General features: G+C 39.3%; 1 protein-coding gene across 5 annotated transcripts; it reads right to left on the reverse strand.

Moving 5' to 3' along the window:
- Positions 1 to 12,473: 12,473 nt before the first annotated feature.
- On the reverse strand, positions 12,474 to 36,300 carry AGTR1 (angiotensin II receptor type 1). 5 transcript variants are annotated; one of them, XM_032193328.1, is made up of 3 exons: positions 36,234 to 36,300; positions 31,262 to 31,334; positions 12,474 to 13,894 (listed from the first exon to the last, which is right to left on the reverse strand). In XM_032193328.1, exon 3 carries the CDS (start codon positions 13,844 to 13,846, stop codon positions 12,767 to 12,769), a length of 1,080 nt encoding a protein of 359 aa, XP_032049219.1. In that variant the 5' UTR covers positions 13,847 to 13,894; positions 31,262 to 31,334; positions 36,234 to 36,300; the 3' UTR covers positions 12,474 to 12,766. The 5 variants fall into 5 exon arrangements, with proteins under 5 accessions (XP_032049219.1, XP_032049217.1, XP_032049218.1 ...); XM_032193326.1 differs by having other exon boundaries at positions 31,262 to 31,337; XM_032193327.1 differs by having other exon boundaries at positions 31,262 to 31,375.
- Between the last annotated feature and the right edge of the window lie 35,789 nt (positions 36,301 to 72,089).

Consider the following 72,089-nt stretch of genomic DNA (forward strand, 5'->3'; position numbering starts at 1 on the left):
AGGCAGCAGGGCTTCATCCTTGCTCAGCACATGGCCTAATGAGGTCTTGCATGATTCAAATAACATGGATGGCACACTAGAGGGCCAGAAAACAACTGTTCTCTGTTTTGTTTTGCTCTCTGCACTGCAGCATCTGTTTTGCTTCATCATTTTTTAAAAGAAAACCACAAATATTTTGCACAAGGGAGCTGACAAATATGTTTTTTAAAAAGTTTTTTTTTTTTTTTTTTTTTTTTTTTTTTTTTTTTTGAGCGTGGGGAATAGTCATTCTTCTGGTGTCTAAAGTCCTTGTGTTTGGAGTCGAGCATTAATTTACAGATTGTCTCTCATTGTTTTGGTCTCAGCTCAGGAAATCCTGTGGGGTATTGTCCCTCAGGAAATAACATGGAATGTTGTCTTAGCATGATTTATTTTTATTTGTGAATCTAACTTTGCATAGTATCCTCTTTCACAGCAGTTTTTGTATTTCTTGGAAAAATTGGCAAACGGGAGTATTTAACAACTTGTCAATGAAAATTTAAATGGTTTAGACTTTGTGGATGCACTTGATACTGACGTGAGGGGTGTGATGTAATAAACAATCTTAAAGGGCTGTGGTCAAAAGATTATGTCATGTTGCTTCCATCTTAAAACAGTTGCCTGAGAGAAAATGTTTTCTAGCAAATAGAATACTGCATGCATAAACAAGGCAGAGTTAGCCTGAGTCTAGTCTTACTATTTCTTAAGTACTTTGTGTAGCTGTAGTATTTTCCTTGCATTCATTCCTTGCTTCTTGCATGTTTCATTTGATAGATGATGGTGCTTGCAAAGAAATTTAGTTATCCCTTCTGTCTCTCATATTCCTGAGGTTACAAGTAAAGGTTTAAAAATTATCTATCAAAAAACGTATTTAAACTGGTGATGTTATGTAAAAAGAAATCTTCAAAGTACATGTTTATGACCTCCAAGTTATGGCTGGGTAGATTCTCAGGTAAGTTCAGATACTTTTGTAATAAGAAATTCTTTTTTATATGTGGTTTTCTAACAGCTCAGTGGTTTTAATATATATGAAGCACGATATGGTTAAGATGTGATGTCTTGTTTCTGGGTTTCTCAATACAGTAAGCTGGCATTTATTTATTGTTTATCCAGCATCACAAATGTAAAAATGAACTCACTGAGTAAGTTCATGGACTCTTTCTGCACAACACTGCATTTTAAAATCGGGCATAACAAGAAGTTCAACAACAAAGCAAAGGAAGTGGGTGAAAATGTGATTTGGAGGAGTACTGGGAATTTGTAGATTAGATAAAAACGATTGCTTGAGTTTCTTAGAGGAAAAAAAAAAAAAAGATTGTTTGCCTGGGATGCAAACTTGACTAAATGTCCAAGTTCTGAACTGAACAAATCCTGGCAGTCAAGTTGAGAAGCTCATGAGATTAGCCTCATGTTAGTATGTTAGTGGAAGATCAGCGTACCACCAGCAATAGACCTAGACAATAGTATTGAGAGCAGGGCATTCATGAGAGCAGGAGCTGTGTTGTATGGAGGACAGCTGGCTCTGTAATGACCATGAGTGGCACCACGCGTGCCCTAACACAGGGTCTCTCTGCTTTGGTGCATCTCCCTTACAACTCCATGCTCTCACTTGGAAGACCAGAACAGGAAAATCCTGCTGCTTTGTACATATCAGTGGCAGAAGCACAGGCTGAAGAAGGTTGCCTCTTCTGGCCAGAGAAAGCAGCCTGCAATGCTTAACAGTATGACAGATGGCTCTGCTTGGGTGGCATGGGAACTGTTGCATTTCTGCCTGGCTTTACAGTTACGTGTTAATGGTGGGCTTGGAAGTGGTGTTTGGAGTAAGCTGTTGTCTGTCTAAAGCTTTGAGCCACTTTCAGATGGATTAAGGTTATGACTGAAGCCTTCAAAATTTAGTGAACTCGTGATGAAATCAAAGCCAAGATTGTAATGGCATTAGAGAATACCAAGACACAGGGCCTTCTTTGGGAAGCAGTAGTAGCAACAACAAAATGGTTGTTCCTGGGTCAAGAGAAGAATAGATTATTTGGAAAGGCATGTGAAGAGGAGAACAAAGAGACCATGGATATGTTTTCTCTAAATGAGAAAACAATTGTAATAAATGCAAACCTAAACAAAAATACAGTCTATTTCTCAATATTGCTTTTCTACAATAAGCAGTTGAACAAAGCAGGGTGTTGCAATCTAGCAGTCAAGTTGCTGTAGGGATACAATTATATATATTTTTAAGTAGTTTGACTGGAAAAAGACATGGTCTATGTGGTGATATCTGAAACATGGTCACTGCTATGAGGAATTGTAAATACTCTGTTCTATGTAAATCTTGTTGTATGCTCTTAATCTAATAATCATAGAACACAAAATCTTGAATAGAAGTCATTTTTAGCTACTATGGGAAAGCTTTTGTTTATTTGTTTACCTAATGGTATTACAGTTTTTGCTGAAATGTCTGAAAGACTTGATGTAGGCTTTATAACAATAAATTATTCTTATAACATTTATCTTTTTTGGTATTTCTGACTGAATTTATTAAAATAGTGTTGCAACTCCTATTATTTTCCCTGATAATTCCTTGAATGATATATCTTCCACTTTTGTACAGCATTATGTAAGTAGTGGGTACAGAAGTGCATCTTATTACTTTAAAAACTCTGGGTGACAAGAATTAATTACAATTCTAAATTATTCCATAAATCTATTCTACAGTGGGAGCTTTAGTGAAATGCTGGCACTGGGTAATTAGCTGGTGTTAATCTCTGTCTCTGGTTTTGGGTAGTCCAAAGAAGATTTGATATTTCCTTTCCTGCAATAAACAAAAACAGTTTCCAAACTGTCAGAAAATAACAGTAGTTCTTAAGGGCTAATCATTACCATCCTTTGTCATGGGGTTGTAATTGTTTCATGAATTCTGCTACAATCAGGGAAAAGTATGCTTAAGTGCCAATAAAAGTTTTCATGCTGCTTTGATTTCCTCCTGCCTCATCTTCCTCCTCCCAATTTATGGCTTTATTCTGCTGTCTCTGTTACTAAGCAACACTGTACATGGTGTTCATGCAAATTACTGCAAATTTTCTGATAGTGAGGCAGAAAAACACCAGGTTAATTTCCTGATTAATATATGCTACGAAGACGCCCACTATAGCAGATTCATAGCATAAGGATTTTTTTTGTTACCTTTTAAGTTGTCTTGTCTGTATCTATTACAACACTTCCAAGTATCTACTTGGACCAAATTCTTGCTTCCATCATTTTGACTCTGTTTTGTGTGGAGCAACCCAGCTGATTGCACAGTGTATATGCTGTGATGATGCAAGTAGCTTTCTTGTGGCTGCATGCTATATTTTGATCCATATGCAGGAGGAGATGAAGTGATTGTTCAGGTGCTGTTTTTGCTCTGCTTTTGAAATTAAAGGTGCATATGAGATTCTTAAAACCGAGAGTTGTCTTTTCATTCAAGCCAGTGGTAAAAATCCAGCTGACATAATGTGAATGGGCCTCAACCAGTGTTCATGCTTGTGTGATCAATTTATTTTGCACACCATGGTACCACTCCCCACAGCAAAGCTCTTGAGCATCACAGGTGACTGCGTATTTTTCTCTTTTTCAATAATCTTAAAAATGCAAAATCTCGTTTAACAGACTAGCAGTTATAATCATGCCCAATAACTATTACAGCAATACAGTTTTAGATGGAAATAAAGCAAGCAGATTGTAGTACTGCACTATAGAAATCTTCAGAGCAGTTTTTAGACTGCCATGTTTGCTTGCTAGAAGAACTGTGACAGGATTATGGCTCATGTTTCCAGAACTGCTTTCACTTCCCTTCTCTAAATCAAAGGCCAGGCTTGCTATTAGAAGTTGGAATTTGAAAATTTAAGTGTAGAATATTAGAGGGTTTAAAGCGCACTTAAAAGCATGTTTGCAAACTTTGATTACTGTAAAGCCTGAAGATTTATACTCTTCAAATTGCCTGAGGTAATATCAAGCCTCCAGACAACTTCTGCATAGATAGGTTCCTGATTTGAAATGTGCCCATTTTTAGTGCAGTGAAAGTAATAGTGTGTAATGCAGCTCTAGGAACTACATCTGCATTGACCCGTCTTCAAATGTTTCTAGTTCTGTTTTACTTCTTCCCCTCAGCTTAAAATACATCTACTGTTACTTCTCCTTCAGAGGCATTCTGAAGGAGAATGAAACGTTGTAATGCCTGTCAGCAAGATGCCCTCAAATGCATGTACAATAATACAATGGACCAGAAAAATAGTTTATTTTTTAAAGTAATCATATTAAAAGTTTAGTCATAAATTGCAATTCAAAATTTGTGCATAACAATGTTTGAATTTTTTAACTTGTGTCGTCCCCCCTCCCCCCTGTTTTGTTAGAAAGCTTCTGAGAGAATTGCACTGTGCTTTTGGAAAATCAAGTATTTCCCGAATTTAAAGCATATAGAGAAAGTCTTAGATTCCCCTCTTTTCTCTGAAAACATGCATTTGAAAACAGCATAGGATCAATACAGATATGTAGCACATTCTTTGTACTGTCATGTGTATTCTTCTTCATTGCTGTGGTGAATGTAACAGCTACACATGAATTTTCTCTGTATTAGGAGACCAGACTGTAGAGAAAGCAACAGTTAAGTGTAGATACGGTTAATTAACAGGGCTTGGCTAAAACCTTAAAACCTTAAACAAGCGCATATTTGCAGCCTGATGGAGCACACGTGGTGTGTGCTGGATGGCAGTCAGTGTTATAATGCACTACAGCAAACACTGCAGGTATGTCACTGTAAGTGAAATTTAGGGATGACCCTATCTACAGCAGTTTTTTCAGGATGCCATTGCCTCTACGGATTTATTGATGAGTGAACTCATCATGATGAGTTGTGGTGGGTGAAACTAGACTTAACATGTGCTGAGCATGCTGTTACTCGGTACAAGTGCAAGTGTTGTTGTTGCTTGTAGCTGGAAGTTGTGGAGCTCTGCAGTGTTGATCAGCTTCTCCTTTGACATAGGTGGATCATCAATCAAAAGATGTGACAGGAGAGATAAAGGCATATTTCGTCATGGAATAGCCTTGTCAAAATATTTGAATTAGCTTGGTAGAAAACAGCCTTTAGACAGCTCCAAGATAAGCAGTGAAGTGTAAAGAAAAAATTTTATCTTGCATGTTAAGTTTGCAATCTTCCTTTGGGCTGGAGGTAAGAGGTTAAAATTGGAATATGCTTTTTAAATGTACTGCGTACTTTTCTGGAGTCTTGACAGTATCATGGTTGAGTGCCCCGTTTATATCCAGCACCTATTTGTGGGTCACAACAAGGAATATTGATGTTGTTTTGGAGCCAGTCTACTCAGCTGCTGAAGCATATGGGATATCCACATTAGCAGTTAAGCCCCACAGGAAAACTGAAGTTAGATGCTGTAAGAGAGCACAGGTAAAAGAATTGTAGGAGCATAACCCTTGACAGAATATTATCTAGATTCAAACAATAAGTACAATGTAATTTTCCAGTAAGTGTTTTAAAGTTTTCTTTAATTAATGGGAATTGATTCACAAGCCTTGATCAAAACAAAATCACATTACAACTTCAGAATTTTTAGGTGGTGAGCTGTAGGACAATGTTCGTTTTCACTAGGAATCCAGTGATCTTGTCAGACCCTGCACTTTGTTCTGCTACTGATGTTGGGAAGTAAAGCTAAAAACACATTTACTTTTTGGTCTGATGAAAAACAAAACTTGGAAGAAACAATCTAACCATATCTGTGAAGATTAATTTGAACCAATGCTGTTAAATGTATTTTAGATTATTTTTTCCAATTTTTCAAAATATCATCATTCTGATGTAGGTGTTTGTGGCAAATGATTTACTTTGTTTTGCAAAATTCAGTGAGAGAAAAACCTGTCTAAAGTTTGCAAATCTTTTTAAAACAGAGCATTGCAAAATCTGCTGTTCACTCTCATATAAAATGTACAGGTGATGTTATAGAAAGCTATCATAAATAAACAGAGAAATTCAAGAATAACAAAAATACTATTTGGCTGTATTTATCAGGCACATGCTGCAGTGTATAACAGTCTAGTATATAGAGAATGCCTTTGTGTGTGCTGCTTTACACTTCCATTTAGAGTAATCATATCACAAAAAACAGGCTTAACATTAACAGTTCTCTAGTAGGTTAAATTACATCTCATGTACCTTATTTTTATCCTTGCTTTGAAAGGTGTCCTGCAAATTATAGACATTCTCTAATTTTATAGTGCTTTTTATACAAGAAGGGGCTTTGAGTCTTCAAATTTTTACTGTGCTTGGAGGTTTTTTTATAGTGCCAAACTGAATTCTTACAAAAGCTTCAAAAAAGTGCTACTTGAATAAAAACTTGTGAAAACAATGTTATTGTAGATCATATAGTATTTAACTCTTCAGCAAAATTAAATATATATATAGTACTACTATAATATATGTAATATTGTTGTGAAATTATTTTAAATTTTTTTGGTTTCTGTTCTTTTGTGTTTGTATGTTCTGCTGAGCCTGAGGAGGAGTTCAAGCTAGGTAGGCTAAGCTGATGTAAATTTATATGTGGTACATTGTCTGCCTTTCCCGGTACAGTTATTTGATGAGCATCCAGTGTATAATTTGTATAATTTAACTTTTTTTTTTTTTTTTTAATGAGAGAGAAATCAATAGTAGTAAATCAGCTAATATCTTAAATGATACCTATACATTCATTGACTCGAAACATTTCTGGTTGTTCATTCAATTTCATAAAAATAACCAAGTTTACATTTGCTTGATAGTATCAGTGGGAAGTTGTTGAACACACATAGGGTGGTGTGTTTTTTCAGCCGTTTTGTATAAGCTCCCAACATTAAAGCCTTTCAGTATTTTCCTTTCTGCTGTTTTTATTTTCTTATTTTTAATGATATAATTTTTTTGTTGTTGTTGTTTATTTCATGGCATTTTTTAGTTTTTATTTTTAATTTAACTGCAAGATGAAAATATCCTTGCAGTCTTTTTGTTTGTTTCAGTAACAGGCTTTGCCTTTCCACTCTGTTCTAAAAAACTTTTGCTCTCTGATTCTAAAGCTCCAAGGGACCTCTATGTCTCTGTGTATGAATATCTTGTCTTGCACTAGGGTCTGTGCTTTATTGCAACCTCACAACACTGCCAATATATAAAGCTAAGTAATAATTAAAATACATAGAAAATCAGTTTTTCAGTAAGTAAGTTATAAGAAATTTATAGGTCTGGCCCATAACTCTACTTTTTTTTTTTTTTTTTTTTTTTTTTTTTTTTTTTTTTTTTTCCTTCTGGTGTGTGACAGTATAAAACTTAATCTGAGGTGGCATTTACTAGGGATATGCAAAATAATTAAATTCAATTTATTTTTCATACAAATTCAAAGTGGAAATGTGATCCATTCTGCTGTTCTTTTAACAAAACAACAACAAAACCCACACCAAAACAAGAGTCCCCCTCTTATGCTCAAACCTGATCCTGTTTCTGCTGAAGCCACTGGGCTTCACAGAACACAATGTGGCACTGCTTGGAAACACCAAAGCTTGTTCTAAAGACCAAATATTCGTAATTTAATATGACTTTATATTGACTCAGTATTCTAAAATCTGTCCCTATAGTTTAATTTATCTTCTAAAATGTGAAGCCTAGATTCTGCTTTAAGCTCTAAGTTGTATATAGCAAAATGAGCAATTTGCTGAATATTCAGTTCAAGGAAACTTAATTAATTAAGCCGGTCCTTGGAAACACAAGCCAATTGCTGATCCCCTATTGTGTGTGTGTGATTTCTGGAGTTAGCTGGTGCTATGTGGGTATCCTATCCAGAATGAATTATGGACACAACATGTTCAGTCTGGAGTTTAGGGGGAGCTGGCTTAGATTTTAGATTACAAGGAATGAGGAACAGTGGTATAAAGTATTACAGCATTCAACAGAAATACTTTGGTAAGAATGACATTGCCTAAGATATAGCCATAGATACACTGATATACTGGAGAACTTACAATAATACAGAAACATCTCTCTTTTCTTTGGGTGGACTAATACAGCAGCGGAGGTGGATTTCACAAACACATAATCTATTGATGATATATGTTTTTGGTAATGCTTCAGACAACAAAAGTTCTTATAACAGTAGTAGCCTTTTTACAATATAAAGATTGTTCTATTGAAGTAGAAAACGTTGACATCTGCCACTTCACAGATTCTGACTGCACAAAAATATTTAAATGAAAATAATATCTAGTTCCTGCTACTTTATTTATCAGGTGTTTTTAAAGCCGAAGGCCATAGCACTAGCCCACTAAAAAGACTTGCACAATCATGTTCTCAAACATTATCTGTACCTCTTTCTTCAGTGTCTAGCCATATCTGCAGAACTTGTTAGTGACAATGGGCTTGACAGCCCTGTGGTTAGCACTGAGGATTTGTTAATTCAGCCTTGGTAGCGAGGTCACTGATGAAATGGACTTGATGATTGATAGAACAACCTCACTGCTTCTTGCTAGCTGGTGGGATGATGTGCTGGCCAAGCCTGTAATGGAGGAGAGCAGAGCTGTCTTACCCTGCTCGCAAGGTCAGGGTTTTGTGGTTCGGTATGTTCTGAACTGAGCAGGAGGTACTAAAGAAACTTAAGAGCCTCTCAAAACTTTCTGGAAGTTTTTAATACTTAACTGAAAGATCTATTTACATGCAACACTAAGTATTTCCAAAATGGGCAAGTTCCTTTCTAAGCCATTCCCATGCCATTCCCCCTTAATATGTGTTTGTTCTTTCCATGGCAAGCTACTCTGTGGGAACACTTGTACTTCAGTGTACTGAAAAAAAGAGGCCAGTAAGATAAATCATTGCTGAAGCTATGCAAGCAAGCCCAAACCTGGGAATCCTCCTATATTCTCTGCTTCTGTCACAGGTCCAAGTTGATTATCATCTAAACAGCAGTTCTGGTAAAGGAAAGGACTCTTGGCCTAGTATGTACTCTGAAACATCTTGATTAACTGTATAAACATAAAATAATTATTGAGCTGAGGAGCCAAATGAATTCCCACTGTGTCTGTAATGGTTTTGTTTGAATTCAGGTTAACCAGTGCAGATTATATTGTGTGATTTCAGATAGGCATGTAACGTGGAAGTGAGTAGAGCGTGAAACATGAGTCATATAAAGCACAATTGCACAATAAATAGAAATAAATATTCTGCATGTATGTGTTAAACATAATGCAATCTAACTATTATTCTGCCAGCAGGAAGTATACATTCAGACAAGTCAGCAGCCTGTAACAGTGATAGCTCAGGAGGAGTGATTCCTGGATTTAGGGCTATAGGCTGTCCCCATTAATACTGGCTTGAGTTCCTCAAACCAGGAAAGTACAGGGGCAGACTAAGTTTGTCAAGCATTTTACTTAGGTTACCCTGAGAAGGAAAAGTGCTTAGGATACTTGTTTAAACTAACATCCTGTTGCATCTTATTTAACTTTGTGTTCTTTAAGATAGTGGGTGTTTGTTCTAAAGTACATATAACTAGTTCTTATTTTGGTATGGAATTAAAAAGGATCAGTCTAAAGTTCCCCCAAAATGGTAGTCGTACAGGGCTAGATCTCACTTCTTCCTGCTCTCTTGGCAAGGGGTAGGTTCTTTGGCCTTCTCCTTCCTCCCTGTTGGTGGCCAGAGGCACAACAGACTTTTATTTAGTCTATGCCTCTTGCATGCTGGAGGTCAGAATAATTCAAAGTAGTTCAATGGGAGGCTGTGACTAGAAGGGCTTGATAACACTGACACTGCTGTGTGCCCCATATACAGGTTTCCAGCAAAATATTTTAAGCAAGCAGGTGGGCAGGGGGAGTGTGGGGCTCAGCAACTAGGTGTTTGTTAGCACTTGTGTTGACGGCAGCTGGATGGGTGAAGAAAATGGTGTGGCTGAGCTGCGGAGTAAGGCTAGCATCAACTAGCTCTTAGTCTGGGGCTCTGTGGGGTTGGCTGAATTGGCAGGATCTGGCTGTACACAGTAACCGTGCTGTGATCCAGAGGAGTTTGTTCTGCTGCTGCCCAGTTAGAGTTGCTAGAAGATTTTATCTCTGGTTTTATGTGGTTTTTAATACCTATCACTTTGTGGGGGTTTTTGTTTGTTTGTTTTAGGAAATGCTAAACTAGGATCCACTATCCTTGGCAGCTGATGATCATTCTCCTACCCTTTAGAACATTTTTTTTCCCCCCAATCTTATTTGTTGCCTATCAATCCAAGGTTGGTCTTCTATTCAAAGCACACCAGCTGCAATCCTTTCCTGCCTTTCCTGGAGTAGCTCAGCCAGATGTGCATGCTCCTGCTTTTTCCCATGACACAGGTAGGCACAGGTGGCACCAACAGCTAGGATACAGAGTCTCTGAAACATGCAGGATTTGGCCTGAAGTGGTCAAAATCACCAACCAATCTTTTTTGCTCTATATTTCAATGCAATACAGTCATTTTTATCATTTGTGGTCACTACTGATTCTGCTGCTTTTTCTTCCTGGTGGTAAGTGAATCCTTTCAGTTAAATACTTAGTTATCACTTATACAAATGTGCTTTGTTTTTTCTACTGAACTATCTATTGTAGTATGGGATACTGGTGACCAAAGGGATCAGCAGGTGGTGAGGAAATGCCAGCTTAGCCCCTTCCCAAATACAAGATCATCTGTCCAGGAGGCAGTTACTTCTACAGTAGTCTTGCCATGGGTAAGGATCTGCAGATCTTTCAAGCAGCAGGAAAATACTGCTGTTTTTCCTATAGCAACTTTTAAGACGAACAACAATTTTGTGGCTGCATCCAGCAGGTGGCAAGCACAGCACACTGAATTATGCCTGAGAAAGAGTTACTTCTGGAACTGGAGGCTCCTGACTCAGTTTGACATACGTATATGTGTATATGAACAAAATGTTATACAGATGATGGCAAGCTCTGTTGGTCCCACATCAGCTTACTGAGTGCTAGGGCAGTGTTGCTGCTCTGGATGATATTTATAATGCATGTGACTTATATTCTTTTTGAATGGCTGCCTCACATGCATGTGTAAGGATATAAGCTAAATAGAGAGTATTGTATGTGAGAACAATTTACCTGTCTCATTAAATGTCACATTCAGGTTTCAATTTTTTTTTTTTCTTTTTTAAATACTAGCTTTCAATTAAATAAACCTCCAAAGAAAGAGCATTTTCTAAATATAAAGCTTTAGAAGTTTTACTGAACTCGCAATATCTTGTGACATTTAAGTAGAAAATGGAAAATCCAGCCACTTGCTAGCTAAGCCACATTAAATATAAATATTGCAAATTCTTGAGGGTCATATATTTGCTTACATGACATGTAAAATTCTGGATTTTTTCTTTAGCTTTGTTATGTTGAAAAGCATTTATGAGTTCACGTATCTCTGAAGAAAATAAATGGGAGTGAATCAAGAGCAAATATGAAAAGGTTATATAAGGATATCATTAGCTGGAACTTCTTACAATGCTTAACGCCTTTTCCCCTTCATTTGTATGGAGAGTTTGAGCCAGACTTTTGTTCTGATTTATGTAGTATGCTCCTCATTCCAAGATCTGTTTTATATAAATGGAGAGTAATTAAGTAAAAGTCAATAATGAAGTTTGGTCTCCATTGTTTAGTGATATGATTAAAAGCATTATTTGTTAAACTATAATATAATAATTGTCACACTTCTGCTTGTCAGTCTGAGTTTAAAAGTCCAGGAATTTGAAAAACAGAGTGGATTTCATTAGCTGGTACTTTTCTCTTAGAGTACTCTGGATATTTTACAAAAATAGTTTGAAAGTTTCTGATCTCCTTTGTCTCAGAACTCACGTTTCAAATAGTTTTTGACTTAATGACTAAAATTATGCAGTCAACCCACTCCATAAATAATTTTCTTCAGAGTCAGCATGGCATATTATTGAGAAAGGTGAGTAAACCCCATTCATGTGTCTGTGTGTGTATATATGTTACTACTATAAAAATACATACTGGGATAAAAACGCTTATGAAACAACGTTTGAAATCTATAAGTAGGAGTATAAATCTAAAAATATATTTCTTCTATACTTAGTAAATAAACCTGCTTTTTATTGCATATATTATGAACTTTTGTTATTTTAAAATGAGAAATAGTAGCACAAATTAGAATGAGACCAGTTTCAAGGTCCTGAAATTTCCATTTGTGTTTAAAGTTGGGGCTGTAGATACAGCATATATTTGAAAAACAAGTTATAATATAACTCTGATATATAACTCGTGTTTAAAAAAAAAAAAAAAAAAGAAAAAGAAAAGAAAGAAAGCCAAGCCATTTAGCTCTCAGCTCCTGGAACAAAACTTGGAATAGCTCATTTGTAAAACATGTCCTTCATAATTCATGTAACTTACAAAAGCTTTTCCTTTAAGTTCAGAGATCTTTTTAGGAGTAAAAGAAAAAAAACAACTACCTTTGTTTTGTAGTTCTGCGCAAATGGCAGGATGCTGACAAACTCTGGTGTGCCTGTCTGTCATATACATTGCTTTCAACAAAGATAAACAAAATGAAAATCAGGTAGTCCTCCACATACTCTAAAATAGAAGGCCACTGCTAAATCTTTTCAGTGTGATTTCTCTGAGGTGATTTAATGTTTCAGTAATGAGTAGTAAGCTGTGATTGTGACTGCAGATGAATTTTGTCATTCTTGCTGCTTCGTTCACAAGGTTGTTCAAAAAGGTATATTATAAACCGCATCACTTGGTTTCGAGAGACCCAGCAGTCTTTTTAGTGGGCAAGTGGATATTTTCTGGTGGTCTGTAGGAAAGGGAGCTCATCTTCGTTGTTAGACTGGGATGTGTGCTGACATTTGGTGGAATGTATTTTATTAGCTGAAGAAAGTATTTTTTAAAATTTTTTCCAAAGAAAACATAAAAAAAAGGATTCAAACAGTTGTTAAAGTAAGCAATGCAAATAGTGAAGGGCATAGCTGTATCCACAATATCAGTGATTTTGCAGTCTGTTATTACATGTAATTGAATTAATACATCAAGAAAAGTGAATACTTGATGAGGAATCCAGGAAAAGAAAAAGAAAAATACTATTGCCACAATCATCTTAAAGATATCATCATTTCTGGTCTTATTTCTTTGAATCTGATATGCCTTCTTTAGGGTCTTCCAAATTAAGGTGTAACTTGTTAATATGATTAGAAAAGGAATTAAAAATCCCAGCAAATTTTTGGATAAGCCTAGCCCAACCCGAAGTGTTGTATTATTGTTGTCATACCGAAAACCACAGACTGTCATGTTCAAGTTCTCAGCAAAGAATATATTACGGTGAATGATGACGGGCAAACTGGCCACACCAGCAAGAAGCCAGATGGCGATGCAAGTTATTCTGGCAACAAACATGGTACGCCGGATTCGTGACTTCACTGGATGTACTATGGCCAGGTAGCGGTCAATACTAAGGCATGTGAGTAGGAACACACTGGCGTACAAGTTGAAACTTATTCCTGCAGATGCTAGCTTGCATAAACAATTGCCAAATGGCCACTGGTACTCCATGGCCGTGTAGGCTGCCCAGAGTGGCAGAGTTATTAAAAAACACAAGTCAGCAAGTGCCAAGTTTAGCAGAAAGATGCTGGCCACTGTTTTCAGTTTCATGTAGCAGTAAATGACAATAACAACTAGGCTGTTCCCAAATATGCCTATGATGAAGATGATACTGTAAACAGTTGGAACCATAATGTAGATGTAACTGTGCCTTCCTGAAACGGGACAGTCGACGTAGATTCTTTTAAGGGTTTCTTCGGTAGGATAGTTTGGGACCATCTTGATCTCTTGTACACTTGTTTCAGGGAAACAATGTGAAGTTCACACCTACAGGGCAAAGGTAAAGAGGGAGGAAAAAGTAATTCATAAGGTATTTAGTTATTTTTTAAAATTTCAATTAAATATCAAGATTTTCTGTTTAACTAGAGATATAATTCAGTGTAATAAATTCAATTTCTGATTAATAAGTCATGGAAGAGTAAGAAATCAACTTTTCGTTAACAGACTGCTACCTATGGCTTTCAGTTGAAAACTGGATTATAGGCCCAATTGCTAATCAGTACACCTCCTGAAACACTTTTAATGGAAAGCAATGAAAATGTTTTTTTTTGCCCTCTTTATTTTTGTTCACAAATATACACAGTATGATCTACTTATGTTTTTTCTTTTTTTTTTTCCATGGATGCATCTTATGGCTAATGCTACCAGTATTTCATACTTTTTCTTGATTTTTATAATTCCTGGGCCATATCCTGCTCCCATTTTCTGTGCAATCACAATTCCTTTCTAAAAACATGAGGATATGTTTCTCTTTCTAGATCTGAATAGAACAGAATAGAAAGTTCTAAATCTGAAAGTTGTGAACTTGCAGTTCATTCCCTGTGGGGTTCTACCCTAATACCACAGATATCAGCTGGCTTAATTACGAAGCATGTGTTTGTCTGGAACTTGCGTTGTCTGGATTCAGAAATTCATGCCACACAATTCTGTTGGATCATTTTTCTTTGGAATGCAGGCAGATGGAACCAGTAGACCCAAAATTAACCAAGTTTCCTTCACTTTGCTTTTCTTCTGATACGGCATGAAAGACCAGATTATTCATGACGGTCTTGATACAATGCCTATAGCAGGAGCTTTATCAGTGACTCTGTAGGGAGTTGGAAGTGAGCCATTGTTCACAAGTGCAGTATGTAACAGTTCAGTAGTTAAATAAATAAATCCCAAACCAGTCCAAGGCAAACAGCATACTGATTCTCAGATCACAAAAAACAAGGGGAAATTTTTTTTTTTGTATATCAGGTGTCATATGGGGGGCCAAGTTTAAATGTTTTCAAAACTGATTTCTATTTTAATGTAGACTTTGTGGAATAAAACAGAGGTAACAATGTTAGGAGTTCGGTGTACATTGTTAGATTATTTTTTAATGTAAATGAAAGCCAACAAACTTCTTTCAATTACTTAATAAATTTACAGTTCAAAATACAACTAGTTAATGAACATATGTTGTAACAGAGACTCAAAGTACCAAACGAATGTACAGTTATCTAGGTTATTTTTTTCCATAGATAGGTCCTATATCTCATGAGCAAAGTTATTCGGATATCTCAGAAACTACACTTAAGCATTAACATGTTGCATTAACAAAATAAATGAATACAGATTAGTTTTTTTTTGAATACAAAAAATTAGTTTTTTTTTCAACCAACCAACCTCCCCCAAAAAACTTTTTAAAGTTTTAATAGGAAAGTGAAGCATAGATTCACCTCAGCAAAGTCCACATAGGAAGCCTGTAGAAAAGTCAGGGACCAAACTCAAAACAGGGGTTGCAGTCTGTACCTTTTGAGCAAAGTATCCCTGTGGCTCTCACTTTATTATCTTTTAAGATTTTATATTATTGTTTATTATCATAACCATTATATTCATTATATTTCTATAATTTATAATTGTATATACAACTCACATATTATATATCAATATATTTAATATTAATATAAAATTAATATTATATGATGTTATATAATATATAAATATATATACTCAATATTATTTAGAAATACATTTTTATATTTTTTATATTATTATATTATTATTGTTTCTGTCTTATTTTATGTTCTATTATTAGGTCTGCATTAGTTAGCTGATTCATTTCAATTAAGCTAACAGTGCAATTTCAAGATGTAGGTTCTTGCTAATTCTATCAGAATTGGAATATCTAGTTAACTGCAAGCAGTGACAAACCTTTTGTCAAGATACGCAGTGCAACACCTCCCAACATCTCCAATTCATTATGTGAATTTGTCTTGTTTCCTTGGTTGGTGAAGATGGCTCAATATGACATCAGCGATTTTAACCATGTTTAAGACATTAAAAAGTCAAGCAAATGCATCTCACGAAAACAAATGTGTGCCATTCTGATCATGTGTGGCAGTGTAATGCGTCCTGAGCTCAACTTCCTGCTTTCAAACTGCGCCAAATCTAGAGTAGTTGGTGTTTGCCTCTGTGGAATGTCATGCTGCCTGCAGGACAGGGAGAGACAACATAAAAAGTTTGCAAGATCAAGAAATACTCATATCTCAACCCTTGGTTGTGGAAGTGCCCAGGAAGGTTTGACAATAACTGGTAGATTCCACAATGCAATATTTGCCTTGCTGCAAAGGTGCTGTGTGGTTTATTCACTATAGAAGCCTTTGCTCACTTATATTCCCATTGAGATAATGGCCAAAGTAAGCAGTAAGAAACCAAAGCGAAGTCTCTACCAAGAACATGAGCATTGCAAGCCAGACATGCGGTAAAGTAGACCAGGGCGCAGTTAAGGCTGAGCAAGAAATTTCTCCATGACTAGATTAGTGGTTATACACATTTTATACAAAGCAGGTATTTCTGTATGAGAAGTACTGATGTGTTTGAAAATGTTGCAACTGAAATTGTGCACATTGGTAATACCATTTAAAGCATCTGAAATGACCTGAGTTAATATAATGATAATTGGATCATTTGAAGGCTGATACACAAGGAGATTTTTCCAAGAGGTTTGAATTGATGTGATTGTGAATTGTATGTCAACATCCATCTCAAACCATATTATCTGGTGAGCAGCAAATCCCTGTTGTATGCTACTGTCCTGTGACCTTTTATTTACTTTTAATTACAATGATTATAAGAAGTCACTGATCGTGAACTGATTCAGACTGCTCTACCAACTATTATTTATCTTTCTGTTCATTGCTGCTTTTGGGTGAGCATGCATCTTAATGAAACTGTCTACTGAAACAAGGAATGCTGGGTCTGTGCAAGTTAAAAAGCACTCTGCCTGGTGAAAGATAAGATCACACTGACCATGGCTTTCTGTGAGAACTTGATCAGATATAAATAGGTACGCAGATGTCCCAAGTCAATTTTTAAACAAAAATTTGTTTTTCATACTTGCTTTGACAGACTAAGTAAACTCTGATTGACCAACCCTGCCACAGTTTAGCCACCCTGACATTAGGTAATGTGGTTTTTTCCTTCTGATGGTAGGTGGATTATTTGCTTTTCTTACAAATGAGAAGATACTTCTGTTTGAGGATGATGCATTCTAATTTTATATAAGATTATTACACAGGTAGAAGAGAGGCTGTGAAATGTTTGGAATCATACATTCAATATATTAACTATGTTCACTTCCTTCTTGTGCCATAAGCTTTTTTCCTTTATCTTGGGAGTTTAGCTCCCCTCCCCTTCCTAATTTCTTGCATTTTATTTTTCTAATTGTTGAGAAACTAATGATACCTCCCAAATGTCTCATCTCACTACATTTTTTATACCCAACAGAACAACCCCCTTTATCACCACTGCCTTAATACCAGTCCTATACCTACTTCAGACTCTCCCCTGCTTTCCTGGGGTTCTTGAGCAGTACTACTCACCTGGCAGTAAGATTATATTCCACAAATGCCCTGCATCAAATGGAGAAGGAGTCTGTTCAGAGACAGAATTACTGTTTAACAAATATGGATTTAGAAGATAAATGAATATAAACGTACTGACTGCAGTTCCTGTCTGAGCAAATATTCTGGTAGAAAACCTGTGCTCATGCAATTATAAAACCATGCTCCAGAACTGAAGGAAGAAATACTCTTTGGGAGCCCCATGGCTGTTGTCACTCATATGCAGATTCCCAGTGGAATGGCAAAGCTGAGCTTGCTGCACTCCCTAGTCTAGTGGCTCCAAACCAGTCTCATAAGTGAAATCTGTTCACTGCAGCATATGCCTGTTGCCAGTCTGTTCCCAAGGTGACATGTAGCAGCTCAAGACAGAAATGTTTTTAATTTCTTTAATTTGGAGATGCCCTTATCCTGTGGTTTTGATGGTGTGCTAGAACAGCACTACATTCTCAGGTTTCTCAAAGTGAATGTTCCAGCCTCACTTTCACTGAAATTGTAAATATGAAAAAGTATTTTTAGTCCACAGTTGATATGTGAAATGAGGAGGGTGAGAGCAATGCAAACAAAGGCAAAGGCTGGTAATTCAAGCTAGTGTGGCCTTGCTGTGTGCATAGGCCTCCTGTCATCACTGCCTCTATCTTCCACAGAGGTCATCTGACTTCATGGTAAATGACAATAAATCAAAACATTACTGAAATGGAACTGCATTGGCAGTATAGAACTGGAACACTGCCAGTGCATTGGTTCACGAGCAACAAGAACAGAAAGCAAGCTTCAAAAGATTCTTATTAGTAACTGTCAAGTTGGCTGTTGCTTTTGCAATTTTGGATCAAAAGGTGGTTTGATATGAGAACAAGTAGAATTTACAGGACCTTGTAATTGGCTGTGCGTTTTCTTTGAATAGCTGTCCTATTCAGTCTTGCATAAAGGAACAATCAGTCTGAAATTGCTGTCAATTTTGTGGTGTTTGGTTTTGGTAATCTTCTGAGTCACAGTACTGTGTTTAACTTTTTGCTTCAGAGGAATGCTCTGAATATACAGTATTAGCTTTATAAATGTGTATTTTTATGACCTATGCTAATATATTTCCAAATAACTGTATTATACTCAATTATTACTCTCACTTATTCCATAAGTTAAGTGGAGCCTTATCCATATTCATGTGTTTCACAGGAGTGGGGCCCTGATCTGAAATAAATTTTAATTAACTTATGCTTGGCTTACCCTATGCTAACGTGCAGCAGTTAAACGTTTTCAGCAATTAATTATTTTAACTATTACATATAAGAATCATGTAGAAGTGAGGTGTACTAGCGTTTTCTTGTCTTAAGGTGCAGTTTAAAAACTTACTAAAAATATTTATATTTTTTAATTCTGTAACCTATATGTGGATTCTTTGTATCTTCCCCTTGCAGGAGTTGGAGCTGGTCACCTTCATTCATGCTAGCTCTATAGAAATGGCAAATAAACTGCCTGTGATCTTTCTAGGATATAGTCCTACTGCATCAAAACTCTAAATTGGGTATTACTTATTTTGTGCTAGCAGAGGACTAGTTATTGCTGTCTCATAAACACAAACTATTTATGTACTCTGACCTTCTCTGTAAGAATTCTCTGTATTTGTTTCTTTGAGAATACTTCAAAAGTCTGTCCTTCTATGTTATGGCTTTCATAACTTATGCTGAAAAGAATAACATCTCTTCCATTTTCATAGGCTACTCTCATTATTTTCCCTTCACTTCCCAAGTAGCTTTCAACTCTGCAACTTTTTCCTCTGGAAACATCAATGCTTGAAGAATGACTGAACAGTGCAATTGGGCTTATTTTGAAAGTTGTTTTTCTTTTGAGTGGTTGGGGAAATGACACAGTTCAGCATGGTGATATTTAAATTGAAGTTGCATTTGAAGTTGCATGAGTATAATAGGGAAACCAAGGGAAACCAGCTGATGTGATTTTTTTGGACTTCAGCAAGGCTTTTGACACGGTTTCCCATAGGATCCTACTGGACAAAATGTCCACCATACAGCTAAATAAAAACATCATACGATGGGTGAGCAATTGGCTAACGGGCAGGGCCCAAAGGGTTATGGTAAATGGGGCTGTGTCAGGCTGGCGGGCGGTCACCAGTGGGGTCCCTCAAGGCTCCATTTTAGGGCCGGTACTTTTCAATATTTTTATAAACGATCTGGATGTAGGAATAGAAGGTATTTTGAGCAAGTTTGCTGATGACACCAAACTTGGAGGAGTTGTGGACTCGAATGAGGGTGGAAAGGCCTTGCAGAGGGATCTGGATAGGTTGGAGAGCTGGGCGATCACCAACCGCATGAAGTTCAATAAGAGCAAGTGCCGGGTCCTGCACCTGGGACGGGGAAACCCTGGCTGCACGTACAGACTGGGCGATGAGACGCTGGAGAGCAGCCTAGAAGAGAGGGATCTGGGGGTCGTGGTAGACAGCAAGTTGAATATGAGCCAGCAGTGTGCCCTGGCAGCCAGGAGGGCCAACCGTGTCCTGGGGTGCATCAAGCACGGCATCACTAGTAGGTCAAGGGAGGTGATTGTCCCGCTCTACTCTGCGCTGGTGCGGCCTCACCTCGAGTACTGTGTGCAGTTCTGGGCACCACAGTATAAAAAGGACATGAAACTGTTGGAGAGTGTCCAGAGGAGGGCTATGAAGATGGTGAAAGGCCTGGAGGGGAAGACGTACGAAGAACGGCTGAGGTCACTGGGCCTGTTCAGCCTGGAGAAGAGGAGGCTGAGGGGAGACCTCATCACAGTCTACAACTTCCTCGTAAGGGGGTGTCGAGAGGCAGGAGACCTTTTCTCCATTAACACCAGTGACAGGACCCGCAGGAACGGGGTTAAGCTGAGGCAGGGGAAATTTAGGCTTGACATCAGGAGGAGGTTCTTCACAGAGAGGGTGGTTGCACACTGGAACAGGCTCCCCAGGGAAGTGGTCACTGCACCGAGCCTGTCTGAATTTAAGAAGAGATTGGACTGTGCACTTAGTCACATGGTCTGAACTTTTGGGTAGACCTGTGCGGTGTCAAGAGTTGGACTTGATGATCCTTAAGGGTCCCTTCCAACTCAGGATATTCTATGATTCTATGATTAATATATATTTCCACCACTAGAGGTCTGTATTTCCTATTTAAAAATAGGATTATTATTTCATAATGAAATGTCATCACTTTCCGCAGTATCACTTTCCTTCAAGATTATTTCTTTAAAATGCAATGTAAGACAAAATACCCATCATAAACATCTGCATTTATGTAAAGTATAATGTACCAGTGTGAGCCATTTTAAATTTATTTTACTATCTACTTGCTTATGTCTAATTTCCTTTATGCTGGTATGCTTCTGTTTTTTCAGACCTTGACTCTGATTTATGCACTAGTAAGTTATGGAGCAAGGTCCTGATGCTTGAGTTTTTCAGATATATGCAGCTTAAACTCTAAAGGGTTTAAGCCAAAATAAGAAAAAATATGTTTACAGGGAGAGTGGATATATAGTTTACCTAAACAGTGTAGATTTTAAAAAAGTGTCACATACTCATAGATAATTTTTTAAACTCTACCTGTTATTAAACATGCAACTTTTTTTTTTTTTTTTTTTTTTTTTCCTCAAGTATCACACAGGTTATTATTTAAAGTAATTCTAAGTTAACTTGACTCCAATATGTATTTTCCTATTTAGTGGAAGATGTTTTTATTGATGAAAATGCTGCTTCAGAACTACTTTTAATTTTAGATGAAATGGCAATGTGAGTCTACAGTTTGGTGATTTTTAGACCTTCTGTAGTATATATTTAAGAAATTGTAAGCAATGTCACAATTTGAAAACATATCTTTCTCCCCAGCCATACATACACGCAGACTTTCTGTTTTTTGCTATACAGCTGGGCATGTTTTTACACCTTTGGACACTCAGGATGTGATGATGGTTCTGCTTCAAATGATTTATTTAGCTAACCAGTCCTCTAATGCTGGCAAATATATTTTGATCCAGATAGAGAAGAAAGGTTATTAGTGTTGTGATGACATATTTATTTTATTGAAACTAGTAGATGAGCAAAGAAGAACTGAAAAGTTTATATTAACTGTATTATCTTGTGCCAGATAAGTAGAAATACTCAGTGTCTTGTTCTATATTCATGTGCAATGGGTTATACAGTGTCAGGGAACTTAAGGGATGTTTGGAAAAAACACTGTACAAGCCTATGAGGGTTATATCTTGAAGTTTCTAAAAGCAGAAGCATCTAGAGAGAATTAAAGTGATACACAGAGCCAGATTTAAAATGCATAATTAATGAAAATAATCTTTCAGTTGCACATTTTAGCACTGAGTGTTAGAAATGCATGTGGCAAACAGTGTTATAGGTGAAATGCCACCTCTAAAACACCAGTTTATGTCACTGTGGAGTTATGAATAAAAAACTTCTGATTACTTTTTTTCTTTGTAGACATTTTCCTGCAGTTACACTATTTGAAGACAATACTTAGCTGTAGAAAGTAAGCTGTTCTTCAGCATGTAGAACCCATGAAATTCTTTAAGACCTCAATTAATTGGGGTTCCATTCCCACCATGCTGGTAATTGAGTTACCGAGAGCACCTCCAGACCACTTCTGCTTAGAAAGAGAACAACTTGGAGTGGCTTTCAGTTATCCTAGTCATCTGCAGGAGACTGGCTCAGCACCAAGGCCAGTCTTGTTATTGCAGCCTCTGTTCTCAGGGGGTACTGAAGGTCTTCTGTTAATCCCCAAGATTTTGGAGAGAGTTGAGAAAGCTGTCCTATCCTGCTAGGAGTGGAAGAGATCTGCACTAGTTTTTGGATACTCTGACCCAGTTCAGCTTGTTAAAATTGAAAGTCTAGATGCAAAGCCCATGGGTGTAAGGGGAAACTTGCTGAAAGAAGCAGGCAAATGGATCACGCCTTGAATGAAGAGCAATCCAAGTGCTAGAAAACTCTTTTAAACAGAAAAATGTTGGCTTCAGAAAAGCAACATCTCTATTAAAGCTTAGTACTATTACTGAATGCTTAATAATACTACGATGTAATACATGAGAAACTTTCTGCATGCTCTTTCCAACAACATACAGTTTAATAATATCACAGTTAGAATTCCATCTGCTGATGGAGCAGTGAAAGATTGGACAAGTTTTTGCCTGTACTTTTGTAGTACTTGCAGAGTTCAGGAACATTGGAAATACTTATTTATGCTACTTAGCTCTTTGGCCAAAGTTAATGCTACCTATTCCCTCCATCTTTTTTTTTTTTTTTTTTTCCCAGAAGTTGGGAAGTTGATATATATATTTCTATGAAAATTTATTCACAGATGTTACTGTCAAGGAAGGATTGCTTAACCTCACTAGTTTCTCAACCTCATTAGAGTTTAGTGGTTTAGTAAGTGCTGGCGTGGCAATGGTTAGGTTATTTTGTACAAAAGTTTGTTGACTGAGCCACAGATCACTCATTATGGCTAGCCAAAAGTAAACTGTCAGGAAGTATTTTAGTTTATAGGTTTCATTTTCCACATCTTCTAGGTACGTGCTTAGCAGTAAACATTTTCTGGGAGCTTTTTCCTGTAAACACACATAATTTAGTTCACTGTTAAGTGGAGGAAAACCATCCTTGGGTTTAATAAATGCAGAACTGGATTCGACAACACTGAAAGACTAACAATGCTCAACATGCAGTGTATTCATCTAATCTCTTGAAGAATATTGATCAGGTGGTGGCGTAATAAATCACTGTTTCTGGTGTGACTGTGTACCTCTGGGTATCTTAAAATTTTTCATGTAATTTTCTGGTCTCTTTCTTCTTTATTCATCTTCAATATATTCATCATCAATATAGCAAACTCTATTTCATTCTTTGAACAAGACTGTAAGAGTGTGTTTAAAACTCTCTGGTGTTTAGTATGTCATTAGGTATTATATATCCTTAGGAGATGTAAATATAAAATTATCCATACAGCAGTAACTTAAAACTTTAGTTTTTAACTTTAGTTTTAAACTTTTTAGTTTTAGTTTATTTTTTTTTTAAATAAATAAACTGATAAAGTGAAATAAACGTCTACCTTAAGAGTTCTAGTTCAGTACTTAAACTAAACATCAAAAGGTTAAGCTTCAGAAAAAATGCCTGAAAGGTGAATCTCTAAATGATATCCCCATGTCCCATGGGACAGACACTTGTTCTGTCTTGATATAAATGAAGATCTTTTCTCATGTAGGTTACTAAACCTGTAGCTGAATTTCTTTTTAAATATAAGAAATTCACTGTTAAAACAGAAGGTAGTCATTCTTCTGGTTTATACCACAGGGTAAAGAATTGCCTCTTTGTCTAATAAACACCAAAGACAATTGGATATATTGGCTCTTTGAAATGAGGGTATTACCTATCATTATCAATCAGCATGGAGTTTTGCACCTCTGTTCTAGCCATTAGCTTTATCAGAAAGGAAGAGTAGTGCCCTCCTAAGAGAGAAAAATGATCTGTGAGTATTAGGCTAACCTAAAGGCTGTTTATCAGGGTCCTATCAGTTCCTCCCTTTTTTAACCATTTACTGCATAGTGCCCAAAAAGGAAATACTAGAACTTCTACAGTTTTCAATATCAACATGAAAATATTTTTTTGAAGGGCAACATAACATAAGGTACTGTTTTATTATAAACATACAGCTAACTGTACATTCATAATTTCAAATCTGATGCCTCATTATGCAGTATCTTTAGGGTATTTTTGAAGTACCCAAAAGAGTCCATAGTTAAGAAGAATGAAGCCATCAAGTCCCAGAACGAATAAAAGTGATATTAGTTTGAACTGTGAAAGGTTACGTACTGAACGGTTACTTTCTCCAAATGATAGTAAATGAGTGGATTAACACATTTCCTTTATTGCAGCTGGAATTGCCTATATAAAATATAGTGTGCCCCATGTGATTATTTTTAATAAAAGATGGAAATCAAATTCAGGTTTGCCAAGAGCAAGTGAAATCATTTGACGAATTTTAAGTTACTATTCTGATAGCTTAGTTCCACAGAATAAGTTTTAAAGTATTTTTTAATTGCATAGCAGTACATGTCCTACGCAAATGTAGCTTCTGGACACCTAAACACACACCTGAAATTTCTGTTAGCACATCATTTCCACAGAGAATGAACTATAAACTGCTATGGTGAACTCCTCCAATCTGAGGAGTAAGGGAGCTTATATTAATTCTGGCCTACATCCAGATCTGTATTTCAGCCTGATGTTAAAAAGGCTAAGTAGAAACAGGGTGGTGGGAAAACTTACTGAAGTAAAAGGCACTGCTGAAAACCCTTATTATGCCCTCTTCTAACAGAACAGAGACCAGGTATCACACGGGAGATACCTCACCTGTTTTCAAATCACACATAAAATCATGATTGGACTTACTGGGTATTTAATACACCTGTTTCTGTCTTAAAAGCTATGGGGTACTCTTCACTCAAGATTGTGGGTACCTTCATCAGGTACAGCATTAACTACCACTCTTCCTTTCCACCTTGCAGCAGAAATACTGTGGTGGTTCAGAGCACAAAGGGCTTAATAAGGTGCTACAAGACATTTTCCATGCTCTTGGGTGTATCATCAGCCTCTGGTTGTTCTTATTTCTTGCTAGAGTGAATGTCTGTGCATCCAACACTGAAAGACTTCTTAGTTTCACTGTCAAGATCTTAGTATCTGCAAATGGTTTCACCAGTCCTTTAGAACATAGCTATCACCTGGAGGGTGGTCTTTCTGGGGGAAATAAAGACCACTTCCACAAACTGCTCTGAATGTAAGATAAGAGCCCTTCTTTCTACTGCTGTTCAAGGATGAGACAATGTTGATCAGCTCTTTTAAAAAATATTCACATGTATAAAGACAATGGTTTCAACTTGCAGGTCCCAACTGTTCCGTGCATTGCCAAGACCAGAACTGAATCTGACAGGAAGAAATGGTACTTGCACGGCTGCCTTTGTGGTACTGAAGGTCTTTAGCTATTTGTGTTCAATTTGAAATGCAATACCACTGAAAAGGCATGAATACAATTATCAAGCTGAGGTCGCCTCAAATGCTCAAGTAAAGGCAAGTTTTCTGGATTTCTCTTCTCATTTGCATGATCTTATTCTGTGATTTCTTTTTTTTTTTTTTTTTTTTTTTAACCACTTGACATGTTTGTACTTCAGTCACTTGCTCTTCCTCTGGTTTCACTGAGGCAACTTGTGTTGTACTAGTAGTGGGGCTAGTCTTTTGATGGCATACTGCAAATGTTTTATCTTTGCAATACTAGTAGTGGGGCTAGTCTTTTGATGGCATACTGCAAATGTTTTATCTTTGCAACTTCTTGAAAACAGGAAAATGCGGAGTCTACACAATCCTATGTAGATAAAGATCCTGTGACAGAAATAACGCATTTCTGTTATCTAAAACAATTAACAGATGATGCATTAGAGTTCTGTAAGCCTGCTGCTTACTTTTGCTAACTGGTGGGTTAGCTTAAATCATATGCATAGTAACTATGTGATTTTCTACAAAATTCCTGAAACTCAGTCAAACTTTGGGAAACTCTTACTGATGTCACTACTCATGAAGTTGGGCAAATGCTGAAAATCTCGTATGTAAAATATTGCTCTTTTGGTGTTGTGTGAAGAAGGACTTTTCAAAAAAGCGTGTTTTTTAGGGACACTGACAATACAGAAAATGCAGATGGAAATGTTTTGTATGTTGAAAGGAAAGAAGGTGGGGGGCTTTCCTAAGGTGTTCAAACACAAAGGGTTGAATGGACCAGATATACCAATATTGGTAAGAAAAGAGGTAGCTGTTCATTTGTTAAAACACCCAAGGAAAATTCACAGAATATAGAAATTGATTTTATACAGCAGAAAGGGGTGAGAAGTTAGGAACCTCAGGAGTGCTACATAAATCTTTCTTTTTGTGAGTCAAATGAAATCTTTGCCACTTTAGAGGTTATTTGCATTCTGGGATTTATCTTTTTGATGATCACAGTTATGGTGATGCTTTGGAGCCTTGAGAGTAACAGCTACTCACACAGACTAAGGCTCGTTGAATTGAAACCAAAAATATTAGTGTCTCATGGAGATTTCTTGCTCACAAACTATTATTCCCAAACTGACTCCAGGACATGAAGAGGGTACATGTATGCATGGGTTCTTCCTAACAGTTTTTGCTGCATATAAACCTTAACACTTTAAAGTCTAAAATATTAGAAATGCGCATCATTTAACATGGCTGTTAGCCAGAGCAATTTCTGCAACAATTAATATTTTTTTTTCTCAGGAATACAATATTACTCCCAAACATGGGCTGTGAGAAAGTAACAGCTATGCAGGTCTCTTCCAGACTCCCCTGCCCCCCACACTGAAGACTTTCTACATCTTCAGCTTTTATTAATTGACATGAGTCAATGACAAGGTAAATGGTTATGTCTTTTAATGGTTATATCTTTTAGTTTATTAAGCCCAGTTGTACTGCTAGGTAACTTGTGTGAAATGAAATATACATGTAGTATGTGGTGAAACCCTGGACTCTTCTGATTTTGGTTCAAGGGAGAAAAAAAAAAAAGGTGGTAAATGATAAAACATCTCTTAAATTCTGCAAAGAATGATAAAATAACAATGGCATGGGTCATCACATGATAGAAGACAAGTATTACTAAATGGAAGCTGAAAAAAAAAAAAAAAGCAGTATAGCCAGATTAGGAATGGCTATAAGAGGGGTATTATGGTCTACTCTGTGAAAGTCTGGGTACTACTGACTGAGGTAATTAAGTGTATACTTACCAGCACATGGGCAAAAATAAGTAAAATTTGCTGAGTTCAAACTAGTGGTGGTTGATAATTTAGCAGAAAATTAGAATTCATGCATCTAAATTAAAAATAATATTCTAAAATGTCTAATGCACGAGTGACATACTGACAGTGATTGCATCTTGCTGTGGGCATCTTCTCTGTCATTGGCAGAGATCACATTAGAGAACAGAATAGAAAGGCAGAGCTGCAGTTGTTTCCTTGTAAAGTAAGTGGTCTTTCTAGGAGAAAAGTTGTTTTTTCTTTCTTTTATTTTCTTTTTTAATCAAGGTGCAAGGTTTCAGATCTCTAGTTTTATTTACTGTGAAGGAAGCAGCTCAAAATCAGTGGTGTTACTAGTACAAAACTACTGAAAGGGATATTCTAATTAGGTTTCTGTTGTTTTCTATAGATGTTTGCAGGAGGAAGGGCAGGGGACACAGCTAATAACTTTGTAGACAACGATGGGTGATGGGGCTTCTTTGTGGAATTATAGGTTAGTGCAAGTAGAGGCTTCCCTGGTAGTCCCTCTCCCACTGTCATGTTCTGCTAAACTAGAAGATGAAGAGGTAAAAGTTAACACTATATATGTAACTCAAGCTCCTGAACAGTTTTCTTTAGTTAAAAGTGAGATATTAAATATGAGCAGTAAACTCTGCAAGATACTCTTTTTGGTACCAGGAACTGGTATAAAGAACAGCCTTTCTGTATGTACTTTTAAAACAGTAAGAAAGGTGCATAAATTTGCTCCAACTTGTGTGGCACATTGATAACGTTCTAACATGCATGGAAATATCTAATGTGTGTGAGGCTTCACCTGTACATTCAGGAGGACTTTTTCCTGCCATGAACTAAGTCACCAAAATGGGCCATGAGGCACCTAAGAGCTCTACAAGTTTAACACACAGCCCCTTCTGCAGGTTGTGCTTCGTATTTTTACTTTTTCCCCCTGCAAACACAGAAGGCAAGTGTAAGTTAATGAATAACAAGCCACTGAAGAGTTTTCAAGTTTGAGAAATACATTATGTATGCAGTACAGATATTTTCATCTGCAACAACAGCTAATCTGTCAAAAAGTGGAAGAAGGGGGGAAAAAAAACTTGCATGTTTTTATCTAATATACTCTCACTAAAAAGCTGTGACAAATCACATCCCTGTTTCCCACCTATCATCAGTGGTTAAAGTGACTGATAGAAACTTTTGCTTGAGTAATGAAAACATTTGCTAAAAAATAAACACTCATGCAGATGCAGCATTCATACGTGGACATGGACATTATCAATGTCACTAAAATATGTCATGTTAATTAAACCATTTAACATGGAAGATCTAGCACTACATTTCTGACACCATGGCTGGTGACTTTCACACAGCTTCCTGCTAATCAAGACATTATGGCTCTGGGGAAAAACAAATTCCATGTTGAATATTTTTTTTTTTCAACTTCACTGTGAAAAATAGTGTTTGTCCTACTGGAGAACTTATAAAGTGAAAGCAAGTGTATTGTAAATTTCTGTGTAAGGAAATAGATGTTAGATTTCGACGCCCTTGTTCAAAAGCAGCTTTGTTTTCCATGTGTCATAATTCAGCACTATGTAACAGGATTTGTTTCACTGGGTCCAGTTGAGACCCTTGATTATTGTTCTGTTATATAATTAATTTAGATATTCTTATGGTGGGAAAATACTGCATTATGGCACTATGCCTCAGAAAAGCCTTTTTTAAAAAATGAGAATGTAAGTAACAGCCTGGAGGGAGAAGTTTAAAAGATTAAAAGCAAAGGATCAGCATGGAGGCTTCCTAATGAATACCTCATTAGGGTCAGAAAAGGGAAACCAAAGGCAGAAAGGAAAGAAAACAGCAACTGGTAACTGAAAGAAAACAGTAACTGGATAACTGGTAAAGTACAAGAGTTCACTCAGACAAAAAAAAATAATCTTTTCAAAAGGGTAATGCTGCTAAGCTCTAGATAAATTAGTAGCATTGTAACTGTTAGTAAGCATAACATGGAAAACATAGAGAACCAATTGTGATTTCACTTAAACAAAACTCCTGTTAAGGGCACATCATTATAAGGACTAGGTGAAAATTCAATGAGTAGCCAAATATAAAGACAAGCAATGAACCTGTGATTTTGACACATGTCAATTGGACTACTGAGGTACTAAGGGGTTAATCAGAGAATGAAAGCTCAAATACAGACACCTTAATACAAGTCAGTGTGAGAGATATTACCGCCCATGCAAAAAGCAGATATTGCAATCCCTAGTGCTTTGTCTGGAAAGCAGCACACTTAATAGAATGATAGCAAGATAGATGTTCTGCCAAATGTGTATAGCTTGTTTCCTGTTTTTTATCAAAGTAAAATTTATTGGTCTATTTTGAAAATAAAATTCATCAGTGAACTCTTTAACATCCTGGCTCTGAGACTTCTCCTGTGGGTACCAAGGGCCAGTAATATAGCTAGCAAAACCAAGAAGGATGGTAAAACCCAAAATGGTGAAATGCCCTTGTATTATATGATCTCTTGAGCATGTCAGTTCCATCACCCTGCTCCCCACTCTCTCCAAAAAGAAAAAACGAAAACAATGCTACAACAAATAAACCCACAAAACCACACAAAGCTAACCTAAGGTGTTGTGAATCAGTGCATCCTGAGTCAAGTGCACTCTTGATTCTCAAGCACAGGTGACTGCAAAGATCCTTGGGAGGTGTAGCACTGTGCCCTCCAAAACATGCCATGTGAGCTTTACTTCAGTGCTAGGAATATTACTGTTTGAAGTGAGAGCATGCTTGGGTATGTGGCTGCCCTGTACTGACATGACTTTTTCACTGTATACTTCAGAGCACTTGGTGAAATGGAGCAGCATGATAATACCAATATTTAAGTCAAAAGTATTTTAGGGCCCTTGTCTCTTCAAGAGCTTTTTTGAAAGCACATGGGTAAAGAAATATCCTTTACCTAAATGAAAGTCTGATTTGAGCAAGAACTGCAACTGTCCTATGGTAATCTGCTAATATTAGCAAAGCTGATGTTGGCTAATAACCAAGTCAATAGTAAAACAGGGACATGTCCAGCAGCAAAGCTAGAGTTTTACTTTGAAAACAAGCGTCTTCCTGCCTCATGTTTTCCCTTTCTGATTGTTACACCTGAAGTAAAGAACCTGAGGAACAAAATCCTGCACAACTACCAGAAACTGAATGGTATCAGACTAGCTCTTGGGCCCATAAGGGGAGAAAAGGAGGCAGGGGAAGAAGGAAAATCATCTGAGTCTGAGGTAATGGGAAACAGAAAAGACAAAAAGGCTTTTTTTTTTTTTTTTTTAAAAAAGACAAAAAGATGAAAGGAAGACATACATACTCCTATAAACTCAGTTTGGGAGGGACATGCATGGTTTCTAAATAAACAAGTTCAGTTTGCATCTTGTACATCATGCGCTGGCTGCTTCAAGCAAAGGCTGTGACAATACAGGGTTAAATGGAGGATGACTGCCAATAGAACATTTTTAGGGAAGTCAACTAGTGCATTTTTCTCCCTTGCGTAAGCCCCCCAGCATAAGGGTACAGCTGTTCAGTGGTTTTCTGGAATGTTTTACTATTTGCACGAGTCCTCTGAGCTTGAAATGCTGAGGCACAGTACTCACATTCAGCATATCCCTCTCAATTTTCAGAGAACTGAGAGGACTTGAAACTTGAAAACTGAGAATTTCTTGTATTTCATCTACTGATTATTAGGTACCAATAGGAAACAACTGATCAGTATCAGATTATTCTTTTTTTGACCTAGAAATAAAGGAACAGATTAAATAGGTGAAATTAGGCATTTGGTTAAATCATTCTTTGTTCTGGCCTTAACTCTAATTAAAGCCTTCACCTCAAACAGTGAAATACTGTCTAAGTATTGACCTTCCCCAAATTCAATACCAGTTGCTTTAAATATTGCCAATGTTACCTTTGTTACCCGCTTTTTGTCTTGTCTTCAGTCATGCCATTCAGTGATGCATTGCCAATCTGATTGTTCTTTCCTGCTGTGAGATAGTCTTCAGTTATTACCTATTTTCTGTGCCTATAAGAGAAATGCTACTCAACTACAATAAAAGCAGATAAACACCCCAAATAGTAACCAAGCATTCTAGCCAGAGTTGTTATATAGCAGATACCTGGACAGTTTTGCTATCAAGCAAAAACCAAATGGAATGAAAATTGTAAAAGATGCTTGACAGCCCCAAATCTGTAGTTCTTTCAGAAGGCAGTGCAACAGAGAATAGTAACAGCATGCCATTCTGAGCATGTTTTTCTACTCTTAGTTGCAATTCAGTTGAAAGCTCAAAGTAATTTTAGTCTAATCTATCATTTATCTGAGGATAAGTCAGTAAATGATTAGACCAGCCATTCTATTTTATGTGCAGTCTCAAACAATCACAGCTGTTAGGATTTACAGTAAAGATAGCCTCTCTTCACTTGCCTGTTACAGTTAAGGTTAAAAAAAAAAAAAAGGCAAGCATCATAACTTCTCCTATTTGTTGGTTTTGTTAAATTCCCCAAAATGTTCAAAAATTACACAAGCTTCTAGAGTACATCTGTCAATTTTTTAATTTGGCAAACAATAAGTTTTAGAACATGGTATAGAACATAGTATGAGTGCTCTGAGTACAATGACTCTGTATTGTTGAAAGTGATCTATTGTTGACGGAGAGTGAACTGAAAGAAATATTGCGGTTACCAAAAGCTTACTGGCTTGCTTTCACTGTAGAATTTTTAAGACCAGAAGGAGGAGGTGCAAAATGATACCACGATTAGGAACTTACTCTGCAATAGCAGTTGTATATGGCAAAACAGCTTCGCTGAAACCTTTCTGATCTTCAGGATGCAGTATTTGGACCCCCTACATGAAGTCTATACACTCTTAAGCTCTAAGAGAAAATCCTGTTGTGTCTACTTAAAACTCTCAAATGCATTTGAACTCACTTTGTGAGTATGTGCAAAAATTTCAACTTTGCATAAAATTTTCATTCCAGAACTGCTCTGACTCACCTGAAAGACAGTAACAATTTCAGAATGGAACCTTCCTACATTGTGTCTTGATAAGTAGCATGGGTTCAGTTCTCACCAAGAGCAACACTTTATTCCTGCTAGGGTGGTGGAAGCTAACCCTACATGAGTAAAATAGGGAAAGACTTCCTTCCACTCTTCCCTCTTCTCATAAGCAACACATTTTCCATTTTGTCTTCAGAATTCTACAAAATACTAAAAATGTCTCTACAATTGCTTGGCAATTTTCTTTCACCTAGCTTCTCAAACCTGATAGTAACAGAGGCTGACTTCTTAAAAATGCTACAATTTCCCTAAGGAAGAACTGTCAAAAGTCAGAGTTACTACCCAATACTGCAAAATTACTAATTAACATTTCAGAGGAACACAGGGCAGAACACAACATAAGTGCAAATGACCAGTACATTTCTGATAGAATTGTTGCACAACTGAGAGCATGAGGCACAGACATCAGCAGTAAGCTAGGTAAGGCTTAAAAGCTGAAACGAGTTTACCTAAAGGTTATTTTGATAAACACGCAGTAAGAGTCTGCAACGCAAGTAGACTGCCATGTGCCTGTAGTAGGCAGGCTTATGCTGCCCTGTCCCTGTTCCTGAAGCTGGAAGCCTTCCCAGGTTTGAAGACTGAAAGAATTCTCAGATTATACTTTCTGCAGATAAATGGTTTAAAATGAATGGATGCAAGAATTTGCAAGGGGTCTGAAGTGCAATTACCCTTTAGCCAGTCTTGGAGTCCAGAAGAATTAATGCTGGAATGCTGGTACTTACTTGACTTCCTTTTTGCCTTTCTGCTCTGTCATTTGTTGGAATCAGTCTGATCCAATTCCCCAGCAAATAATTCCCCACCCAGCAGTCTCTTTCACACAGTCTGTGCTGTTTCACTGACCTGTCCAAGCTCCCTTCATTATAGCTAAGGAAACTGTGGGTGTTTTGTTTGGACCTCTCTTTAGGTTAGCATTTTGGTTGCCAGAGGATGCATGTTGATTGATTGCTGGTATTCCTGTCACAGGTAGGTGACAGTTTTATTTTGCTTATCCATTTGGTCACTTGCTTTGGCATATCTAATATACCATCCAAACATCTATTCATATCTCAATGAATCTTAATAACCTATGTCCCCAGCTCAGCTTTAGGTGTAATACATTCAGATTTAAATTTAGTCTATTTCTCCTTTTATAGAGGTGACTCCTGTAAGAAAATAACTATTGACTTCACAAAAAAACACACAAGATTAACCAAGTAGAGTGAGTCTAACATAATAGTAGGTTAAAATAATAGACAAATATCCATGTTCTCTACCCCACATGTGGCAAAATTTGACCTTTCATGAAGCTACTAAGGGAGAAAAGGACACTTGAAGCGTCGGATGCAGAGATGCATGCCAGTGACTCAAACAATCGGGTGGTTCTCATTGTGATTAGATGCTTAAAATTTGGACAGTAATAGACCCAAGGGAGATTATGAATACTTCTGGTGACATTAGTAGCTTCTGGACATCCAAGGGAAAGGAGAGGGAGTGAGCAAATGAGAGCAATCTGTAACTATTTGAAACATTTTCAATCAAGACTATACTTTTTGCATAAATACGAGTTTAACTGGGACTGTGAGTTTGTGATTTATGCAAAACTTTAAGCTACCACATTAATCAGTGTGGCTGTAGTAAGAAACCATAGAAGTGAAAGAAAAGAGAACTCCCTAAATGCATTCCCTTATAGAAAACAGAACAAAATTACTGCATCGGAGAAAGCCTAGAAGTGTAGGAAAATGCACTGGCTACCCACTATCTGAAATGAAAATTTTCATTTGACCCTCTCCAATTCCTATCTCCATGTCTGCAAACACAGTCTCTGTTTTGAGCATATTCTGGAAAGTGTAAATAAATCATCTTTGGTGTGCATTTGCCTCTTTTAAGTAGTACTCCAAGTAGTAGCAAAAGAAATGAGATGCACTTCCAGATCTTTTTAGATATTGAACATAATTAAAAATGGTAATATTCACCAGGGAGCAACTACAAATCTCACACCTTCTTGTCCTAAACAGGTTGTGGAGTTGTGACATTTTAAACTGAAAGGCAGCGCTCTCCTCACTTCTGCAGTGCTGTATATACTAGCATTTCAGGCTGGTATTTGCTGTATTTTAAGGCAGTAGCTTCTAGTTGCAGTTTGCACGTGCTGTCCAACCCAAGCAAGGTATTTTTTTTTCCAAGCAAGAAGGCAGGACATCTCATATCATTGGAAATGGGCCCACTTTTACCTACTCCAGTGTAAGAATTAACTCTTTCCATCTATTACCTTGGCAAAAGTAAGGGGAGAATGAAACCAACTATTTCATGGTAAAGATGACTTCCATCTCTTAATTGCACAGGACCACTTTGCTTTTTCAGTTTAGTAATAAGCTAGGAAGCACACCATAGAAATCACTGATTTTTCTCTGCTATGTAGTTCAAGCTGTAGAGAGAAGTGTACAGAAACACCACATTCCTGCTGGAAAGGCACATTGCTAAAGTTCTTTAAGTTCTTAATATATGAATGAGAGCTTATTTTTGTAGGCACTTCATGGTTTTGAAAGATACTGTAATTTAAGAGATTATGATGGCAACAAGCAAAATGAGCTGCCAAAGTCAGGAGCATGAAACATTTGTCAGGCACTAAACCAGAGCTAGGAGAGCCCTTCTAAATCACCATGGTAATTAACCTACTTCAGGCCATGCTCAATTCTCCTTGTTCAGGCAAAAATCTAATCATATTAGTGGTGCAGGTTCACGTAAGTAAAAAAAAAAAAAGATGACAGACCCTGCTTCCCCCCTCCCTGCCTCCAAATAAACAAAAAGCCTTTCATCCCTTCTTGATGCTTGTGATTTTACTGGGTCCATTTACTAGATTGCCTCATGCTATGTCACACCGCACACTTGAGATACATAGTGCTGCTTATGGAAGCGATGGAAATTTACAGCAAGCTGTAGCATGCTTTGGACAGAGTCCTGCTGTCATTTATTGCCATACAACTCATTAATTCCAGTGGGTTTGTAGAAATATACACGTTGGCAAGATTGAATCCTGCAAATTAATGCTCATACATACTGTGATCTAGTTGTTGATTTGCTTCTGTATCTGTAATTAGCTGTTAATAACTTAGTATTTTTTAACAGATGGAGAATAGGAGGACAGTAAGTGTTACAGAATTTCACCTATAAAGGTCAAAGAACATATTGAATTTAGTTTTATGAGTTGAAGCTGAGTTGGGGAGCTGGCTAAGGGACAAGTCTGGTTATGGAGACAGCATGCTACCCCATTTTTGATGAAACAGGTACCAGTTGCTAACTGGTGGAAGTTGTATCGCCTGGCTGCTACATTTTATTTATTAATTAAGAAAACAAATGTTTGCACAAGTCTAAAAATTAATCAGCATTGCTTTCAGTGATTTTTGATTAATTTATCTCATGGATTTAGCACAGTAATGAAAACTTCAAGTGCTCCTCTGATCTTGCCCAGAGCGAAGGGGCTGGCTGCTGCGGGCTTGCGGAGTCGCCTCACTGGGGAAAGGAGGTGACTGTTCCCAGCACCGCACCTTCTGCCAAGGGTGCCTTTGCTCTGCCTTCAGGCTGGTGCAGGCCAGGAGAGCTCATGCAAAGGGCACGGTCGTGAATGTGGGGGACCTTTATCCGTCTCCAAAACCAAGACAAACGCGTAGTGTTGGCTTAGCGAGTGGGTCTCGAAGCGCAAGCCGCCCCGATTTAATTGCCAGCAGCCTGCCCTGCCACCTACGAAGGAGCAGAGCGGGGGAGCAGCAGGACGCAGCGCCCCGACCTCCAGGCGCCTTTCTCCCCCAGGGCCCAACAGCGCGCTCCCGGCCAGCCCGCAGGGGCTGCCTTACCTGGCTCGGCGGCGGCTGGCCGCCGCGGGACGGGACAGCCCCGTGACTGGGCTCGCCGTGCTCTCCCTCCCCGGCCGCACCGCTCCTTTCGCTCGGCTACCCGGCCCCCGGCTTTATAGCGAGGGGCGTTGCGGCGCAGCCCTGTTCGCCGCCGGCTCTCCCCACCCCTCTCCCGGGACGTGCCCCCCTCCGACCCGGCTCCCTCCCACTTCCAGCCCCCAGGCCACCGGCACGCCCGCGGCCGGAAACCCCTCCCCGCTGCGGGCAAGGGGGCTCGGGGGTGTCCGGGACAGGACGGGACGGGATGGGACTGGACGGGCGTCTCCGGCGCTGCGCAGGGCGCGAGGCTGCTGGTTTAGAGGCAGGAGGATGCTCCTGCCTGCGGCTGGCCGAAGGAGCAGCCACGAGGCGTACAAACGTTTGTAGTCTCTCTAGGAATTCCCCGGGCTGCCCGCGAGCACACCTGAAGTGATCTGATCTGATCATCGTTAGCGAAGTTGCGATATATGCAAAAAGGCGCAATGAATCTGACAAACTATTCTCAGGGAGTGGGGCGGAGAAGGAAGGAGGTCTGTTACCCCCTTTGGAACGGGCGTCCTGGGAGGTGCACTCTTCAAGTCACTGCTGACATGAAAAGACTTTGTGAGGGATTCTTTGTTTCTTTGTGTTTTTGTTTTTTTTTTTTTTATTTATTTATTTTTATTTTATTTTATTTTATTTTATTTTATTTTATTGTTTCTCTTTTCTAAACCTGGATCTGGTAAACAGAACAGGCAGGGTTTCTGACATTGCCATGCTCACCAGGAACAGCGTTTCATGAGTTCTGTTTTTATTTTAAGCTCCACGGTTACAGACAGAGCTAATGCTTCCAGTGAGAACTGCCCTACTGCACATTGCTTTCTAGTCTTTTATACATCCACTGCATTTTTGAAGGTCCTCTTAAGGAAGATGTGGTGACCTAGGATGGGACTGGTAATGTAAATTTGCTGTGGCTAAGAGTGATCAGGATTGACAGCAATCTTAGTGATGAGAGCAGGCACACCATAAGGAAACATTTGCATTCTGCAGTAATAACTCTGCTGGAATAAAATTACTCTTCAGCATCTGCAGGTGTATTATCAGCAAGGAATTGGCCAGTTATAATTTGTTTTTAAAAGTCTCTTAGCTAAAATGGAGGTTTGGATAGAAATACAGAACTGAGGTGTATTGCATGAACTTAATTGTTCCCGGATGGATCACGGGTGTGTTACATGGAGCCAGTAGCTCACCAATGATAAAGTCTTTTGCTCTGACCTTATTTATGTCACATCAAGAACAAAACATCTGCATTTTCATCAGAACAGTCAGGATTGGAACCATTTATATTGGCTGCTTGCTGCCCTCCTGCACTGGGGAAGTTTGTAATTGGCTTCCTCTCTGAGGAGATCATGCTGAGGTATCATCTAATGTGCACAACTTTGTGTGTGTTGACAGATTTAGTCCCATGACAAGGACTGGAAGCCACTGCCAGTAAGTACTACTCAGGCCTTTGCAGTCCCTGAAGCCAACTACTGCAGTTTGCTCTTTTATTCCCAGACATGTTATTGGTTGTATTAAGTGGGGCTCCTGACATGTGGGACACATTTATTCTATCCAAATGTTTCTTTGTACGTGTGATGTGATTACACAATTCCAATGAGTATCAATGTATCTGGCAGATATTGCTGGGGTAACAGGCACAACTCTGTCTCTCTCTTCCATGGTAAAATATGCTGGATGAAACTGGTGGGGAGGAGACCTCTGTAAGGTGTTTACCTTACCCTGTAGCTTACAGGGGTTTGTCCTCAAGTGGTCTTACAGTTCTCCTAAAGCTGAGCTGAAGAAACTGAAGCCAAATCTCAATGCCCACATCAAACCCTTGCTATTTAGAGTCCCAAAATGTCCCCGGATGCCTGCAACCAGTTGTTCCCTTTATTACCTTCCATCATCCTGTTGTTTTAGGAAAGGGATAGCAAAAGTAGATGATCACTGTACTTTTACTGGAATAAAATCATAGAATCCTAGAATGGCTTGGGTTGGAAGGGACCTTAAAGCCCATCTAGCTCCAACCCCCTGCCAGGGACACCACCCCCCAGGTCAGGTTGCCTGGGGCCCCATCCAACCTGTCCTTGAACACCTCCAGGAATGGGGCTTCCACAGCTTCTCTGGACAACCTGTGCCAGTGCCTCACCACCGTATTTTTTATTTATATAAAATAACTACTGTTATTTTTTTTTTTTTTTAAATATATGTATAAATTGATTTTGGTTCTACATATCTTTGTTGAGTTCAGTCCACTTCTGGAGAGTATTCACATGAGAGAAGATGTAATTTCATGTAATTTTAGGAGAATCTCCTCATTGCTAGGAGTTTTGTGTCTGGAATCTCAGTAACAGATTTTTAATATGATGAGCACTGAAACACATACTCATTATAGACATGTGGTTTACAAGAACATCCAGTGAATAATAGACTTGATGACTAGAATTCCGTTTTCATTGAACTGTGTAAATAAAAAGCCTTCTTCCTTCCAAAATTGAGTGAGGTGCCTGTAATGCAGAAAGGGCTTTGGGGAGTAGGTTTTATTCCACTACTTGTGTTAGATTAAACAACTCTTGAAGGTGACTGTGCTGGGCAGTTTGATTTGTATAAAATCAAGTAGATACCTCTTCCAATAGTGATGTTTACTAAGATCACTAGTACAATATTGAGAACAAATTGTTTAAAAACTTTAGTGTTTCTTCACTGGGACCTCAAAATAACATTGTCTTTAAAACCTCTGATTTTTAGTAATATGTTTGTAATGTTTTGTATCTGAAACTTGCAGGTGTTTGTTGTTGTTGCTGTTCACATTTTCATAGATTTTTTGTTCTGCAAGAATGAGAAGAAAATATTTTATCTGTTGAAAGCTGTCATTCCACACATGGATCCCTATGGCACAGGACTTCAAGAACCAGGCTTTAGGAAAGTACTGCAGGCTGTGAGATTTGTGGCATGCTGCTTCTAGTTGTTATTCTTTTTTATTATGTATTTCTGTTGTATTTTCCCACTGTTGGTTATGTCAGGAAACTGATTGCACTTTTGCACGTAGAATATGGCTGTGCGCTTGCTTAACATAGAACAAGTAATTCAGAGGCAGATCTGCCGCTGTACTGGAAACCCCTACATGTCCTGGTAGCAAGCTGATCTGAGCATGCTGAAGATTTGCCTGAAGATGAGAAAAGTTAAAAATGCTTCTTTAGGAACACTTCTAATCAAAAGACACTCCTCCTATCATAATGAGTATTTCAGTCATGTCCTGTTTACACATCTAAATATTTCCCGAGAAAAGGGACCAGGAATTGATCCCAAGTCACTGCATCTATTATTTAGAATTTGTCATTCTCTTTTGTTAATGAACTGCATTTTCAGTGTGTGTTCTCTTGCTGTCTACCACAACTGAAAGTTACTGGAAAATGTTGAGTAAAGAAAATTTTGAAGAAAGGTAAACACTGTGAGTCTCGCTGCCCTGCTCTTGAACCCAAGCTTGTATAGCTGTAGGACTAAATGCTAGCAGCTTGTCTTGTAGGAACAGGAATGTATGTCACTGCTGTCATCTGCGTGAGACTGTTGGAGACTATAAGCTTTTGCTAAGGCTAGAAGGCTCTGCTAAGGGTAATATGTATTTGTGTATGTCAGAGAAGGAGCAAGTGTGAGAGGGAGGAATGTGTGACAAGTGAGAGAGATCATTGGTAGACTTCTGAGCAGCAGTGGTATTAATATCCGCAAGGTCTGCCTGTCCAGGGCTATGGAAATTTACATTATTATTTCTTTTCTGTTGAGGTTCTCAAGTAATTAAGATAGTTAATCTCCTTCTAGGAAGGTATGCAGTTTAACTTTATTCTTTCTCAGCTTTTATGTTTTAATTGTATGCCCTATAGTCATTGTGGCATACAGCAAAATGGGGGGGGGGGGGGAGAGGGGGGCTGAAAAATGCGAAGACTCCAAGGAAGCCAATGTTTTGATTCTTGGCATCTTCTCAGCACTGGAAAGTTTAATTGGTATTATTTTGGTAGATAAGTAGTAGATATTTTGATCAACTTATGTGAATTTAGGAAGCTGAACTGAAGTGAAAGTGTTGACATCACTTCTTAAATTTTATAAAATATGGTATGTTATGTACTGCTTTTTCTGTCTAGGTGGGGCTTTTCTGGGCTGTTAGTTTAACAACAACTGCTTTGGGAGTTTGGACCGTTGAGTCCAGAAGCAGATATAATGTGGAATGTGCTTGGAGAGCAAAGACTGCCATGCAGGTGGCAGCAAGGGCAGGCTGCTGGCCCTGGCTCAGCATCGCTGCAGGCCTGCAGTGGGGCTGTGGCTGGGCAGTGAGAGCAGTGTGTCCCACCCTGTGTGGGCAGCTGCTGCTTCTGCTGGTGAAGTAGTTTTTGATGGTGGTATGGGCAGAGGAGAGAAGGAGACTTAGACTTTTTTTACTTCCAGAGTAAGTCCTTGCTTGATGAAACTGTCAGGTCACCAGATTAATGCAGAACTCTGGCCCTTCTCCAGGAGCTTTTTCTCCTGTCTGCATCAGAAGGAGGCCGTCTGCCTCAGTGCAGACCTCCTGTCCTCCTCAAACCTTGTCAGAGCTCCCAGGGATCTGAAGGAAGCTGATGTGGCAAAGCCATATCATTTTTTGCTGTCTTAAGAAGTGGAAGAGAGAGAGGTAGAGATCTCTTTCTGAGGTAGGGACCCCTACATCAGCAGCAAGTGCTGGGTCCTGCGCTGCTGGGAAGCCAGACCAGAGCCAGATGAGCCCAGAAGCTGAAGAGGGCTGGGCTGGGCTTCCCGAACTGAGCCCGTTCTGCTCTACAAACTTTTCTCAAGGGTTCATGACATAAAGTTCGTCCTGGAAAATCCTAGACAGCAGCATTGAAATATGGTACTGTTCAATGAACACGTGCTCTTACCTCATTTCTGTGGCTGCTGGCAGCTGGCAGGGCTGCAGTGCAGTCTGGCTGTTGGGTGCAGGTGCAGACGGGCTGTGTAGGATGTGGAAAGAAAATGCAGGAGGCTGCTTCTGTTGCTCACACAGACCTGTCCATCTGCATAGGCTGGTATAGGACTGGCAGGGCATAAACCTGTCTTCCCACGTCAACAAAATATTTGAGACCAAGCTGGATGTGAAATCAACCCTGGTTTGCAGGACTCAGTATTTATTTTAATATTAAAGCAGGCAGGTATGAGGTTATTTTTGCTGCAGGATGTGTTTCTTTCCTGTGTTTCCGTCCCTTTCTTTATCTTCCTCATTTGTCTTGTTCGTGTCAAAGATCTAGCATTTTTTTAAATGAATGAAGCACACTCTTGATAAGGAACCTTTTATTCTGCTTCTCTTCCTGCTGCCTTTCACCTGACTGGGGCAGGGAGAGCCAAGACGAAGCATCTTTTATATGCCCCTCAGAAATGTCAGGCTCTTGTAAAACCATTCCATTTGTGAGGAATCAGATAATTGGAGTCCTTTATATACCCAAACATGTTGCTTTGCTTTTGGAAATCAGCCTTTTCCCCCCAGACTTACAGGATTTACTTTTTAATGGTGTTTCATTGCAGGCAGATGTATCATGTAGCTTGGCTTCACTGTTTAAATCTGTCTTTGTGGATGTTCACACATTCTGCGTGAACATTCAATGTTCTTTCTGGGAACTGGCAGCAAAACACTGTATTTGAAATGCATTTTCTAAATGCTACATGTTATTAAGTAAAAATATTACACAGATCATGCCATTCAAAGCATTTATTTATTTTTCTTTTTACAAACTGCAGCACAGGACACAGTGAATGCTGAATATGATCATTATCACAGAATCACAGAACTGAAGGGGCTGGAAGGGACCTTGAAAGATGATTGTGTCCAACCCCCCTGCAGAAGCAGGTTCCTTAGAGCTAGCCTGCTCTAGGTAGCCTCCTAGGTAGGTGTCCAGACAGGCCTTAGATATTTCCACAGAAGGAGACTCCACAGCCTCCCTGGGCAGCCTGTTCCAGTGCTCCATTACCCTCACTGTGAAGAAGTTCTTTTGCATGTTGGTGCGGAACTTCCTGTGCTCTATTTTGTGGCCATTACGACTTGTCCTGTCCCCACAAACCACTGAAAAGAGGTTGGCCAAATCCCTCTGTCCCTCACACCTCAGGTATTTGTACACACTGATGAGATCCCCTGTCAGTCTTCTTTTCTCCAGGCTGAACAGACCCAGGTCTCTCAGCCTTTCCTCATAGGAAAGATGCTCCAGGCCCTATATCATCTTTGTGGCCCACCGCTGGACTCTTTCCAGGAGATCCCTGTCTTTCTTTTACTGGGGAGCCCAGAACTGGACACAGTACTCCAGGTGAGGCCTGACCACAGCAGAGAAGAGGGGGTGGATCACCTCCCTTGACCTGCTGGCCACACTCCTTTTAATGCACGCCAGGATCCCATTGGCCCTCTTGGCCACGAGGGCACACTGCTGGCTCATGGTCAGCCTGTCATCCACCAGGACCCCCAGGTCTTTGTCCTCAGAGCTCCTCTCCAGCAGGTTGTCCCACAGCCTCTACTGATACGTGTGGTTGTTCCTTCCCAGGTGCAGGACTCTACATTTGCCTCATTTGGTTTCTTCCTGCCCATCTCTCCAGCCTGTCCAGGTCTTGCTGAATGGCAGCACAGCCTTCTGGCGTGTCAGCCACTCCTCCCAGCCTTGTGTCATCGGCGTACTTGCTGAGGGCAGACACTATTCCTTCATCAAGGTTGTTGATGAAGATGCTGAACAAGACTGGACCCAGGACTGACCCCTGGGGAACACCGCTTGTCACAGGTCTCCAGCTGGACTCTGTGCCACTGATCACCACCCTCTGAGCTCGGACAGTCAGCCAGTTCTCAATCCACCTTGCTGTCCACTCCTCTATCCCACACTTTCTCAGCTTTGCTATCAGGATATCATGGGAGACAGTATCAAAAGCTTTGCTAAAGTCAAGGTAGATGCCATCCACTGCTCTCCCCTCATCTACCCAGCTGGTGATGCCATCATAGAAGGCAACGAGGTTGGTCGAGCACGACTTCCCCTTGGTGAATCCATGCTGACTACTCCTCATAACCTTCTTCTCTTCCAATTGCTTGGAGATGGCATCCAGAACAAGCTGTTCCAACACCTTTCCAGGGACAGAGGTGAGACTGACTGGCCTGTAGTTTTCCGGAGCCTCATTCTTGCCCTTCTTAGAGACCGGAGTGACATTGGATATCCTCCAATCTTCAGGCACGTTTCCTGTTCTCCAGGACCTTTCAAAGATGATAGGGAGTAGTTCGGTGATCACCTCTGCTAACTCCCTTAGCACATGTGGATGCATCCCATTGGGACCCATGGATTTGTTTGTGTTGAGCCCACTCAGATGCTCCCAAAGCACTCCCTTGTTAACAAAGGGGGAGATCTCCATTTCCGAGACTCTTTCTCCTCCCTCCAGGGTCGAGGAGTCCTGGGGGGGAGTCCCTAAAGCAAAGAAAGCATTCAGTATTTCCGCCTTCTCAGCATCTCCCGTTACCAGGACACCAGCCCTTGTTCAGCAAGGGACCCACATTATCCCTAGTCTTCCTTTTACTGTTTACATACTTAAAAAAAAACCCTTCTTAGTATCTTTTATCTCTTTTGCAAGCCTCATCTCTAGGTGGGCCTTCCTTGTTGCGTCCCTGCAGGCCCTGACAACCCTTCTATACTCCTCCCAAGAGGACAGGCCCTTTTTCCACATTTCATAGACCACCCTCTTCCGTTTGATCTTATTGATGAGCTCCTTGCTCATCCATGCAGGTTTCCTGTCCCCCTTCCCCGATTTCCTCCTTCCCTGATCCTGAGCTTGGAAGAAGTGCTGTTTAAATGTAGCCCAGCTCTCACATGCACCCTTGCCTTCTAGCAACCTAGCCCATGAGATACTCCCAAGCAGGTCCCGGAAGCAGTTGAAGTTGACTCTCCGAAAGTCCAGGGTAGCAATCCTGCTTTTAGCCTTACTTCTTTCATCAAGTTCCATCTTGAACTCTGCCATATCATGGTCACTGCATTCCAAGCTGCCCCAGCCTTCACATCCCTAACAAGCCCATCCCTGTTGGTAAGGACAAGGTCCAGGAGCACCCCCTTCTCTTCAGCTCCTCCACCACCTACATCAGAAAATTGTCTTCAATGCATTGAAGGAACTGTTTGGACTGCGCGTGCCTGACCATGTTGCTTACCCAACAGATGTCCAGAAAATTGAAGTCCTGCATGAGAACCAGTGTCCATGATCATGAGGCTACTAGCTACTTGTAGAAGGCCCCATCGACCTCCTCCTCCTCCTGATCTGGTGACCTGTAGTACACCCCCACAACAGTGTCCCCCATACCACCCCACCCCTTAATTCTCACCCACAAGCTCTCCACTTGTCCATCACCCTCCCCCACATAAAGAGCAACCCCACCCCCTCACTTCCCCAGCCTGTCTTTCCTAAAAAGGACATAGCCCTCCATGACAGCGTTCCAGTCCTGCGAGCTGTCCCACCATGTCTCTGTGACTGCAACGAGATTGTGGCCCTGTGACCAAACACAGATCTTGAGCTCATCCTGTTTATTTCTTTATGATCTTAAAGCCTTTGAAGCTAGACAGCCATTTCCATCAGGGACTCTCATGTCCATTTGAGAATCTCTTTCAATCTCCATGCAATATCATGCTATTGGCATAATTTATGTTTCAGGTGATGCTAGGGCAAAATTTGAGCCAAGAAAGTGTTCTTGTAGAAAGGATTTTGTTTAAATTCCTTAGTACCGGAAGCAGTGCTTATAGTGGTGAAGTACATTTTGGAAAGCTTGTGTGATTTATTCTCAATATGTCACACTATGTGTGAACTGAATTGAGTAGTGTTAGTAGGGGAACACATCTTAGCCATTTGTTTACCCTTTCTTTACTTACTCTACCTGAGTAAATTCATCTTATCCAAAGCAAATGTTATGTAAAAATGAGGTTCAACGTAGAAATGAGTTAAAATATGACAAGAGCATGTTAAAAATGGAAATACAGAAATCCCAGCTGTAACACTGGTGGCTCCTTCAGTTCTTTATCAAGTTCTATCAAGTTCTTTAATTGTTGAGTAGAACAGGATAGTTTGGAAACCTGCTGTTGACATATTCATGATTTAAGGTGCTTGAAGGTTCTAAGAAATATCCCATTTAATTCTAACTGATCATAAAATTATCAATTTCTGGAAAAGGCTGTGCTTATGGTAAAGCAAGCTGTTGTTTGCATTGCTTAATCATCCCTGAAAAATGGGCTTGGACTAATGTGTAATTAGTCATTTTAAAATGTCTTTTCTCAAAACAACAAACAAGACTTCCCATTGTGGCAAACTTGAAAACAGTACGTATTCATAAAAACATATTTATACTTCGGAATGAGAGGAGAAACAAAGATTGGTGTTTGAGTTGCCTCCACTTCTTATTAAACCTAATCATTGTGATTAAATTTTAATGGAGAGTGTGCAGTGTTATCAGTGATAATTATTATGTAAAAAACCTCTCCTCTCCAGGCTAACTGTGGAAAGATGTAGAATTCAATTTTTACCTCTGGAATTATTTAATTTACCAAAAACCACAGCCATAAGACCATCGTAACATTATTTACCATGTTCTTTGAGCTAAGCAGAAGCACAAAAAGATGATTTTTTTTTTTTCTCTGAGCAGATTGCTTGGAGGAAACACTATTTTTCTTATTACAAGGGATTTTTGCTGTTTCTGAAAAGAAATTTAACCAACAGAAGAGTAAAAGACTGTATTTTTAACTCAGAGGAATTAAACAGCTTCTTTTCTTCCTTATGCAAAAACACCACTTTTTTCCTCCTCAGAGTATTTAAGAGCAAGGATGAGGATTACTGTAGCTGTGGCTGAACACCCCAGTTGTTCCAGTGACTTATCAGTTACCAACCCAACCCTTCCCAATTCCCGTGGGATAAAACTGGGCAGGGCAGAAGCACTATTACTGTCATCTCACAGGGGAATTAGGCCACTTAATGCTCAGTAACTTGCTGGAGGTTCTCAGGAAGCTTTTGACAGAGCAAGAATTCAAGCCCCTACTGTCTGAGGCCCAGAGCAGTACTATCTGCAAACCACTGTGATCAGCACTTTCTAATCTAGTTGTTATAAGTAAAAGCAAACATTTTATTAAGTAAGATAAGGAGCAGCTAAATTCTAGTCCTCATCAGCCTGATACTGCAAAAAAACAGCTGTAAGTCTCTGAGCATGGAACGGAACCTGTTCCACTGTGGAAGCAATTCTTCCTCAGATGTCTGCCACTTTTATCAAAATCCAGTTTAATTAGCCAATATGGAACTGAAAATGTGTGTATTAGCTACAGAGCCAAAGAGTTGTGAGAGCACCTGGGTGAACATGCAGGAGCCAGGAGCTTCCCTCCCATTGCAAGAGCTCTGTGCTGTGAGGCTGTGATGGGGAGAAAAGACACTTCTGTACTTTTTCTCTCTGGCCCTCCACCCCTTGTTGCAGGTAGTGGAGGGCCTACAGACATTGTGGCTCTGCATAAAAACACAGGGAAATCTTTGGGCAGAGGATGAGGCTAATTAGTGTGGCTAACTACCCTTCCATTTGAATGCTAAGATGACCTAGTTGTTTGTTTCCAATTTTGGTTCTTAATGGCCCAAGAACCGTGTTAGTTCTTTATATGATTACATATGACTGAAAAGTCTAACTTAGGTGGCTGCTTTCTTTATTTAATTCTTGGCCAGAGCACACTCCCATCCCTAATTCTAAGCCATTGTCTCTTAGTACTCTTGGGCAGCCCAGCCAGGCCAGGGTGTGCCTTTGACACTTCTGTTTCATAGCTTTTGGATGTTACCTGTTTTACTGCATGTATGGAGACCGGGTTGTTTATTCTGACCTTAACTGTTTTTCAAAAAAGTATAACTGTTTCCTAGGAAATCTTAATGAATGGTAAGAACATATTAGTTTGTACATCATTTAGATTACTTTAGCTTGTTTACTGTTTAGTTTAGCTTGTTTAAACTGTTTAGTTTATTGCAGTGGGCTGGAATGGTTTATTAAATGAACTGTGTAAATAGGAGGATAGGAGCAACAGACCAACAAGAGGAGTGTAGCATGGTTATCAGGTGCTTTTGTGTGTGTGTTTATTGAATAGATTTATATTTCTAAGTTTTTAACACCAATGAGTAGCAGCATTTAGGATGCTTTGATATTTAGAAAATAAAAATTCCAGAAGGTGAATGACAGTTTCTTAAAGACTTTCTTAGTGTACATACAAAGTAAGAATACAAACATGTCTAAATAACATACCTATATTCTCTGTATACCTAGATAAGAATATGTAAAAAGCATACATTGTATATATTTAATTCAAAAAAAATTTATCCAAAATACAGAGGTGTATTTTGATGTTGTTGCCTTTTATAGCAGCAGTTTGGACCAGCAGGCTTAGAAAGACAATTCTGATCATGATGACTAATGTTCTTAATTTTCTCCTCTGAAACATACGTAACGGGTCAGGCTCATTCTATGTTACGCAGTCAACTATCATTAGATGTTGAAATATTGCTGAAGTCAAAATACTACTAGCACAAAGACAAGCATATCCTTTTAGAAGTGTACTGGATGAAATGTATGTACTTCCTTGCAGGTAAGTAAAGTATGGTATGACTACAGTAAAGGAGTGATGCTATATTTATGAATACATTTAATCATTCAAGCCAATTTTCAGCAGAGACTTGATTTAAAGATCAAAGCCGAAATTTCTTTAAGTGGTATATTCTTTATTGCAGCGCTGGATGCATGGGGGATCCTTCTGCCTATCGTGCATGTTTGAAGTGACAAACTATCTCGTATTTATACAGCAAAACAATTAATATTCTATTAGCACCTATACATATTCATTACCTAACCCCGCCTACTCTCACTTCGTATGCTAATTAGCTTATCAGTCCTTGTGCTTGCGCAAAGCCTTCCAAGAATTGTGGGCCGGGGTCTTCGGGATGTGGGCAGTGGTCTTTGGGAGGAAGGTTGTAGGTCTTCCTTGTAATGTACTTTTCACCTTTGCTTAATCAGTTGTTTTCCAAGCTGTAAAAATGCTGAGTTGTCTTTCGGTTTAACTGAGGGTTGGCAGATAACAGGAAGTCTCAGTTAACAAGACATAACAGACAGTTGACTCAAGTTATCTCAAGTCTCAGCCTGACTAATGGTTAACAGATACTGGGAAGTTTTCAAATAACAAGATGCTTAAACATAACAGAAGGTCTACAGATAACAAGATGTTGTTTACTTTGTCCTTGCTAACTTTTAACCAAAAGTTTTATTCTATCCTAAAGTGAGTTTATACAATATCAAACCACAAGTTTTATTCTATCCTAAAGTGAGTTTATACAATATCAGACTGGAAAACAGAATGTGTTTCTTCCATGCACAGTTCATATTCAGTTCAGAGTGTTTCCTGACCAATTTGCAAGTTTGTGGATACCTGTTGTCTGAAGGAGGAGCTGATGCAGCCTGGCTGGAACAGTGTTGTACCAGTGAAGGAATGCAGGGGTCTTTGAACCACTGACATAAAACATACTACATCCTTGTTGTGACACGCAGCTATAAAACACAAATCCCCTTTAAATCTCGAACTAATTTTAGTGAATTGGTACTACCCTATAAACTTTTACTTGGAAGTGCTAGATAGATGTTATTGCTCATATTTCAATAAATTATTTATAGGTGTCAGGATCCTGCACATTTTTTCCATGAACTATCATTTCTTTTGCTGTATTTAGGCTTCTAGCATTGAGCACATGGTTATAACCACAAAAAAAATTTACCTCAACATTAATGCAATTTGACTGGAAACAATGTGTGGTCTGGTATAATTACATGAAGCCAAAAAAGGGAATCTATATAGGGAAACATAGATACGTACATTTTCAAAAAATGTTTTTATAAATACATCAACACAAAAAGAAGGACTAAGGAGAATCTCCATCCTTTACTGGATGCGGGGGAAAACTTAGTTACAAGAGATGAGGAAAAGGTGGAGGTGCTTAATGCCTTCTTCGCCTCAGTCTTTAGCGGCAATACCTGTTGTTCTCTGGATACCCAGTACCCTGAGCTGGTGGAAGGGGATGGGGAGCAGGATGTGGCCCTCACTATCCACGAAGAAATGGTTGGTGACCTGGTACGGCACTTGGATGTGCACAAGTCGATGGCCGGATGGGATCCACCCAAGGGTACTGAGAGAACTGGCAGAGGAGCTGGCCAAGCCGCTTACCATCATTTATCAACAGTCCTGGCTACTGGGGAAGGTCCCAGTTGACTGGCGGCTAGCAAACGTGACGCCCATCTACAAGAAGGGCCAGAGGACTGACCTGGGAAACTACAGGCCTGTCAGTTTGACCTCAGTGCCAGGGAAGCTCGTGGAGCAGATTATCTTGAGAGTCATCACGCAGCACTTGCAGGGCAAGCAGGCGATAAGGCCCAGTCAGCATGGGTTTATGAAAGGCAGGTCCTGCTTGACGAACCTGATCTCCTTCTATGACAAAGTGACGCACTGGGTGGATGAGGGAAAGGCTGTGGATGTGGTCTACCTTGACTTCAGCAAGGCTTTTGACACCGTCTCCCACAGCATTCTCCTCAAGAAACTGGCTACTCTTGGCTTGGACTGGTACACGCTTCGTTGGGTTAGAAACTGGCTGGATAGCCGGGCCGAAAGAGTCGTGGTGAATGGAGTCAAGTCCAGTTGGAGGCCAGTCACTAGTGGCGTCCCCCAGGACTCGGTGCTGGGGCCAGTCCTCTTTAATATCTTCATTGATGATCTGGACGAGGGCATTGAATTCACCCTCAGTAAGTTTGCAGATGACACCAAGTTAGGTGCGTGTGTCGATCTGCTTGAGGGTAGGAAGGCTCTGCAGGAGGATCTGGATAGGCTGTACCCATGGGCTGAGGTCAACTGCATGAAGTTCAACAAGGCCAAGTGCCGGGTCCTGCACCTGGGGTGCAATAACCCCAAGCAGAGCTACAGGCTGGGAGATGAGTGGTTGGAGAGCTGCCAGGCAGAGAAGGACCTGAGAGTGATGGTTGATAGTCGGCTGAATATGAGCCAGCAGTGTGCTCAGGTGGCCAAGAAGGCCAATGGCATCCTGGCTTGTATCAGGAACAGTGTGACCATCAGGGCTAGGGAGGGGATCATCCCCATGTACTCAGCTCTGGTGAGGCCGCACCTCAAGTACTGTGTTCAGTTTTGGGCCCCTCGCTACAAGAAGGACATCGAGGTGCTTGAGCGGGTGCAGAGAAGGGCGATGAAGCTGATGAGGGGCCTGGAGAACAAGTCCTACGAGGAGCGGCTGAGGGAGCTGGGCTTGTTCAGCCCGGAGAAGAGGAGGCTCAGGGGCGACCTTATCGCTCTCTATAGGTACCTCAAGGGAGGCTGTAGCGAGGTGGGGGTTGGTCTGTTCTCCCACGTGCCTGGTGACAGGACGAGGGGGAATGGGCTTAAGTTGCGCCAGGGGAGTTTTAGGTTGGATGTTAGGAAGAACTTTTTTTACCAAAAGGGTTGTTAGGCATTGGAACAGGCTGCCCAGGGAAGTGGTGGAGTCACCATCCCTGGAGGTCTTTAAAAGACGTTTAGATGTAGAGCTTAGGGATATGGTTTAGTGGGGACTGTTAGTGTTAGGTCAGAGGTTGGACTCAATGATCTTAAGGTCTCTTCCAACCTAGAAATTCTGTGATTCTGTGATTCTGTGATATAATAAGTCTTTATCAGTTCACAGAATCAGCAACATTCTCAGTAATTTTCCTTGTATCCAAGCAGCATAAAATCAGCACAGTATGTTGTTCAGATTTTTTAGACTCAAAATATACCACTCTGTTTCTCATAGACTGAATTTTGTTTTCTATTTTTCCCATTTACTTCTGTACTCCTGGTCAAGGGAAAAGCTAATTCTAATTTGGTGGTGGAAAAAACAGGTCCTAGAACAGTTGTACTTACCTAGAAGTTATAGTTGTAGTGAAGTCTCCACAGTTGCATGGGGAGAAGTGAGCTGGCAGGAGAAAGCTTTCTGATAGCTTGTTATCAGGCCTCATTTTCATTGCAAACTTTGCTACTTCTCAGAATCCTGAATTTTAGTCATGATTTTGCTTCCTCTGCAGCAGCTTCCTACCCTTTCTCCATTTATGAAGACCTTACAGGATTTTTCTGCCCCTGCACATTAATTTGGGATCTCTTCTCCCTGTGTGTTCTGAAGAAAGTAAAAGCATCAAGTTTATTTGTTTTTAAGAACTGATAAAAAAAAAAAAAAAAGGAAAGAAAGAAAAGTTTGTAATAATCAGGAAATGAAAGAGAAAGAATATGAATTCACAAGAAGGTATTTTAGTACCTATCTCCTGCATTCCCATTTTATTATTTTTTTTTTAAGTCTTTTGGATTTTATTTATTTATTTATTGTTGTAGAACTCTGGTTTCTTAAAATTGCATGAAGATATGTTACTCTAATGCAATTTTTTTTTTTTTTTTTTTTTTTTTTTTTTTGTCATTTTCTTCTGTATTATTACTGAGAGAAGAGGGTAAATGAATCCCAAATAGCAATTCAGGGCTGATTAGGTTGAAAATGGGTACCCAAATACCATCACCAGGTGTTTTTCATCAGGTGTTTTTGGATTGCCCCACAAATGTATTAAATTAGGGAAAATGAAAAGAAAGCAGTTTGGGTTGTTTCAGCTGTGTGGCAATGTACTGCCATAGACAGATCACAGAGATTAAGAAAAATGTGAGCAAAATAAGATGACAGAAGTGCTATTCAGCAGCTTCTGCCTACTTTTAGTGGTATGTGTCTATAGATTATTGTAATAGGGGAAATTCATAGCAAAAATAAGAACTTGGCTTAGGTGCAGTAGGATGTCTAATAGAAACTCACAGTAAGAATTTAGGATGCTGCCTTACTCATGAAGAATGAACAGACAGTCCTGGGTAGGAAGCTCCACATACCAGAAATTATTATTCTTTCTTCTTTCTGCTATTTTTCTCTTTAGCTTGTAGAAATTCCTCCAACACCTAAAATGTTCTATCTCCAAACTCTCCAAGACTCATTTTGAGCCTTTCTTGGCACACTTTTTAAAAAACAGATAGTGCTTCCAAATGCAGTGGAACGACAGAGTATTTTCTCGTCTGGGACTTGTATTTTTTTTCAGCATTCCTGCATTGCCTGAAACATGGCTTAGAAAGAAACCAGTTTGCTTTTAGGGAAACTCCTAATTCTGTTTAGGTTATGTAAAAGTGATATCATGAGACTTAACTAGCCTCACCCAGTGAAAGTTGTAAGTCAAAACTGAAATGCTGCTGCAGGCAAAACTGAATTTTGTAGAGCAAAATTGGCAGAAACAAATATCAACAGGATTTCATTTAAAATGTTATTTTATTTTAAAAAAAGTGGTGAAATTATCCAGGAATAAAATATGACTAGAAAAAGAACTCACCAAAACATTGCTAGAAAGAATATTTGCTTCCAGAATCATCAGTCACTTGTACAATCAAATTCTAACCTGTGTTATTCTCATGCCTTTAAATTTAAATGCAAAGGTTATATGAATATGGATATAACATATTCCTTTTTCTTATTGCATAACTCTGGGAAAAAAAAAAAGCTTGAACCACTACTTGTTTTATTTCATGCTGTTTTGTGTTGTCTCGGGGATGCCTGTAGTTCCTGATCAGAGCTCACTGATTTATTTATTTTTTTTTTAATTTTTGTCCATTTTACATACTGCTTTAAAGAAAATGTAGGAGGTTCCTGTAGCATTGTTTTTTTAAATTTGCCTCATTTTATTAGTTTGCTGGGAAGTACTGGGATTAAAGAGATTACATCATTCTAGATTTGCACTTTAACCCTATGAGGTGAGTGGGTACAGAGAATTGATGTAGCTCAGTTATCTCATCCAAAAGGCAATTCACATAGCAGCTACAAAATTATTACAAGCCCAGAGGAATAAACCAGTTTTTCCCAAATACAATGAGAGGACACAGAGATAGTAAATGTAGACAAAAATGTTTGAAATGCATAAAAGGTTGTAGGAAAGATCCAGAAGATCATTAAAAAAAGAGGGAGTCAACACCATGCACCTGGATAAGGCAGGTTCACTCTTCTAGCCCCATCACTACTGAAGCAGACCAAGGAAAGCTAAAAGTTTTTAAGAGTCATAAGTAGGACATCTCTGATAATTGAATTTGATTACTGAAACTTCTGTCTGGGGGAGCAGAATGCTCAAATTTTGTCTTAAATTATCAGGCACACAAGAGGGACTGTGGTGTACACAAGGTTGGTGAGCTCTGTTGTACAGCAAGGAGAGTCCAAGCTGGTGGAATCGCAGGATGCAATGGCTTTCTTTTGAAAGTGACACAACACTGTGATATGAATGCTTAAAAAGTAGCAGAGAATACTGATTTGTGTTATTTTTTGAAAGAAGGAATAAAAAGTATTGAACAGCCAAGGAAGTAGGTGATGTAGCTGTGGAAATGTGGCAGAAGAATTAGTTGCAATAAGCCGACCAAGGTGCATCCATGTGCCTTGCTTTAGGAGAAAACAGATAGAAGGGGAAAAAAAAAAAAGAGAGGAACTAGATGAGGATCTTTTCTGATAGTGAAAATAAGTAGTGATTTCTGATAGTAGAAATTAGTCATATCTAGGCTTCACTGAAGAGAGCAACTGTTGTAAGCTGTAGAGAAAATGGAAGGATCTGTTCAGGGTCAAGGGGTCAAGTTCACCCCCTTGAGTTGGGGCTTAAATGGGCTGAACTCCAGCTGGATGGAGAGGAGTTACAGCTGCAAAAATCTGATGATAGAGAGAAGCAATGAAAACATGACTTGGATGTCAGGAGACTGAAAAGAAACAGGCTTTATGGGAGATGAGTATATGAAATGCCAATTCTAGAGTAGGGAAGTAAATAAGCACTTGGAGAAAATTGGAGTGGTCATCCAATTAAGAAATGAGGATATGGACCAAAAGTGCAAGTGCTCAGTTCACTATTTTTTTTTCTTTTTTTTAATTAAGTAGTTGTATTATAATCCTTCTGTGTCTGGAAACTTAAAATGTAGCTAATGATTAAGAACATAAATTGCTGTTGTGTTTCCAAAAGGTAGATCAAGAAAGACTGGCTAAAGCCAATTTCCTAGGAGAGGGAGCAAATGAATGTTTATTTGAAAGACAGGTATCAGGAAAAGGGCTGGTGTCTTGTCAGGGATACTGAGAAAGCAGTAGGTAGGAAAATGCCTACACTATACATGTGTAGTGGTAACCAAGTGACTGAGATTTTGGGATGGAGGCATATAGAAGGTACTGCATGGTATCCAGTGTAGACGCTGCTATCTGAGGCAGCTAGATGGTATAGTCTTTTACACAGGCTAATTGTGTTCCTTTGTACGTGCTTGGGGGTTTTGCCATACTGATTATTCCTGTTGTAAAATGCTTTATATGGTAGCATCTTTCTTTCCTACAGCAATATTAACTCTGGTTTGTATTTAGAAGACAGGCCCTGGCCAGCATTCATAGATTCATCCTCTGCATTTGAATTTAGGAGCTCTATAAAGTTATAAAACTGAAGTGCTTTGTGCCAAAGTCACTCACCATCTTTTTGGCAAGAAATAAAAACATTGCTGCCGTAGTAGCATCACTAGTCTTTCAAGTGCTGTCCTATTCTGCTTCCTGAAATTTATTGACAATTTTGATAAGTCCAGGAGCTTCCCCCTCCAGTTTTTAAGCCTCTCATGTTCTTTTACTTTTAGAGCTTGCTTTCATCTTTGTGGATAATGGCAGTCATTCACATTCAGGTAGGCCTGAGAGCAATTGCAAATTGCAATATTTAGATAGTCTTTTGTATGGCTTGATCTCTTATGTAGGCTGCAAACAGATTCTAAAATAGACTAAAGTTAATACCTTAAACTTTGCTTCTAAACAAGTCTGCTATATAGCAGTTACTGGAAAGTCCTGAACAAGTCCAGATTTGGTCAGCAGATACTTATCCAAAGCATTTATGATATGAGATTTGCCTTAAGCCAGATGCTACTTAATTAAGTTCAGTCCTTTCATTTTGGACTGATCTAAACATGCTTGTTTTCCTGACTTAAATTTACACGGTCCTCTTTAATATCTTCATTGATGATCTGGACGAGGGCATTGAGTGCACCCTCAGTAAGTTTGCAGATGACACCAAGTTAGGTGCGTGTGTCGATCTGCTTGAGGGTAGGAAAGCTCTGCAGGAGGATCTGGATAGGCTGCACCCATGGGCTGAGGTCAACTGCATGAAGTTCAACAAGGCCAAGTGCCGGGTCCTGCACCTGGGGTGCAATAACCCCAAGCAGAGCTACAGGCTGGGAGAGGAATGGTTGGAGAGCTGCCAGGCAGAGAAGGACCTGGGAGTGATGGTTGATAGTCGGCTGAATATGAGCCAGCAGTGTGCTCAGGTGGCCAAGAAGGCCAACGGCATCCTGGCTTGTATCAGGAACAGTGTGACCAGCAGGGCTAGGGAGGGGATCATCCCCCTGTACTCAGCTCTGGTGAGGCCGCACCTCAAGTACTGTGTTCAGTTTTGGGCCCCTCGCTACAAGAAGGACATCGAGGTGCTTGAGCGGGTGCAGAGAAGGCCCCTGATGAGGGGCCTGGAGAACAAGTCCTACGAGGAGCGGCTGAGGGAGCTGGGCTTGTTCAGCCCGGAGAAGAGGAGGCTCAGGGGCGACCTTATCGCTCTCTATAGGTACCTCAAGGGAGGCTGTAGCGAGGTGGGGGTTGGTCTGTTCTCCCACGTGCCTGGTGACAGGACGAGGGGGAATGGGCTTAAGTTGCGCCAGGGGAGTTTTAGGTTAGATGTTAGGAAGAACTTCTTTACTGAAAGGGTTGTTAGGCATTGGAACAGGCTGCCAAGGGAAGTGGTGGAGTCACCATCCCTGGAAGTCTTTAAAAGATGTTTAGATGTAGAGCTTAGGGATATGGTTTAGTGGGGACTGCTAGCGTTAGGTCAGAGGTTGGACTCGATGATCTTGAGGTCTCTTCCAATCTAGAAATTCTGTGATTCTGTGATTCAGTCAAGTTTATCTTCCTCATAATTCTCTCACATTGAAGAGTGTCATGTAATCGATAATGCTCTCTTTGCTTCCCTCTACCTGCTCTCCCCCCCCCCCTCCACATACAAAGGGAATGAAATACTTCTTTTGAGGTTCTTCAGATTTTATTTTTTAACTGAAAAAAGACGACATTGATGGTGGTTAGTTAATTAAAATATTCTGCTGCATGTGAGCTAATTAATGTCGGTCTTACATATCTGGGTTACATGGGTTATATGGTACCAGTCCTGAAACTTTACCTTCCTGAGGTTTCTTCTTTTCTGTTTGATTTTGTAGACAAGGACTTGATAGTTGCTGGTTAAAGACAGCCGAGGTGCCTTTTCTGCCCTTGTCTGTGGCTCAAAGATCTTATCCAAAGCCCATTGATGTTACCAGAAAGGTAACATCATTTCCTTTTGCTTCTTGAGTCCTGAGGAGCATATCTGTAAGGTGGGTAAACAGCTAAGATGTATACAGCAACAACTCACAGATAGGGATAGTGGAAACTAACATGGGAGAGATGTTAGCGGTGTGATTGGTTGGTGTGATTCGTGCTATCAGCTGTTATTTCAGCAACAGTAAGTGGCAGATCAAATTCTCAGTGGAATTTTCCTTTCTCCTTTCAGGCAGTGTTTGCAGCATGTGTGTTCTCCCTCTGAAGGGGATGATTCAATTAATACAAGTCACAGTTGTTAGCAAGAAAATTGTGATTATTTTTACCAAATCTTATGCTATATCATATCCAGTGCTTCTATTAAAAGGGGGTAGAAAAAAATGTTGTGTAAGACTTCTCTCCCCTTTCTTCCTGAAGAAATTCATGGGCAGTTACAAGAACTCTTTCCTTGTTCTTCCTTTGCTTATATCTAGGGTACTGGAGTACTCACAGATGCTAGTTGGTCTTTATAACAGAGCTGAAAGTAGGAAAAAATATTTTGTTCACTTCTAAAACATAGTAAATTCTGAGCAGAAAATGAGTTGTTTTAAAGCTAGTTGTAATGCTGTGAAATAATCTGAGGGAGGAAATTGCACATATTGTGACTACCAAAACTTTGGAGAAAATTGGGACAGAAAGCAGTAATTAATAGGAAAAATTGCTTGGAGCCTGGAGTTAACAAATGTAAATTTATGAGATTAAGTACCAGGAGTTTCAGAGTGACTGTCTGCAGAACTGCCCTTCAAAAATATTCCTCTCATCAAGAACAGTTATTATATGTTAACAAATTGTTTCATAAATTGACTCTGAGATGTAATTATAAATACGGTATCTGGCACCAGCGACTCAATGTTGCCTCGTAGCACTTTAGAAAGCAAACAACTATTGCATTCAGAAACAGAAGCAAGATTAAGCTATGCTGTTTGTACAAAGTCAAATGATTATAAATGTTCTGTTGGCTTAAGGCAAAATCCTTCTTTTCTATCACTGCAGCGTGCTAGTGGCTGATCAAAAAGTGCAGGAGCAGAGGGTGTTTTCTGAGGGTGGGGGTTAAATATTACACATTACACACTTTAATGCTAATCCTAAAAGAAGCAATTAATGCACCGTCTGTTTCCACCTCAGCATCTGCTCTCTCTATTAGTTAGGGGACTCAGCTGAGGTGATGAGAGCATGAAAAAGTGCATTAGCTCACACCTCCCTGCAGTAGGGAATGTGTGGTGAACTGGGCCCCAGTTGGGGCCCCGCTTCGTTTATGCTCTGCTCTACTGCCTGCTATCGATGAAGGGGTTGGTTTTAATTTCTGTAAGCTGTGGGCCAGGTCTCCAGTGTTTAAAACAATATTAGTTGATTTTTCCCTTCATTTTTAATACATTGAAATAGATTAAAATTATCTTCTCTGCAAATTAAATTTTGTTTCCAAAAGGTCCTAATCCTAGCTGGAAGCTTTCTGGAATAACAATATTGAATGAATGTTAATGATACTTGAAATCCATGCAATTAATATACTTAAAGACCTACCATGATAGATATTGTCCATAAAGTCTGAAGTTGTGGGATGATTATATACACTTTAGTCCATGTTTCACTGCATACATTTTAATAAGATTTCAAATTTTTGTTTTGTGTTTTTATTACAAATAACAATAACACAACAATTATGGCCAAAAGGGATTTATAAACATAAAAAACCCACACATAATATTCACAATGTGCAGTAACGCTTATTATGCTAATGACAGTGGTCCCTTTTGAGGCATGCATTGGTGTAAAATAATTAATTTTGATGCCTGCAGCTTAAGATGGTGTAACTTGCTTCCACTGATTTTCTTATTGTAGAGCTCACAAGGGTGAAAACTGGTGCTTAAGTACATGTTGTTATTGTCATCAGTCTTTATGTAACTTTAGAAGCCCTACCTCCCTTTGAGAAATCAGAGCATAGTTTTATTCAAGGTTAGTATGGATATTCCTAGCTGAAAAGAAATGCAAGAGTTCTCTAAAGCATATAGGAATATAGAAGTTTGGATCAAGTTTGCTAGATTATGTTTGTATTTTCAACTGCATAACTGTCTTCTTCCCCAAATCAGGGCAAACATATTACATTTGGTTAACTGTTGTACATTTGCTCAAAAAAAAAACCAAAACTAAGTTGATCTTGGAAGAGCATTACCAATTTAAAAATATCTTCAAGGCACCTACAGTGATTGTGATTGATGGGGATGGCATATGATTAAAAATACTTGAATATTGGAAGCAGCTTTGCAATACTGACAGCCCATGTGGGGTTAATGAGGTGCCCCGATTGCTGTGAACTTCTGCTTGCCCCACCTGTGAAAAATGCCCAGTGGTGAAGAGGGAGGCTGAAGGGGAGTGAGGTGATATAATCTGGTCAGGTAGGTTTTCTGTTGGTTTATTTATTTATTATCATCATGATTTGCTTTCTTTTTAATGACTTGTGGTTCATTACTAAACTGGGAGGCTATAATCATGGCTGGGTGCAGCTCCAGTATCAAGCACCTTGTGACCTGGGCTGTCTGTATGTTGTGTACTGAGCTAGATCAGGTAGTAACTGATGATGTGCTGAGAACAGTAAAATTAAAGCAGTTGGCAGAAACACTGATCTTGATTAACCACTGTGTGTTTGTCTTTAAGTCCGCTTCACAGCCCTGTAACCTCTAACCAGAAATTCTTCAGTGGCAACCTGTTGTCTTAAGACCTTTAAAACTGCTGATAAAGGGCTCTAATCCTTATTAGTAAGGCAAAGTTGTCCAATGTGATTAGCCTTGCCCTGGAGAGCTCACTCTTATTTCAGTTTGTAAGGAAGAGAAAACAAACAAACAAACAAACAAAACCCACAGAATTTAATGTTGTCGGGGAGGGATCAAAAACAAGGGAGGTAGAAATGAACTGAAAGAAATTTAGCTATTTGTAAGAATGGATTTGAAGGAGACTATGGTGGGCACATATCTATACTTGTAAAATGTAGTTTCTCTCAGAAAACTGTATTGCTTGTACATTTTACTAGTAGTAAGGAGATATGCACCATGTTTTTTCCATAATTTAATTTGGCTCATTTGTGAGGATGAGTTGCTATCCTGAATCAGTCTTTGAGTCTAGAGAACTCGAGTTTAGGGAACTTAACTGCTCTTTTTCTCAGAATATGTACTTTATTTTACAGCTCTATGCAGTGTGAAACTTGAACTGAATAAATGAACTGAATAAGATCTGGAGGGTTAAATGCATGTATGCAATCACAGATGTTTTTAGCTTTATTTTTATTTACAGTCCTTTTCCAGTTATGAAGGAAAGATTTGTAGAGGAGCAATTGTATTGGAAAACCTGAGTCTTGTTTACCCAGATAAGTAAAATTGCAAGTTCAGATACAATTAATGAGTCATAAAAGTTCAGATTATTACTGAAACGTCTCAGGAGGAAGAACTAAGAATTTAAAGGCAGGTTGTTGGTCTTTGTTTCTAACTTTGATGTCAGATTTAGGTAAATCCCAATTAAGATCTTCTGCATTTTTGGAGGTATTTTGTTTTTCTGTATGTATTGAGGGTTAGGACCATGTGGTAGTGAGCCGTGCTTGCTCTTTTAAGCTAGTGCTCTGCATCAGGACCTCACATCACTGCTGTCTCCTGGAATTGGCAGAGTTGATGTCACACAGTAGCTAACCTTAACTTGGAATAAAGCTGTTGATTTCTCATTGCTGCAGGCTTATTTGTGCTCATGAAAAGCTGTTAAGTGCAAATGCTTCTGTTGCACTCTAGGGTAAAATTTTAAGGCTTTTATCTAAGAATTACATCTTGTAAGCAGTGCTAGGCAAAGCAAGAGAGTCAGCCCTCATGGAGGACCATAAGCCCTTGAAGCTGCTAATGGTGAAATGATACTCTTTTCTCAACAACGTTAAACATTAATAGAGAAATGCTATTGAAATGTCAGTTAAAGCTTATTTGTTATTGCTTAGTGTAAAGTCAATGTCTTTGTTAATGACTTAAAAGAACAATGAGGGACTGAAGCTGCTAGCTTTGACATTCTTCCCAGAAATCAAAGCTTTAGATTAAACAATGCAAAAAGACCCTTTCAATGATGCTCTAATAAAAAGAAATGCTACTTTGTTAACACCGTCAAGTTCTTTCTCTGTTACAGACACACAGTTGATTTTGGGTGAGCAGCTTTTTATCTAATGTTTCTCATCAGTGAGGACAGTAAAAACTGAAAACAGTGCCCATATGGCTATTTCTTCTAAAGCATGTATATAAATGTCCTGTGAACAAAATGAAGTAAAAGGTCTGGCACTTCTCTTGTCTTCTCTCTTTTTTTTTCTTTTGTATATGCAGGAGGGGGAGAGATCGGGTGTGTTTCCATTTTAAGTTACTAGAATGGTGACAGCATGAAAATAATAACTAATTCATCCTTTAGATGAAATCTGAAGAGTTGCACATGTGGGATACTTAATGAAAGTCCTGTTCTAGGATGACTGCCAGTGTTTCTGTATGCTCAGAGATGCTGTTGGAATGAAATTTCTTGAGATATATCATTTGCTTGAGGCAAAAATCCTTGATTGACAGCCTTGTCTTATAGATAGTATTTCTGCTGATTCTTGTACAGCGGTGTCAGAAGTTTGTCCAGGCTAACCTTATTTTGTCCAACTAACTGTGCTTTAATTTTAATTTCTCTGAATTGTTGTTTTGCACTGGTGTAAACTTAAAAACAAACAAACAAACAAAAAAACAGCACAAGGAATCCATACTCCAGACAGTGTACATCTGTCCATAGCAAAAGTTCCCATGTTTTCAATCTTGGGAGGATAAAACACCCAGAAAAATGTTTGTGAAAATCATATGCTCCCCTGTAAATTTTCCCTCAGACAAGATGTGTCAGCAAAGAAGCAGCTTATTTAATCACTTCTTGGTCCTGTTGTTGGGTTGTGGCTTTCTGTTAAACCTTTGTGCTGAAAGATGGAAAGATTTGATACTTGACACGTGTGATTTTTTTATTTTTTTAACATCTTTTCCACTTTATCTTCCTGTGTCCTTGCAGGAGTTTGCTGTTTCAGGTATAAGAATGATGCTCTCCATAGTCTGAGAAAATCACTTTCCATGGGTATGCTACATGTTTTTGGAGAGCAAATTTACTTACAACAGTCTTTCTGAAAAGTAGGTTTACATGCAGTAATGTCTGCAGTCATGGGAAAGCACAAAGCAGTGAGAGAAATGCCAGTTACTTGAAATTATTTGTTTCTATTTTGGACAAAGTGAACTTTGTGTTCTACCTCAGTGTTAACAAAATGCTCATCTGTTTTACTTAATGGTTTGAAGAAATGTGTTTTGCTTGTAAGCAGCAAGTCAGTGTGCAGCCTTGCCATATCTTTTCTGTATGTGAAAGCAGTGCTTGTCGGTTTATTTTACAGCAAGCAATGCGAAAACTCCTCATCAGTCTCCTTGTTTCTGACCTTCTTGTTTCTGAGTTTATCTCTTAGCTTACACGTGAGTACTTCACTCTTTTTAAATAGTATCTGGTTTTAATTATGAAGTTTATTGCATAATAAGCAGCAGATTTCTCTTATTCACAGCTGTTTAGTCAAAACACATGTTGCATTAAGTATCCTTTTACTGTGCTAGTTAACATATGCAGCAGTCATAGCCACGGCATCAGAGACATGCTTGCTGAGAAGGTCTGTGGTAACACCAGTAAGAGTTGAATGCAAAATAAGAGATCCAGTGGGACTAGTTCCACTTTGAGCAATTCTAGCAAATCTGAAATGACTAATACTGATAAATGAGAGTTTGGCTAAAGATTAGAAAAATATAAGCAGTATTTGCTTTGTTCCATTCTTCAGCCTCCAAAAATTCACACTTGACCTTAGTAGCTGAATGGGTGTGGTTCTTTACAGTGAACTGTCTCTTGTGCAGAATGTGGCTTTGTATGTGCTGTAAAATAAAATCGCTCCTGTGGAAAATTACAGGTCACAGCCTATTGCTAGATCTTATGTAGGCCTTTGCTCTGATCCTGAGTCCTAAAGGAATGATTGTATTGTTGACAGGCAAAACTATTTTTCACTTACAGAATTGAGTTTTTAGAAGACACCCTTTTACCATGCTCTCCTGAAAATCTGTTCCATGTGCAGTTGCCAGATATTCTGTCTTTTTTCAGTCCCTTGCACAGAGAACCTCTGGCTTCTCTCTTCTGAATGTTCTTTTGCATTCATGTTCCTTGTCTACTGTGCTTGAGCATTAACCTTGGATACATACATATCTATTTGTTTAATCCTATCATTTTTGCATCTGCCATAACATATCATTTATCTACTTTCTGTCTTCCTTGTGATGCTATTCTGCTTTGGTGCTGTTCTTCTATCTGTTTCTAAATATTTCTGTTTGTTACGGTAAAATATAGCTGTATCTGTTGGTGAGGACTGTGCAATGTGTATAGTTCTCAATGAAGATCCTGATCTGAAACACACTTGATTTCTTTTGGGTCATATTTGCTTTTTGGAATTAGCTTTCAGAGAATCATAATGTTCAATGTGAATTTCCTGGAGAGCAGCAAATACCTGCCTGGCCAAATCCTTCCACATCCTGTGTGCTAAATAATTTTATCATTGTTTTTATTAGCCCATGCATGTTTTGCTGCACTGGCTGAAAGACAGTTGCCCTGAAGTATAAATGGTCTGAATATGACACTTAATGCATACGTAAGTAGTGTTGATGAATACTGATTTTACTAGATATTAGCTTTAACAATGGTTAAAATATGGCAAAGTGAATCAGGTTCTATTCTGGGCAATTTGCTTATAAGATTATATTTGCTATAAAAGTTTTTTTTAAAAACACTCATAAGCAAGTTAGCCTTTCAGCCTTCTCTGAATCCATCCTTCTTCCCATGCATGCCCTGAAGAGCATGTACCAGAGAGAACTCACTTATCCTGTTGTCACTAATACCCATTTTTTCTTAAGAATCCATTTAATCTCCCTGAAATGCAATGACTGACTGGCAGAATATTATTTAGCTTACCTGTTGTTGAAGAATTTTTTTTTTATGAAGAATAAAGCAGAAGATTCCTAGCTGAATAATAAGATGCCCAAATTTTCCAAGCATAATTCTTATGAACTGTTTCGATTTGAATGAGAAAGCAGAAATAATTAAATATTATTTGGACTAACAGTATCCCAAATCTATCTTTATCAAACCAAAATGCCAACAAGGTGTCAACAGCTATCATTTTGTATCCTGAAAACTGTTCTTGAAAAGTAGAGAAGGGAGAATAGTTCTAAGAAAAATGATTTCTTCCTACCATTTGGCATTGCCAAGTTAATTAAACAGTTGCTGGTGCATCTGCATGGTTTACAAAGGCTGTTACTATTTAAGAATGCATTACATTTCATCATTTATCAGCAGTCCTGGCGATCGGGGGAGGTCCCAGTTGACTGGCGGCTAGCAAATGTGATGCCCATCTACAAGAAGGGCCGGAGGGCAGACCCGGGAAACTACAGGCCTGTCAGTTTGACCTCAGTGCCAGGGAAGCTCATGGAGCAGATCCTCCTGAGAGTCATCACGCAGCCCTTGCAGGGCAAGCAGGCGATCAGGCCCAGTCAGCATGGGTTTATGAAAGGCAGGTCCTGCTTGACGAACCTGATCTCCTTCTATGACAAAGTGACGCGCTGGGTGGATGAGGGAAAGGCTGTGGATGTGGTCTACCTTGACTTCAGCAAGGCTTTTGACACCGTCTCCCACAGCATTCTCCTCAAGAAACTGGCTGCTCTTGACTTGGACTGGTACACGCTTCGTTGGGTTAGAAACTGGCTGGATAGCCGGGCCGAAAGAGTCGTGGTGAATGGAGTCAAGTCCAGTTGGAGGCCAGTCACTAGTGGCGTCCCCCAGGACTCGGTGCTGGGGCCGGTCCTCTTTAATATCTTCATTGATGATCTGGACGAGGGCATTGAGTGCACCCTCAGTAAGTTTGCAGATGACACCAAGTTAGGTGCGTGCGTCGATCTGCTTGAGGGTAGGAAAGCTCTGCAGGAGGATCTGGATAGGCTGCACCCATGGGCTGAGGTCAACTGCATGAAGTTCAACAAGGCCAAGTGCCGGGTCCTGCACCTGGGGTGCAATAACCCCAAGCAGAGCTACAGGCTGGGAGAGGAATGGTTGGAGAGCTGCCAGGCAGAGAAGGACCTGGGAGTGATGGTTGATAGTCGGCTGAATATGAGCCAGCAGTGTGCTCAGGTGGCCAAGAAGGCCAACGGCATCCTGGCTTGTATCAGGAACAGTGTGACCAGCAGGGCTAGGGAGGGGATCATCCCCCTGTACTCAGCTCTGGTGAGGCCGCACCTCAAGTACTGTGTTCAGTTTTGGGCCCCTCGCTACAAGAAGGACATCGAGGTGCTTGAGCGGGTGCAGAGAAGGCCCCTGATGAGGGGCCTGGAGAACAAGTCCTACGAGGAGCGGCTGAGGGAGCTGGGCTTGTTCAGCCCGGAGAAGAGGAGGCTCAGGGGCGACCTTATCGCTCTCTATAGGTACCTCAAGGGAGGCTGTAGCGAGGTGGGGGTTGGTCTGTTCTCCCACGTGCCTGGTGACAGGACGAGGGGGAATGGGCTTAAGTTGCGCCAGGGGAGTTTTAGGTTAGATGTTAGGAAGAACTTCTTTACTGAAAGGGTTGTTAGGCATTGGAACAGGCTGCCAAGGGAAGTGGTGGAGTCACCATCCCTGGAAGTCTTTAAAAGATGTTTAGATGTAGAGCTTAGGGATATGGTTTAGTGGGGACTGCTAGCGTTAGGTCAGAGGTTGGACTTGATGATCTTGAGGTCTCTTCCAACCTAGAAATTCTGTGATTCTATTTTTACATTAATACTTTAAAAAATTAATTCTTGATATGCAGGAGGATATAGAACTGGTCTGTTAATAATTAAATATGGACTTTGTAGGAAATTCAATGTGTATGTATGGTTAATAACAATCCTTTGGCAATGATAGCCCTTTAGAACTTCCAGGTGGAATCTGTGATAAATATACATCAATCTGCATTTCTCTTCTGTTTCTTGTGCTTGCAACAGAAAGTAATACCTTGCGAGCTGAAAAAGACCCTCAGTTTAGTTACCCAGGGCAAACGGTCTTGTCCCCCTCCTCCCCCAGCCCAGGAACATTTATCACTGATAAATGCTGCCTTTTTTTTTTTTTTTTTTCTTTTCCTTTTCCAAGTTAAAAAGATAGGTGATGGTACAGAGCTATAATCAACTGCACTGTACCTGAGGGGTCATGTAGCTCCCCACTGATTTTGGTAGAGAAGATGAATCGGATGCATTTTGGTGGCTCTTATTTCTTACAGTCCTTCTCTAGTACCTTGTGCATGGTTTCTCTCTTTAAAAAAGAAGGTCTTTAGTGGTAGCTGAGGTAGGGAGTCTTTGAGGAAGAGACATGGCTCCTTCACTGAGCACCCCCACTGCTGTGCACTGAGGGGAGGCCCCTTTGAAGGCTCATTCTTGAGTTAGCCAGGCAGCAAAGCCGCCACTGTGTAGCAGGATGCATCCCAGTGTGATCAGCTGGGCCTGGAGCGTTGACACCCATTCACACAGAGTATGTGCAAAGTCTGCCTAGGGGGGAGAGCACAGTTCCTCCCAAGTCAGCACGGTTACATCTGCAGATGAATGGGCTTTTGCTAGGTTTGCAATTTTTTCTGACTTGGGTTGTTAGAAAGCACTTGCCAGAAGAGAGTATAATAGAAACTATGTAAAGAGCTTACTGAATACTTGTTCTTCCCCTTCTGTGTTGGACATGTCTGTTGGGCTTTTTGGCTGTAGGTTTATACACATGCCTTGTTCTCTCATGCTCCACTAGAAGCTGTCAGTGGTCTTGCACTTCTCTCATGTGGTTATCCTGATTCTGGTGCATTACCCTATTCGCTTGTCAGCAACAGCAGCGGCCTCCAGCTTGAGGGGGACAGAGGAGGGGAAGGCAGACTCTCTTTCTCTCTCAAATTGACTAAATTATGTGAAAGTAAATATGCTGTTCCTTTAAGGAGGCCAGAATAGAACCTTAATTCTATATTTTAGTACTTATCAACAGCAAGAAAGAATAAGAATATATTATTAAATCTACTCTATCTGCTATCTATACTGCTCTGGTAGTGGCACAATGTTAAAGCTTTCCCACCTGAGTAGGGAGATCACTGCTGCTTGTAGTAATGCCTGCTCCCTGCTTTCCTGCAGCCCAAAGTGATACATCTTGTGCAGCAAGGTGTCTATCCTGGGGCTCCCTGGAACTCTGACGCATTTTCTATGCTTGTCTAGATACGAGCCTTATTGCCTCTGAGGACAGTATGCTGTCATTACTGTCACATCCACACATTGCACTGCCAAACAGCTGTTGGGAAGTGAGAGCCATGTTATGCTACCTTTATTTCAGATTTAATGCGTTTGTTCTCACCTCCAAAGCACTGTGTGGTGCTTCTGTGTAATCATATTTTTGTTATCAGGGAAACTGAGTAACTCAGAGTGAACGATTTACATGAGTAATAACCCGGTATATTTGAGAAGGATGATGAACTGCCTTTATGCTATACAAACAGACCAAAAAACAAAACCGTGGGGAAAAAAGCTGATAATGTAAAAGTTTAGGTGTATGGTACATGTATCAACCCCTTGTAATATTCACCTTCCACATAAGTATACACACATTCACTTGCAATGCAACCTGCTTGCTACTGTTTGTATAAACAGCTATTATTTTTATAAATGAAATTACAAATGAAAAAGGTCATAAATATAATCGGCAATGGCTCGTTTACATTGGAAAAGCATCATAAATACCAGTGACTGGAATCCATTCTGCATGCTGTGCTAGAATCTGATTTATTTAATAAATTGTGAAATAATTCAATTTTGAAATACAGGAGACTCTGTACCAATAACATTTCAGAAAGTCAGAGATTTTAAATATACTGCAATACAACAGCATTCAGCATTCTCAAGACAGGTCCCAAACAGCAAAACCTAATGGTAATTGAACATTATTTAGGGATGTAACTCAGGACATTTTTATTGCGTAATCTGTCTTCATTTGTGTGAACAGCTCTATTGGTAAATAAGGACGTAAATTCATTTAACAACCATAAAATTGCTGATTGCTTTGAAGTTGAGCAGAATTAATTCATCACCAGGATGGCAAAGGAGGAGTTGGTATTCTGGTCCATTTTTTTTTTTTTTTTTTTTTTTTTATTACACGTGACTTGGAGTAGCTTCCTATTAATCAGAGCTGAATAGCCAAAGGAAAATGCCATAGAGAGAGCAAGAGATCTCCAAAAATGGAGCAAAGTTTTTATAACTTTTTGAAAATATTCAGTGCTGAGGTCTCCTGTGGCTCTGCCCTGAGCAGGGTGGGTTTGAGAACAGGCTTATTGCCTTCTCAAGAGAAGAGCAGGTGAGGAACCCTCCTGTAGGGAGGAAGAAGCCATATGCAGCTCTTCTGTCTCTTTTCTCAAGCAGCATGGCTCTACTTTCCCAAAGGCACACAAGCCACAGAGACAGTGCTGTGTAACGCTGGCAACTCTGATGACTGTGGGTCATGTTCTTCGTGCTTTGCTTCTGGGGAGCTATGTGGCAGGTTCTGCATTTGACCCTGTTAGGTCTTGTGCTGTGTGTGAACTGCTGCCCATGCTAACTTTACTGGGGCAACAGACGAGCTGCTGAAGTCAGGACTTAGCCTTATATATTCAGCTGTAAAGCTGCCTCTAGGTAATCGCTGCATACGCAGCTGTGAGGTGGATGCTAATATTCTATTTTAACAGAATGCCATGAGTTTTCAAAAGGGAGTTGTAATTTTCCCAGCTCTAGTCAAATCAAAGGTTTGATAATAGTAATAGATGACTCATCTTACCCTCTCTAGGCTAATGCTAACATGTCACTCCTGAAATTTCATAGGAGAAAAGAAATAACTGTTTTTTGTGCTTTCAAAGTTTTATAGACATAACAAATCTAATTTATTCCTTCAGCTGCAAGCCCTAGTCACTTAGTACAGAAAAGCAATGACTTTCTTTAAGTGGATTTCTTACCACTCTGACATAAATAATAATAAATGCCTGTCATCACTCTGAACAAGATTCTCATTCTTAAACTGAACATCCCCTTGGATTTTTCTTTACCCATTTTTACTGTTCAGTTACTGGATATTTGTTAACGTGTCTGTGTTATGATAGTGCTTTGAGTTCATTGTCTCTTAGAGCAAATAGCAAGGATATCTGCAAAACTTTGAGAGGAGGAAAAGACAGCAAATAAGTTCCAATGTAAGTAGTGCAGGTGATACATTGTGGAAGGAACATGCCTGCAAGGTGCTGATATCGGAACTGGCAGATAACTTGTTGAGCTATCATTTACAGTTTCCTGAAATCAGCCTGTTGGAGTGCAGCAGCCAAAAAAAACAACAAAACCTTAGGCATCCTCAGGAAGATTACCATGAAGGAGGCAGAGGCTGTTGCTTATGCCCATAAGGATACTAAAGAGACTAGACAGAGATGTGCCCTCTGGCATTCCTATTAGCTGTGAGCTTTAGACGCTGGGGAAGTCAGAGGGACCACAGTGCTCTTGTGCTATTCCCAATAGTTTCTCTTACTGCCTCTGCTGAGACAACACACAGGGCCGCATGGACCTTAGTTTTGAGCCACAAGGGCAATTCTTAGGTTCTTCTTTTGATAAATCCTGTAATTTAATTGCCCATCAGGGCCTTGCGAAAAGTCTCACCATATAGATTATGGTTGCACAGTACAATGTATGCACGGGGGCCTGATCTGATGCCCCATGTAATCTGCTTAAATCTTCTGTCATGAGCGAACAAGATGGAGCAATTTCTCATCTGTCAGGTAGAATAACTTCAGAGTCAGCTTGTCCACATTTGAAGATTAAAAGTTCATGCAAACAAACCAAGGTTAATATGTCACCTCTGACTGCACTTCCCACAGTAAACAGGAAACATATCCTAAATGGGAGATGCCATTTATATTTATGAAAAATGGTTAACCACATTTCTGTATCATCATTAACATTCCCTTTGGATAAAATCCAATGATGAACAGCTTCCTGATGGAAGAGGTCGTGGATTTTTCCTCTCCTATAAGTATTAAATGTCAATAATATGTTTGAGTGTAGTGATGCTAATAAAGAATTAGAGCCATGGGGCCAGTATCATTGAGAGAAATGTAAGCTGTCTGCTGAGATTGTTTTGTAAAGAGACTGCAACAAGTATTGTTAGGAACAGGGCAAAATGCAAGATTCTTTGAATTTCCTGTTGTATCTATAATACCCTAGATATGGTACAGCTTTCACTCTGACTAGTACGGAAACATACTGACTAGTATGGAAACTAGTCAGTAAAATTCTGTGTTTGTATTGTGTAAGCAGCAGAACAGTGGCTTATCGGACATAAGATGTTAAGGGTGGAAGAAAATAATTAATAATGCAATCTTCATTGAAATTTGTAGAAGTTTAGTCAATTTACAGACCTTGCAAATGGTCCATACCAAGTGGGATACATCAGTCCTTTCCAGATAACAGCGGGCTGAAATCCACGCAGCAGCTGGCGATGCCCTGCAGCTGGTGCATGTGCATGAATACAGACATTGTATTTTCTTGGTTACTGTCAGAAGGAACACCTTGTGAATATAATGCATTAATAGACAAAACAGTTAATCCTCTCCAAATTCTGCACTTTTTTCCAAATATGTTATTTATTTGAGCTACAGGATAAATGACCACTTTGATTAGGGTAAGAAACTTATTTATTGTTGTGCTTGTATAATAAGATATTTTTCTAAGATTTTATTTTTTAATCTTTTTCTTTGTTGCTCCTGGGGTCCTAAAATAATAGCTAACTTTTATCCTTATAAAGAAAGATAAATTCAAGACAACTTGATAGGATTTTTTCTTGCTTTATTAGTGGAAACATTGTTTAATTAATTTAAACAATGACAGTATTTAAACAAAAACACTTTTTCTATTTTTAATAAAGGTCATTGGATGCATTTAAAGCCTTTGAAGGAAAGACTTTGGTTCCAGAAGGCACTGTAAGTGATGTTTCTTCTTTGACAATCAATCAGACTTGTGTGGTCATTTCCCCTTGGCGTCAGAGCTAAACTGTTATGAGATTTAAGTTTAAATGTGTGAAAAATGGAAAAATGAATGGGTGATTCAAGACTATTATTATCTCTGTCTGGGGAAGGAGAAAAAATAGCTTTCAACAAAAGTGTCTGGGTTGACTGCTAAATTCAGTAAGTTTTTTTTGTTTTGTTTTTCCCTGACACTAAATTCAATTCAGAAGCTAATATTTTAAGGCTTTCTTCTTTACCCTGCAACAGAATGCAGCTGCTGTTTCCAGGATAAGCTATGTTGTCCCTGAAAGGGTATATGGGGTAAATTGTTCTTATTTTATGTGATCAATTCCAAAAGTTGCATTTAAGAGGTATATCCTCTGTCCCATTGATTGATAATAAATATATTTGAAACATTCAAACCTTTTCTAAAGAACCTCCAAGTCAAACTGGGGCTAGAAATCTGTATGATTTTAGTAGGCTCAAGAATATTGTCCACTCAACCACAAGTACCAAATGAACTACTACTGAGCTGAAGCTTCAGCTCAGTTGTTGAGTGTTTCCCAGTACAGACCAAGAGCTGGAGTGTTGGTTTCCTGTTGTTCTTTTTGGATGTGTGGTTGCAATGTCATTTTTTGGTGTGCTTTGTGCTATTTCCCATAATTATTGCCTGTCTGATTATTCTTGCAAGCTCTCAGTCAGAACTATGTAGTGATTTTTCAGAGAATTTTTCTTCATAATTTTTTTAAAGTGTATTTTAATTAACTTTAATATTAGTGTCCATGTGCTTTGGTGCATGTGAGCTTTCTGCCAGAAAAAGTAGCTTTTGTCACTCTGCACATGCTATTTTGTGAAAAAGCAAAACAAACAAACAAAAAAAAAACACACAAAAACAAACAAATGAAAAAAACCTTTTCTCTTTCCTAGTTGCTCATGTCTGACATCTTGCATCTGAGCACTGTGACCGAATGCAAGGAGCATGTGATCTGATGCTTTGTGAGCGATGAGACCATGGTTATCGCCGCCATCAGTCAGCAGAGCAAATGGTAGGGATTTCTGTGTAGAACTGTGATTTCTGACTTCTTGTCTCTGTGAACTTCTTGTTCTTTGCTCTGTGATCCTTTAAGTGTTTTTCTCCTACTTACGTGTACATTGGGAAAATGCTGCTGCTAAGATATTTTGTTGGTTGATAGATCATTTGAAAAAAACAAAAAAACAACAAGCATCGT

Source organism: Aythya fuligula, chromosome 9 (assembly GCF_009819795.1).
Source record: "Aythya fuligula isolate bAytFul2 chromosome 9, bAytFul2.pri, whole genome shotgun sequence".
NCBI lineage: Eukaryota > Metazoa > Chordata > Aves > Anseriformes > Anatidae > Aythya > Aythya fuligula.

What these genes read in the sequence shown, in the direction of transcription:
- AGTR1 (XM_032193331.1), bottom strand. Translation starts at nt 13,846, where the DNA reads ATGGTCCCAAACTATCCTACCGAAGAAACCCTTAAAAGAATCTACGTC.